This window comes from Tetrao urogallus, assembly GCF_951394365.1.
Source record: "Tetrao urogallus genome assembly, chromosome: 3".
Lineage (NCBI taxonomy): Eukaryota > Metazoa > Chordata > Aves > Galliformes > Phasianidae > Tetrao > Tetrao urogallus.
The window spans coordinates 76,468,179-76,540,267 of record NC_136815.1 but is presented as its reverse complement, the minus strand read 5'-3'; positions in this window follow the sequence as shown (position 1 = coordinate 76,540,267).

The following is a 72,089-nucleotide window of genomic DNA, read 5'->3' as shown; positions in this document are numbered from 1 at the left end:
CCAAGTGTTTCACAAGACCATTTCGATGTTCCCATGAGCCTGCTATCATATGAATGGAAAATGTCAGAAATTCATTTATTAGAACTAAGAACCTAAGAACCAAGAATGCCAAAGATGACCTGATCTTTCCTTTTCTGCTATCGCTTCTATCCTCATTTTGTTACCAAACATTCCTCTGACAGCTATCAGCACAGATAGCAGTAGTATTAGAACATTTTAATGCTTGAATAAGCCTACACCCTATAATGTACACATGCTATGAGAATTAACTATCCGGTCTCTAAAAATATAAATTTTATTGATGAATTATTTTGCTCACAAATTCTCTTTCAAATAGCAATCTTTTACAGTGACAAAAGATTGTTTTTAACAGGAACAAATATCTATTAAATCTATACTGCCACAGTGAAACAAAATAGCCTTAAGTTTCATCTCAAATGAAAATAGGCCATACAAATCAACAATTCAGAATCCTTTGCAAACTACAATACACCCTCCTTTGGCACATTTAATAGCTGAAATTTCTTCACAAGCAAAAACTCCAAGTTGTTGTGCAAACTTGGAAATCCCTTCTATGCAAAATATAGGAATAATTAGAAGGAATACACTGGAACACACTGCCCAGAGAAGATGCAGACTCTCCTTTTCTCGAGATACTCAAAACTTACCTAAACACAATCCTGTGCTACATGCTCTAAGTGAATCTATTTGAATAGGGATTAGACCAGGTGATCTCCAGAGGTCTTTTTCACCTACAGACAGTCTGTATGTGTGATTCTGTGTGAGAGGAGTAACAGTCCTACAGGAAAACATACATATTATTTATATTAAATAAATATACTTATTTTAAATATACTTATTTTATACTATGTATTTAATACTTAATCATTTTACAAGAGTATAAGAGATAAAATTTGAACTTTTTTTTCAGAATTAAATTTCAAAAAAGTTTGAGAAGGTAATGAACAAATATTTCAAAAAGTAACAATTTTTATTTATTTTTTTAATGAGAGCTGATAAGAGTAATGTTTATATCTGTTTTCTCATAATTTCCTCAAAATAACTAAGGCAAGATGATTGTAGAAATTTTTTTGTGATGCACTGAATATACTGAACTTTTTGTTGTTGTTGTTTTAGCTCCTTTTACCTTGGGGGTGATGCTTTGACTCAGCTTGCAACATGAATTATTCTCAATGGAAAGCAGTCTGCTTTTGTAATACCAATGTAAGAAGAAATGAAGCAGTCTGTGCTTCAAGCAGCTTCTGCCATCTTTGATATCTCTTACTGCAATGTCACCACCTTGTATTGTGTTACACACTTCAAGAGGATGGTGTGAATAACATGTCAAAATGTTGAAAAAATTTCCTCTTTTTGAGTAACAAGAGCTGGGCTCTTGAAAACCACTATTTTTTTCATCAGTACTTATTTCCAGTTTCAAATTTCTCTGGGAGCTACACTGAACTTCATATCCAAGCTGGTTAGCACACTTTCCTGACTATGAGCAGAAAAAAACCTGCCTAACAGATTTTCAACCAAACTAATGTATGCACTATTTCCAACTTCTTCTAAGCAAGCAATATCTAAGAGTCTGGTCTTTTACTGTAAGTTTATATTAAAACAGGCAGCTTGGAACCTTTTTTTGAGACTTAGAATAGGCAAAATATAAATTTATGGATTAAATATTTATTGCAGCATTGCTCAGAATGGGAATACAGGCTTGGAAAGTGGCCTGAACTATTTCAGATTATGGGCTGATTTCAGTTTCATAGGAGTATTATCTAGAAAACTGACCAGCTGTGTCCTCATGGCTTCTATGCTGGCTGTTGACAGAAGCCAAACCTTCATTAAAACAAAAGTAATCGCAGCAATTGATGAGCTGTTGCCCTGGCAAAACACACTGCTCCTAAGCTGCACAGCTAAAAACTTGGGCCCTCCTCCTGTGAGGCCACCTGGCAGTTCTGCCAGAAGCCTGGGTGTCCTTTCCCTCTCTAAGTCAACTTTCCCAGTGCTGCAGCTGTTCAAGTTTAGGGCTACTACATCAGCTCCAGAGCTGACAGCTGGAAACACCGGGTCCAGGCAGTGCAGAAAGCATCGGGGGCGGAATCACAGAATGTCCAGGCTTGGAAGGGACCTCAAGGATCATGAATGTCCAATCTCCCTGCCACATGCAGGGCCACCAACCTCCCCATTTAATATTAGACCTAGGGCCTGCCTTAGGCTCCATCCAATCTGGCTTTGAACACCTCTAGGGATGGGTCATCCACAACTTTCCTGGGCAGCCTATTCCTAGGAAGCCTGCAACACTCTGGAAAATGCCAGGTCCTGAGGGAGAAAAATGTTCTGAATCTAGTGTTCTGTGGGTCAGTACAGATCCCTGTGGCAATAACACAGACAACGCGTCCTACAAGTAATACAGGGTAGTAAGACATCCTATACTTTCTGTACTAAAATGAGAAATCTATTTCAGTTAGACTATTCTAAGAGAAATGCTAACAGTTGACTTAAAGCCTCCAAATTACAGAAAGCTAACTGCACACCTCAATGAATTCTTGAACAGCACCACATCTCCTAACAAATAAATGCTTGTTTGCTTTATTGCACATGGTTCACTTCTTAAGCAGCATGTGATGCTTCTTTCAAATGGAACAATAATGCTGCTTTCTACTCCCAGCCACTTCAAGCATTTGAAGTGAGGCACTTATAAACAACTATATTCTCAAATGATGAACCCAAGAAAGCTTCAGTATCATTCCACGCCGATAATAAAGCCGAAATTATATTGATACTATAACTAATTGCAGATTTTATGCTGGCACGCCATTCCTCTTTCTCTAAGATGTGTAACATTGTGACTGTCATTAATATAAATTTCTAAAGAATAAAGTTACCAGTTTTCATTTGTGAAGTTATTTAATAACTCTGCTTATGTCCTGATACCCACATTTTGACATCAGACTTTAAGCATTTAGAGTATTCTCTCCAAGCCCATAGAGAAATAGGAACAGAAGGCTATGAAAGTGAGGCAGAATGAGGCTTGAATCTGATTGTTCTCTATTCATTTCTAATCTCCAGCTAAGGAATTGCATTGTGAGATTTCTGCCCATGGCCAGACCTTCCACAGTCTGGTCATAGATTTTTAATAAGAAGACAGCTAAAAAATCATAGGGAGAAGGTTGCTTAAAACAGCAAGCATAAATCCCATGTGTAAGGAAAAATATCTACCTGAAAAAATATGTATGTTTCTATACATTGCTTTTTTGGGGTTGAAAGTTTGCTTAAAAAGGATAGAACAGTAAAACCAAATGTCCCTGTTTATAAATACAAAAACAAGTGAAAATTACACACACACAAAAAAAAAAAAAAAAAAAAAAAAAAGCCAAACATCAACATTCATGGATGTTAGGAAAACTTTCTTCTCAGAAAGAGTGGTGAGGCACTGGCACAAGCTGCCCAGAGAACTAAAGGAGTCACCATTCCAGGAGGTGTTCAGGTGTTTCTCCTGAGATGAGACACAAAGTGACATGGCTATTGGGCATGGTGGTGATAGTCCAATGGTTGGACTAGATGATCTTAGTGGTCTTTTCCAACCTTAATGATTCTATGATTATTTGATTCTCATTGTACACAATTAAATACCAGTTTTATCATGAATGTAGAATGACATTGCAGATAGCCTAGATTCATCACTTTGGAATGTAACTGAATTGAATGGAAACAGAATACATGACACAGTTCCTCTGCAGATATACATACCAATTGCTGATTGCATACTGCTCTGCCAAAACAAGATCTCTGGCTCAGTGCTAGTAAATTCAGGAATGGTCGCTGAACATGAGGTGTTTTTCCACAAATGTTACAGCAATATCTTGCTAAGAAACTGTCCAACACTTCCCTTATACCTGAACTCTAGTCACGACAAACTTGGACAGAATAACAGCACCTGCTTCTGAGAACTTGGCATCTGAATAAGTGAAGTTAACTGGCTGAAGGAAAGAAAGGTAAAGAGGTTTGCACAAATTCCCACAATAGTCAATTCTAGAACCGAAGTAAGATCTACAGCATTCCAAATGCTGACTGCAGAGCTCTGTTGTTCTACCTGTAAAAGACTTCTAATCTCTGGCAGGTTTTACATCAAGCCCTAAGGATAATAGAATGTGGCTGATGACTGTGATTAGTTTTTATTGTTTCTTGTGTACTAACAGCATGCTCGGAGCAAAACACAAAATAAAGCCTGCTGTAAAGAAAGGGGAGAAAAATCTAAACATGGCAGATAAAGAAATGATAACATTTACAGATATCTCATGCTGGCTTAGAATCCATGCAGTTACAAAAATAATAAAGTTAAATAATAAAGTTGCCTGTAGGCAATCTAAAAGCAATTTAATTATTTTTGAATTATCCATCTTGGATGAAAAATCATTCCCAGCTGGCACCAAGAGAATTAAACATTTTTTTTGACCATAGCATGAACTATATTTTTAAGAACTTTTAAGTAGCACAGTTGTGTATCCTTGCTTTGTTTAAAAAAATGTATGACAATGCATCAGCCACACACTGAATTACATGTAAACACATTTGTAAACGCAACACAAAACTCAGATGTATTTAACAGCAAATACAATAAACCATAACCAAACATTAATTGTGAGCAGTAGTATACAGCATTCATAGATTTTACAAAAGAATATAATGCTTCAATGCTTGCTTTGTTAGCGTTAATGTATTTCCCTCTGCTTTATAAATGGTACACTTTAAGCATGTGGAAGTTTTAAAACATAGTAGGGGAAAAAAAATCAGTGTTTTCTGCCCTCTTTTTTTTTTGTTGTAGACAAACAAACTGATGAAGTCTATTACAGTGAAAAAGAAACACACATATAAAGCCACTGTGAAACTCAAGAGAAGTTCTACTAATTCATGCAATTTAACATATGCAACAGCCATGCTCACATTCTGCGTTTTTTCTTTTTAAATGTAGACTCACATTTACTTCGTATGCACGCTGAGGTAAACATAAGCATATGTGCTGTAAGGGCTGGAAGACAGGTGTCTATTTCATAAATGGCTTCCAGAACCCAGCTGTATCTTCCATCCCTGTTGCTACAGCATGTTACCCGGAGTTCTAATTCCTTGTTCAGCAGAAGAATTTGCATGTCTCTACTTGCACTGCCGGGCTAGAAAAGACATCCTATTTCACCTCTGTGCCAATTCCACTCAGCATTCAGGAGTTATGGAATGATGTGGAACTACGAGAGGAGGAGGAATTCCTAGGATATTATCTAGAACATTTCAAGTACTTCATGAAGTATTTCAGCCTTAAATCCCAACAATACCACAGATCTTCCAAATTTTCTTTTGGAATACAGTCATCTTTATAAGGGCCACATACTAGAAATAACATGGTAACAGCTGAAAAAACCTCATTTTTCTTTCATGTTATATGAATCTCATTTTAGGAGGTATATCAGATATACTGAGAATATGCAGATATTCTCAGATTAAGTTATCTAAGCATATCCTTTGATTTGCTACAAGAAAATGAATGCTTTATCATTTTCCTTTAAAAAGTAATAATAAATCAGTATTTTTCATAGAACCATAGAATAGCCTAGGTTGAAAAGGACCACAATGATCACCTAGCTTCAAACCCCCCTGCTATGTGCAGGGTCACCAGCCTCTACACCAGGCTGCCAGAGTCACATCCAGCCTGGCCTTGAGTGCCTACTGGAATGCAGCATTCACAACCTCTTGGGCAACCTGTTCCAGTGTGTCACCACCGTCTGTGTGAAAAACTTCCTCCTAATGTCTAACCTAAACCACCCCTGTCTTAGTTTAAAGCCATTACCCCTTGTCCTATCACTAGTCACCCTTATGAATAGTCGTACCCCCTCCTGTTTATACTGCTTATTTTTAAATGGATATCTCAAGAAAATACTAACAGAATGTTTTCTTCTGTTAATCCTGATATTTTCTTAAAAAAATAATAATCAATTACTCCTATCCTTGTCTCTAAAACATGTATTAACAGTTAAGAATTACAGAATTGCAAAAAAATAATTATTCCCAGATACATAGCTGTGTTGGAGCTGGACCAAGAGTATACCAACATTAATTTTTGTGATGCCTCCTGAATATAATACGGAAAATGAAAAGACAGAAAGGCAAAAAGGTGAAAGACTATGACAAATACTTTCCAGATTTCTGAAAAAGTTCAAAAACAATAAACAAAAACCAATATTTTGTGATTGGATGTGTAAATATACTTCAGCTCTTATTAAATGTGATTAACAGGTTAAAGTACCTACATTAAAATTATTGATTCAAGCAAACTCTATTGCTAAATATTTTTAAATAATTTAGAGGGATTTTCAAATTACCTCTATATATCATTCCATACAATTATATTACAATAAAATAACACAATTACATTTAATTACAGTGCCTAACTTCAAGACAAGAGGAACTCAAAAATTTGAAAAGACAAATGTCCTATCTGCCTGTAATAAATACTCTATTGCTAGACAGGTAAATTGCTTGTCAAATGTTCTCATGAAGCTTTGATGGGCACTTCTATTTTATGACAGGCATTTTTTTCTTTTTACTTGCATTAGAAATACTTTGGCAGAACATGAAACTACTTTAATGGTCCCTACCTTTTGCCTCAGAAAATAGTCTGGCATAAAAATTAAAAGCTCCTTCTTTCTGCAGGCATTCGGGAAAAGTTGAGTTCTCTCCTTCAATTGGTAAAAGGACCCGAATCTATTTATTCAGCTATTGCTATGCATAGAAGGTAACCTTAGAAATATCTAAAAACAGCGATGGTTAAAAATTGCCTTTCAGCATTCTTTGACTGAAAAGTCATTTTCAACAACATATAAAACTTTAACTTGTTCTCAAGGTCCTTAGCTGTTAAGTCTGGAAATAAGGTTATTAACATTTTTCCCGGTGGCCGGCAGCACCATTCATTAACCTAACACAGGCTTTTATCATACAAACAGAAAAAACAAGCACCTTCCTCCATGAGCTGGGAGTTCCCAACAGCAGAGGGATCTACACCTGCTGCTGCTGCCTCCTCCCACCAGCTGGTTGCTCCAAGTAATACAGGAAGGAGAATCCCCCATGTAAAACAGAAGCCTTTTCTAAAACTTGTAGTATTTTCAAACAATCTACATAAACGGCAAAGCTTTAGTTACCTAAAACGCTTAAAGGTTTGCATTTGAAAGAACAATACCAGTCATGGGAAATGGGTGAGATTAATACACACCATAAAACATTAAGGTATTGCTTTTTTATATTCTAGTTAATTCGTGATTACTTATTGTCAAAAGAATCAATGTAGCTAATGAGATATTATTTAATAATGATTATAATTTCCTAAGAAAGGATTGTACTGTTCATATGCAAATGACTTTTCTGGTTAATGAATAAAGACAGTCAATCAATCAGATTACAAAGGAATAAATTTGAGTAAGACAACTTTTTTTAAAACTGTCCTATCTTTCTTAATTTTAGAAAGAAAAAAAAGTATGGATATCATTGTGCTACTGTCAACAACTTCATATTTCATAAACATTTATTATGAAATGTGGACGAGTATGTTTGAAGTCAGTTTGCAACCTAAATCTAGTTCTAGTTTTCATTACTTCATCAGAGTTTTATTAATCAAATGTATTCTTTATCAAATGGAGCTGCAGCTTTGCCCTGCAGTTGTTCTCTCTGCACAAGATCACCTGCTTTGGTTCAGAAGCCAGCTCTGAGGTACAATAGGAGGCTCTCCTTGGACTAAGACAGAAAGCAATCTATTATCCTCCACAAACTTCATTTCACAATAATTCACTTATGAAAATTTATAATAGGTTTTACTAACAAGATGCTAAATTCAACGCTTGTGTCAAACAAACCATTTAAATTTGTCTTTTAAACCTGCAAGTAATGACATTTAGAAGCAGAAGTTTATTGTGCACTGCACTCAGAAGAATGTTAGAGGGCTCTGGGGAAGAGAAACCAGAATACTTTGCACTTCACAAGACCAAATAATTTTGTTTACAAATTAGAAAGTAGGTCACTTGAATCTCTTCCCTTTGTGCCCACATTTCTGTAATAATAGAAATTCAAAAAATGCAAAAAGAAAAGAAGATCACAATAGCTCAGGTACTTTATCCAACATAATATAACACCATGTCTCAGTACATCTGACTTTTCGTGTTCATGATCCAGCTCTCAAATGTTGACTTAAGTAAAAAAAAATAAAAAATAAAAAAAAATCACCTTATGATCTCAGAAGGAACACAATATACCATTCATTCAAAAGATTTTTCATTAATATTCAACTTGTCATCAGTGCATTAACAAATTACTGAATTTTTTTTTAGATCTGAACAAAATTGTCATATTCCCATTTATAACTCACCAAACTGAAACAGTGAGGATGACACTCTGAAAAGCACAAGTATTCGCCATATGAATCTCTGACCTCTGTATGTAGAGTTCATCAAGTGCATATGGGACACACCTTATTTTCTGAGATAAACATCAAGTGCATATGGGACACACCTTATTTTCTGAGATAAACCACAAGCCATAATCATATGCCTTCCACAGACTTTATGCTTAGCAGAACTTAGCAAGCAATTTGTCTTATGACCATTAGGTCAAATGCATCCTGGATATGTCATTTTACCATGCGCTATACTGGTATGTTCAACTAGTTTATGCAGAAATCTCATGATTTGCTTGAATTCTTCTAATCAAAGCTTTCAGTCAAATAAAAAAAAAAAAAAGAAAGAAAGAAAAAAGAAAAAAGAGAAAAGAAAAAAGAAAAAAGAAAAAAGAAAAAAAAATGAGAGAAAGGAAACATATTTCGGTGGAAGACTGAAATACAGGTAACTCCAGATGCAGTAAAATAAATCAGACTGTAGGTAACAGAAAGAAGAAACATGACAATTAGATGGATTTGGCCCAAATCCTCCACACTCAGCTATCCTGTGCCAGTTCCAGGTGCAGCCACATTCACGACAGCATTTCTTAGACATCTCAGAAAGATAGTCTTGCCTAAGTGAAATCAAAGTACATACATTGAATACTTTAATTTCACTTGATATGAACTGTGCTATTAGAAATTATTCGTGCTATTATAAATTATTATAAAATGCTTCTTGTTTCACACAGTACAGTTTCACACAGTACAGTATCATTACAGGATATGCCCTGTAATCTGAGAGCTGTAACAAGTACAGCATGTCTTTCAGAAATTGTAATGGTGCACTACTAATTAGCAATACCAGCAACAGTCACACTACCCTGCAAAGCTTTTCTGGGGAGGGAATGAGTAATGATATTACTATTTATTAATTGCAGAACTCAGGCTTTGCTTTATGGCTACTAGTTACTATAATTTAAACAATGGAGGAAATACAAGAAATGAATAGGAGACATCAACAGTGTTCAGCTGTGATCAGAAATGAAAGAGAGTTTAAAGCTAGCATGTCTTACCAAACATTTTCAGACACAAAATGCTGCTCCAATATTAAAAATAATAACTAGGTACAATACTAGTTGTATTCATTCCACTTATCTATACTGAAATATCTCTCTCTTAGAATCTGTTCAATGACTCGTTTGTTACAAACAATTCAGAATCAAAGATTTCCATGCTGTTTTATGCCTGCAGGCACCATCTTTCTTAGACCAATGAGGCCCAGGATCACAACATATAGAGTGCCAATAGAGTACTGCAAAAATTACAAAATACAACTAATAACTCCTATCATGCTTAGAACAAGGGAAAATTAGAAGCTTTCTTCTGAGGAACAAATTTCTGAATGAACGTCTCATAACTGGACCAGCCAATTTTCTTTTCCTTTTTAGTTTTGTTTGTTTTTTTCCTTTCTTACTGAGCTATCCTTACCTCAACCCTGGAGCTCTTGCAGTGTTACCTCTTCCAATTCTCTCCCTACCCCACTATGGGTATGAGCAAGTGGCTGCTCAGAGCTGAGTCACATGCTGCATTGAGCACAACAGGTTTTAAGGCAAGAAAGTGCTGGGAAAGTGGAACAACTTCAACTGCTCTCACACTCAAGAAGGACACTGGTGCTGCACAGTGTACATCTCAAATTGGAGCAACAGACAGACCAGATGGTCAACCTTCCCCAAAACACGTTATACTTGTGATCTAGTCCTCAATTTCCACTCACTGAGATCCACTCAGGACTCCTCTCATAGATCTCACAGCACAGCTCTTAAGAGACTTGTTGTAATCTTGTCATGTCATTCTTTAAGGGTTAGAAAGCACTGGAACAGGTTGCCCAGATAGGTTGTGGATTCTCCTACAAAGTTATTCAAGACCTTCCTGGGTACCTTCCTTTGCAACTTTCTGTAGGATCCTGCATTAGAGCAGGGGATTTGGACTCAATGATCTCTAAACGCCCCTTACAATCCCTACGATTCTGTGATTATTTCTATAAAAAAAAGAAAAAATTAAAATCAATCACTGCTACGTCTTCAATTTACCATAGTATTTGAGAACATTCTCCTATCTTTCCTGCATTTATCCCTTCCTTGAATTCCCTATGTAAGTGAAAGCTAGATGCTTTCCTCTTTTTATTCTGGGTGTACTGAGAGGCAAACTTCAAGTTTCCTGGATCTAAAACAATGACTCAGACATCAAGTTAAATGAATGTAACATAACCAGTCCAACTATATTTAGAAAGTTATTAGACTGCTTCCTCTCCAATATTAACACATGCACACACAAATTATTTTTATTTAATAGCCAGCAAAATTAGAAGTTTATAAATCAAGTTTATTGCATATTTCTGTAGCCTCAAGCTGATGAGCACAAATTAAATTTTACGTTAACCTGCTTGAGTAGTTAGCACACAATTAAGATCTTGAAGAATTAGGCTGCTGGTAATAACAATATGTGAGAATTTGATCTAAATCTTGGGATTTAACAGCAGTCTGTAAATGAGTTTTTATGCACTCTATCACTGCTAGAAAAGAGTGTAATATAATAATACTGGACCAGGAGGAAAAATGAGTGAAGCAACAGAAAAAGCTAGATGTTTTCCTTTCCTTTTTGCTCATGCAGTTTGTTATTTCACTACCGTGTTAGAACTATCTGCTTTGTTTCAAAGAGGTAAAAAAATATAATAATCAAAAAACCATAAAGAGCCCTACAAATTCTAAGAATATCATAAACAGTTTTGTAGATCTATATCTGCTTACAGTCTAAAGAGACTAAACAAGGAAATCATTATTGCAGCTGAGATATTCTTATGATCCATCACTGAAATATTCATAGATGAATACTTAAACATTATTTGCCAGAGAGAATGAGCACATGAATTCAATGCATCTCTCATTTTTTTTTAAGTTTTCTTTTTAGCTGAAGGCTATGATTTTTCAGATTTTACAAGTAAGAACGGGGTGCTAGAATTCTAAGTAGCTATTCTAAGAAGATAAGTAACTGGCTGTAAAGTTATAAATAAATATGTGAATAATTTTTAATACATTCGCACACCTTTATCTTAACAGAGTACATTATTTCTTGTTCTCAGGTTAACACACAAATATAGTATAAAAAAAAAAAAGAAAGTGGTTAGCTCCTAAATATATCCTTGTTCTGGAATTTTTACTTTCCAACTGCAGCACAATTCTGTCTCTGATTGACACATTGATTTATTCCCAGCAAGGGTCCTGTAATTAATGTGACCTTTTGATAAGGTGGGAGATATGGGGTGAGACAAGTGCTCTCATGAGAGCTATTAGCAACTTCTGAGCAATTGCTAATGGTAGAGAGTTATCTTTTTTAAATACAGTTTGGAAGATAATTGACAAACCACAGTAATGAGTATGCATAGGGAAGGAAGAAGAGCATGAAAGAGGTCCAAGAACTGTTAATTACTACAACTTGCAGTGTTGGGTAAACCATACATTTTGGGCTATGGTCTCAGGAATGCAGTTAATAATGTCAGTAAAATCTAAGAAAGAAATTACAGGTCTACGTGGACCAGAGAAAAAAGCAGGCAAAAATCTTCATCCATCTTAAGAAGCCTTAACCTTGCCTTTACACAGCACAACAGGTGGTCTTATTTCTTCTTGTCAGATGCTATTTGTACCAAGGGAGTTTTCTCTTTTCCCTTCCCATCTGGTTATGCACACAGAGATACAACATAATACCAAGATGACAAAGTTCTACAAATGATATTTGAAGATTAGTTCAATAATGGAGAAATTAACCTGTTATTTCATAATCAAGATCCAGTAACCCACTCATGACCACCAAACCACAAGAATTTGTTCTATGATTTTTTTAAAGCATACATTAAAATTGAGCTGACAAAGTTAGTAAATGAAAGCTACATGAATGTCTGTCACGTGGCAGCCAAAAGGATTAGGAAGAAAATAGAAACCTAAGTAATTATTGTATGCATAAACAAATTTTGGACTACTTTTGTTAACAATCACTGTAAATACATACATCTATCTCAAACGTAATATATCTCATTATAGACACGTAGATCAATTTGTGTAATAACATAAGAAATGTAAACAAATGGAGAAAACTGTCAGGAGACTCCTTCCAGATCTGAAGGAAACAGTAATCTATGACATTTAGGCAGGAAAATTTTCACTTAAACAGAAAACCAAAAAAACTCCGCCCTTGTCTGTGATGGATTTTTGGATATTCAGACTGCTTACACAGTGATTTTTTTCTCATTTACAAGTTAACATCTAGCTCCAAAACTCTAGATCCAAAGCAAATTTTTTGACAGATCTTTTCAGTTTAACACATATGGTCATAAAATTGTGGGGAGTGAAGGAACAGAAGTATTATTTCTCCAACATAACTTTGACAGTATTGGTAGAATTCAGTATCAAATTGTGGTAGTGTGAGAATCCTTCTTTGTTTTTTTGGCTCAAAGCTTGCTTCCTGAGGTATTTCTTGTGATAAGACTCTGAATGATTTGTTGAGGAGGCAACTAATGTGTGCTAACCGTGTGACAATCGATATCGCTTTGGGAACATTTGAAAGCCCCTTCCTCCAGAGCTGCTTGCTCTGTAGAAGAGCGGATGAGAGTGCTCAGGAATGTTCACTGGCGGAAGATCTGGCCTGTGACTAAACAGCTCCAGCTAGTTGTGGGAAAATTGGGGAACGATACCATCGTGTTCTGTGAGAAACAGGATGCAGATGGGCATCCCTGCACCCTCTTATCTGCTGGCAAGGCCCGGAAGATGGGAACAAAGGAGTTTCTGCTGAGATCCCAGAGCCAGAAGCTGCCACTCAAAGGAGAGCTGACTCAACCACTTTGGATTTGAGCTGTCACTCCAAAGACAGCTGACTCGACCACTCTGAAACCATTGAAAAGGGGCCGTCACCGCCATGGTCGTCGTCGTCGTTCTTCATCGTCCTTCCTCGTCAACAGAACAACAATGCCCGACGACCCACCGCTACTGAAGATCAAAGACGGAACTACGAACCTCACTGGATCCATGGTGGTGACTATGTCCCTCTTGCTGCCTATAAAGACTCCTTGCTTCTTCTCTTCTATCTTTTCTATCGCCCTCCTTCCCTTCCCCATTACCCTAATTCATAATAGTGTCCGTCCTCCCCTTCCCCATTTCCCTAATTAAGATTTGTAATAAACTGGTCGGACCAACATTTGAACCGTTGCTTCTTAATCTCACGCCGGGTATATAGATAATAAAAGAACCTCCTCTCCCTCCTATAAATTGGAGCGAGACAGGTAGATAATACATCAGGAGCTGATATACACTGGCGACAAGTTTCTTTTGAGCAGTGAGTCTCTATTTACTTGCATGCAAAGATCAGGATGCAGTGAAGGAAGTGTAGCAGCAGATAACGTTTATGTCACTAGACAGAAGAAAGTATGCAATAATTTCATTAGCTGTGAAGAATGGATACTGATGACAAATAAGTAGCTCTTTGGAACTCTGAATTTCTCAGATAATTTAGAACAATAATATTCCATGTCACCTTAGGATCTCTGATTGCTATCTCCATTTTCAAACATATTGGCAGATGACACTGTATTTCTGTCATTTTAGAGTTAAAATTGAAGTCATTCTCATAATTTAAAAGCAGCTGTACAAAAACTATCAGTATTCCTCATTATTTTACTCTTCAATTTTTAAATAGGTACTTCAGACCTTGTGCATTGTTTGTTTCTAAATACTTACACATGCTTTAACACTTTTTGCTTTTCTGTAAATGTATTTCTACAGCACAAACGTCATGAAGGAAACAAGAAGATCAGAGACAATGATCACCATGCAATTAATGATTTTTATAAAAATCTCAAACTAAGTCTTTCACATTCTTCCAAAAGGAAACATTAATAATCTTGTTGCCACTCTTCCCCTTCCCTCCAAATCTCCTTTTCTTATTTACAGCAAGGGTAAGGCACCAGCCACTAATACTAATGGAAACTGGCTGTTGCAATTCCAGTCCTCTTGATCGTGACAGGTATTTAGCAAGAGATTATGGAGGAGTCAGATTTGCACCCAGAATGCTAAGTTAAAAGAAGTTAATAACAAGCAACAACTTGAGGAGAACTGCCAATAATGCGGGATTCTGCTAATGGGACACAAATCAAAGACACCATTGAATCTACAGTTCCACACTGAAGGCCAGGAGGACCCCACACCAGGTGCCTGTGACAGGAACCTTTTCTGTCTTATTTCCTGTGGAGAAGAAGGAGTGTCCTGGTGAACATCTGGTAGCCAACAATGGTCAACCCATCACAGGAATTAACTAAAACTACCTGTAAGAAGTGCATGAATAAATAATTAAACATAAGTATTTTTAGTTGCTTTGCTCCCTTTTTTAGCTTGGATAACTTGATTACTACACCTGGTCTTTTGTGGAAAATGTCTTTGATTCACATTTCACTTAGCACAGACAACCCCCTTTGGAGTTCCCTTTTCCTTCATGTTTTTCTGGGATGAATATCGGGGTGATACAGATAACACATCTCCCAAGCAGACTTTAAGTTCTTCCCACACTGCACAATGGTGCCCTGCACAGGTCTTGTGTATACACTGTATTAAAAAAAAAAAAAATAAATAAAAAAATAAAAAATGGGGGGGGGGACAACAAACAAAAACAAGGATGGTAAAATAAAGTTCAATCCAGAATCCAAAATAGTCTGTGTCACTGGTGCTCATTAGTACTGCTGAGAAGTGCCGTGCCAGCGCAGCCACTTTGCTGCCGGCATTCATATGCTGCTGCAGTGAGCCACGCTGATGTTCCAGCCTGCTTGGAGATATCTGGGGACAGTTTGTGCTTTGCTCTACTGCACATCATAGATGTACCCTCAGGCTCCAGTGCTGCTTATTCACGTTTTCTAATAAGTGCTAACCCACTAATAACAGCTCTGGCAATTGTTATGGAGCAAACAGTGCACATCCATTCTGCATATGTTTCCTTGCAGTTTACCCCATGGCATTCTTAGCTGTATCAAAATCTATCCCTCAGCCATCCAAAACAGTAACAGAACATATGGGAAAACAGGGAAAGCTAAAGGGTAGAAAGATTTTCCCTTCCATTGGTTTTCTTCCCTCTTAACCGTTTCTTCTCCCTTAAAAATTTGTTTGCAAAACTGTATTGTATTATACTTGGATGAGAAATTTCACCAGTAAAAATATCTACTGAACAAGTTAGAAATACATGACAACAAAACAGAGTTTAAGAAACAAAAAGAAAGAAACAAAAACCAACCCTATGACCCTTAACTCAATTCTTGCAACCAGAATCTGAAGCAATTATACTATCATGATAGTAATATTGTCATTAGTAGTGAGAAAACTGTTTTAAGTATCAGCAAACATACACTACATATGTATGAGTGCAAGAGCCTTAAGAAATTAATGATATTAGTGACCTAATCTGCAACTCAATTAAAAAGTACTCTCTCACTAGCAAAGGGATACTCACATTCAATATAGTCAGTATTTAGATACAAACATTAAGCATTCAAACTTAATGGAAAAGAAAAAATGTTTCTATCACAGATGGTGTAATCCAAATGCAAGGAATGTAGGACATGGCAAGTGCACTGTTCATGTCTTGCACCCAAGAATATCAACATCTCCCTAAAAAGCATACATGTATTCTTATGAGGCGTTCAGACAATAAGATTGAGAGGAAAGCATGAAGAAAGAAAAAGTAGTAGAATAAAATGCCATCTCATAATTGCTAGTAATGTACAGAATACATTCAAATATGGAAGGAATTAGAAAAGCAGTATGCCCCTAGAATTTTATAAGACATCACTGAAAGTTTATTGCATATTTTTTCTATTAATAATGGTTAACGTGTTCATTCCTCTTATATTATTATTGCACAGACAGAAAAAGAGGGGAAAAGAAAAAGACTGTAGAAGAAAGTCACAGACTTTAAAAGTATAAGAGGAAAATAATCTGACAGACTATGATCACAGCAGGAAAAAAAAAAAAGCAAAAACAAAAAAGTAAAAAAAAAATAGATGTATGAAATCTAGCTCTGGTTACAGTTAAAGGCTATAACTCTACTGAGAGCACCTGAGCAGCCTGTCCTCCAAAGTCTGTGAAGCACTCTACACAGATCTTCAGAGACTGCAGCATTAGGAAATTTCCCTGGGAGGATTGGTACCTCTCAGCACATGAAGGCCCCTTGAAGGAAAATGTAGGGTTTGAAAAGACAGAAGATGATGTTTGAATACATTGCTTTATAGGCAAGGAACATCCAGAGCCTCCTGATAGATCTGCATACATAAACTTTTCACAGAAGCATCAAGAGAAAAAATCTTAAACTGTTACTCGTTTGAGGAAAACTTATCTGAGGCTCATTTTGAAGACTTTTCAAAGTATCTCACTCCAGTAGATTTCACAATACAGACATGTAAGCTTTGCCTTTTCTATCCTCCTAGCAGTCACTTATTTGAAAAGACACTTGGGTGAGTTTCTCTCCTCCCCAGTCCTTTCTGACTGTTCCAATTCTCAAAAACATTCTGACTCTACTCATTCCAGTGAACTTACAAAAGCATCATGGAGAAGAGTGGTATGTTGTCAGATTGAGCTTGATGCCTTAAATAGGAAGGAATATAACTCAGTCTCTCAGATGGATGGCATTGCTCCTCCCAGATCTGATTACCTCATGGGTTGTGGGAGACAGTGCTAAGTTAAAATGGTTAATAATACAGAATTTTCTCTGAAACATAAGCAGTCTCAGGCAAACTCCACTTCCTGATGATCTCAATAAACTTTCCTGACAAACCTGGAAAGCCACTAGGACACATGCCCCTTTCTATTTAAGATATCAAGATATTAGGCATTCAACCATATTGTAACTCCAGCAGTCTGTAGAGATAGTAAGACATTTTTAACAAGCACTGAGGACTTGTGCTGCATTCATAGTCAGATTCTGTAGGCCAGGATTAAGAATGTGACATATCTTTAGGAATAGTTAAGTTTATATTTGAGTATTCCTCTTCATAGAATTCTTATGACCCACTAATTACTCACTTGAATGGATATTAATAATTTCTGTATTGTCACATTCCTATATAGTACTGTGTTCGAACTTGTTAACAAGTACTACGTTAGCTCTTGATGCAGGACTGTGCGATTACTCCAGCTCTTAGGAAAAAGAATTTGACTAAAAAGGATCTAGAGGCTGTAGTGCATTACAGATCAAATATTTGGAAATTCTAGGATTAAAATGATAAGTATTTAACTTGTGATCCAGGAACAAAAAAGCAAATACATGTTAAAAAAATGTGGCTTACTTGCATCCTCCCATGTTGTAGAAGAAGAAACAGTAAGGAATATGTGCAGAGACTCTTGTCTCCTATGTGTCCTATGCCCACATTAATACTGCTTTGCACCAGAAACATTGTATGTATTGCAACGTGTGGATGTACTGCCTCAGATCTCTGTTGCTTGAAGATTTCTATCCACAAATGCTCATCAGCCTTGCTTCAAACTTTGTTAGAAACATTTGTGAGCTTGCCTTGGACAAGTCCTGAAGCACAATAACAACAGCCCTCAAGCCATTGCAGCAGTTCACTTTTAGCAAACTCAGCCTAGATGCTGCTGCTTTCTTTTAAATTTTTCTTCTCTGCAACACCTGAAGCTTTGCTATTTTCTTCATTCTTCCAGACTCTATTGTAAATCTGCAGGATTGCAGCTCATCACCACGACTCTTTTTGACGAACCCGTCAAGCTCTGTGAAAGCCGAAAGAGCCTCTTCTCCCTTGCACTCCTCCCACCAATCTGGATTCCCCTGACTCAACTACTCCTCCTTTAATGGAGAAACAGTTCTCCGAGAACAAATAGGTACAAGCCATCATACCACAATGTATGAAATACTGCAAATATTATCTATATCAGAATTGAATCTTCAGGATCCCAAAGGAATATTGCCCATGAAATTTTAGTGACAGACTATCAAAAGAGTAAAAGGGAAAGAAGTAATAAGTGCCAAGTGGAAAGAGAGGGAGAAGGAACAGTCTAATATCTCGCCTTATCCCCAGAGGTTGATGATGACTGTGAAAGAAGAGGACAGATGAATGACAGCAGTGTACTAAAAAGCTGCTGGTCTCTCTCTGAGAACTATTTGCTTAGACATTGCTTCACTCTAGCAATTCTCACTTCTAATTAGCCAATGTTTCCAGCCCTCCTTATCTTTTCATTGCACTGGTTAGTAAGTGATTTTGGTCTTTTTCCTGGTTCTCACACTCAAAAATGCCCCCATAAATCCGCTTCTCAGTCCTCATTCAAATTTCTCCATGAAAGCTTTTCTAATGTAAAGCTTATGAAAACACTAGCAATGACTAAACAGGTGGTGGCTGCGGCTCTCAATGGTTATGTGGACAAATACTCTCTTTATATTTCCTTATGTTTCTTCCTCTCTTTGTCTGGGCATTAGTTTAAATGATCAGAAACTTTCTTGGCAAGCACAATCAAAACTTGTCCAAAGACAATTTGCATATTGCCTAGCACAGTGGGCCTACAATCTCCATACAAGAAAGGCAAGGCATTTCATCAAGGCAAACAGCTATCATCCTCAGTACAATTGTATGCCAAGCCTCTTTAGCCTCTCTTACACTTACTCAGGCTACACTAGGTGGATATATTCAGATATATTCTGGTTAACCTTCGCATGTCATCACTCTACCCTTTTTAAGCTACATCTTTGTAGTAATGTAGTGATTTTGTTTGTTTGTTTTTGTTTGCTTTTTTAATTGAAACAATCTTAAAACTTTTTTGATTGGTAGACCTGAATTGCTTACTAGTTGGCATACTATAATTAAGAGAAAAGATTTCTCCTCCCTTCCCAGACTGTGCTCTTTCTCCGGTTAGGTACTAAATGAATACACCTCATAAAAATCTTTTTTCCTACTTGGGATTACACACTAAGATTAGAAAAGATTTACCTTTGAGTAAATCTTACTTGAGGTAAGATTTACCTCAAATATTTAGCTGGAAAGATCAACTTCTATATCTTTCTATATCTTCTATAACTTCTATCTCTTTTGCAGCAGACTTCTAATTGGCACTGTTTGATGGGCTCGTTGTCAGCTGAGGAACCAGGTCCTATTGTTTTATTTTGCTTTTCTTCCACAGTGGCATTAACTGCATAGAACAAGGAGGGTGTTTAAACAAAATTTCAGCCCTGCAGACTTAAGTAGATTTTTCTTTGTTTAACTTAAACAGAAGACTTGTTCTGACTCTCACCCTTTTAAACTCTTTAGTGAATTTGAGGACATAGCAATTCCAAGCAATAAAGATTAAAATATATATATATATGTAAATGAAAACAATATCACAACATTAGATCTTTAAGTATTAAGTTAAAGTAATTAGTCTTCAACTCATAGTGACTATAATATCACCACGCAGCACTGCTACAATGGTTTAATTAAACCAAATACTCAGTAGATTTGAAGTCTTAATAAAGATGAAAAGGATCAAGGCCACGAAGTTTTTGAAATTCAAAGAAAAGAATAAAACAGAAGTGGACATTTGTTCAATTCTCAACAGTGGCGCAGAAGAATTAAGTGACTGATTTTCTGTACCAGTAAATTGTGAATCATGTAAGAGTAGCTACTTTTTAAGAGATGAATGCAATTTATGACTTTACCTTGCCACAAAAGGGTTTCACCACACATGCTACCATATGATGAAATTTTTAATTAAAACATAACAAACCCAAAATCACCAATAGTAGCAGTAGAAGTGAAAGAAAAAATTTACAACTCTTGCTTCAGTTGTTTCCTTGCTTCTTATGGTGCACTGCGTTGCCAACACATTCCAGTTTTGCAAACCTCTCTATTCTTACACTGGCTTTGCTGAGAAGAGATAAAAAAGCAAATCCTTAAAATAAACATTTCATCTCAATCTGGCTAGGGCATAAAGTAACTTGAGACTTCTTCTGTTAAGACAACGGAAAACACTGGAAACCATGTCAAGCAAGTTGGAACTTGAAGTTTACTTTAAGCATATTGATCAAAAGAGTTATAGGAGCTAGAGGACACAGCCTATGACATTTTATAGTCTGTTTTGTTTGTTTGTTCTTTTAATAGCAACTGGATAAAAATCCCACTCACAAGCTCCCATATGTTCAGCTAGAAGAGAAAGATATGCATATATACCTTTTTCTGAAAATGAGACTTCTGTTCTTCACATAATTTTTACCTTACCCAATTGTTTTGAGACCTTGCAGTCTACTGTGATATTTCTGTCACAGTCATACAGAACTGTATCTATGACCATAGAAAATAATATTCACAAGCATTTAAATGCCAAAAACTGTAAATGTGACCTGATGTTAATTCCCAGACTACACACACTGAGAATTCTCTCCATGTGGTCAAGATTTTTCTATTACTAACATCAGCTATTTGCAGCTTTTACTGGTACAATATAAGAAAACCTAACATTGTCCTGAAAAATTGTAATAATAAAATTAAAATTCTGTTCTAAAACCTTAATTCTTATCAAATGGTCCGTTTCTATATACCGCAAATGCTAACATACATCACAATCATAATCATTCAATATACTTATCATTTTTACTCTTAAATAAACATGTATTCTTTATATTATTTAAATCAATAGTTGACTTCATGCATCATCACACTAAATATGACTATCATTACCATAGAACCATAGAATAGTTTGGGTTGGAAGAGATTTTTAAGATCATCTAGTTCCAACTCCCTGCTATAGGCAGGGACATCTCCCGGTAGACTAGGTTGCTCAAAGCCCCATCCAGCCTAGGGAATATTAATTACATCTATCATTTCTTCACAAACCTTTATTACATTTGGAGGGAGATTCTATATCTTCAAGGTATTATAACAAAATGAGTTTCTATGCAGGTGTGAATCTCTATTCAGGTAGAACTAAGCTTTATTTGTAGAAAATATACAAGTGAATTGTATATTTTGTACATTCTTGTATGGGCCAGTAAGAAAAAATTACAAAAGTTGAAATAGAAATGTCAGAAAATATCTGAATGAATTTCTCTGTGGAAAGGGGCGCAAAAATAACTACACAGATTTCTTAAAGAGTGCAGTTCATCTCTTTACCAGCTAGACTTCACATCAAGTAATGATTTTTGTGGGGGTTTTGATATGCTTTTTTTTAAAAAAATATGTATATACTTCGGCACATTTATGAACCCAGCTCAAAAAGCATTTCTTTACTATGCATCAATCTAAAGAATGACTTCTTGTTTGTAAACAAGATTTTAAAAACTCACTGTCTAACCTACACATGAGTTGGTCTTAGCCACTGAGATGTTACTCTTGAGGAAAATCTCTGGATGCTTTGGTTGCTCTAAGACCATGCATAATAATAAGACTTGAGCTAACGACATTCATAGCTACACATTGTGCCATGCTCAGTGCAAAAAATGAACAGTGCAGATGCTCTGTGTTCCTCTTGTTGCCTAGGAAACTTTTTTTCAGTGTGCTGTCTTTTTTTCCACCACAGAGGTTCATTCTTCACTTTTCTAGAACTTTTTACCTTTAGTCTATCTCTCCTTAATAGTTGTTTTAGAAGGGGGACAGCTTGAGGAATAGTGCATGTTATTACAACTTATTCAGAAAATACATTCACATCAATACTCTTTTGTAGTACTCAGTAAAACAGTACTCATTACAATTAGTTGCTTCCCATATAGTTCAACAAATACTTGAATAATTCTGTCTTCCCAAAATCACAAGAATTATAAGTAAATAGGTATAGCAAAATTTCTTTTTGTTTTACATCAAATTCAAGGTAATCATTTGCATAACAGCAATAAGCAGCTGGGCACAATTCATAATTTTTAAGTAGTAAAAGAAGTCAGTACTGTGTAGAGAACAGTTCTGCATGCTGATGAATACTTCTACAAAAGAATTATCACTTAGTTGGATGGCAAAGGCAATATATCAATTATCAAAAATATCTGTAATCTAATCTGCTGCTTTGCATTATTTAACACTTTTTGATACAATATATATCTTAAATCCCTTTTTTATTCTGTGTCCATTAATCAGCTGATGTAGAACACAAGTGCCAATAGTGTAACAAAACACTGCTGAGATTAAGATTTAAATGAAAATCAGTGTTCCAGTTGGGTTAAAAATTAACCTCTCTGACTTGCTAAAAGATAAGACTGAAAATGCAGTCTATAGTGCTATTTCATTAAAAAAAAAAAAAAAATGTTTCTTTTTATCTTAAAGCTCATTTCAGAGAAAATAGTAATGGATTAAAAAAAGAAACAAATAAACAAATAAAGGGGGAAAAGTGCATGAAAAATGGTTTCAGTTTTACTGAAATTAGAACATCTCTAGGTAAAGCATCACTTGCATTAGCACTACCAAACAAACTACTCCTGCTGAAACTAACTTTGCATGCACAATTAATTATTCAGGCCTCATTTTTTCTTTTTCAGAATCTTGTTTGGGTGCTAAATTGAAGAGCTTATTTGTCTGTCCTGGTTAACATATGGGGAATCATTATAAATCTGCACATTATATTATTAACCAAATACCTTATAAACCTCCATGACTGTCACTCTCATTTTGACATGTCTTACATGACACTTTTTCTTCCTCTTGAGTGTGGAAATATAAAGTCTTTTGTTAGATAAGAACTTTGTTTTCTATGAAAATCTATGAAAATCTTGCAGTAAATCTAAGGTGCAGATGGCCCATCATGAAATTCTGCTGAAGTTTTCTCTGCAATACCTTTGGATGTAGAAGACATCAGTTAAAGAGTCTCTGGTTTACTTTGTATGATAAAATAGTGCTAAAGTTCTCTACAATTCCATATGAGGCTTCTTCTGCTATCCTGTCCCCATATATTTTAAGTAAAAAAAAAATAATCATATTCTCATCAGATTAAGAGGTTATTTATCTTCAATTGAAGCAGCACTGGGACAATATTTACTGGCACAAATTGAAGTGTACGCTTATTTAGGAATACCCATTACTATCAAATATGATGAATCAGCTCATTTGCACTAATTTTAATACTGCTAAAATTCTCTCTCTTCTCATTTTCTTTTGATCACTTTGTGTCCAGGGACAAACAGTAATAGGAAATATATTCTACAAACGCATACTGCAAGCTGAAAAAGTTTAGACCCACTGGAGAGAATGCTAACACTAAACAGCTTTCTGTAAGGATATATCATCAAGCTGTATCATGTTACCTCTAAGAGCAGTCTGTGGGACAAAGTCCAGTTTATTATACATGTGGATGAGGAAAATGCTATCAGACAATAGAAAACTTGCATGCTTTGTTACTTTTTATTCAGATGTAAAAATCTGATTTAAAAATCTTTATTTATTTATTTATTTTTAAAATTTGAATTCTAGGCCTGCCTAAGGCATAACTTTGAAGCTATGCAAAATGTATAGAGAACTGCAGACATGCACAGGACAAAATTACCTCTGATCCCCAAACATTGCCTATCTCTTAATGCTGACTGCGTCCCTCCGCTACAATATTCCCTCCTTCCTCTATGTGAGCTGAGACTGAGGTGAACTGCCCTGAGCAGTAGCATTTCCAGATGGAATACAACTGTATCACCATGCTTAAGTCTGTGTTCATACCAGTCTGTGAGGGCTCCCAGTCTTCTTGTTCTCTTTGCCCTCTCTCCCACCATTACTGAGAAGTTTCTGAACATCAGGAAGCTTTTATATTCAAATCTGACCATAAATTGCAACACCAATGAAAATGCAAAGCACATGAAAGTAATTTGCAAATAAAGAGGAATCAATAAGACAAATGGCAAGGTTTGCTTTCATTCAGATATGCTTGCTAAATTTCACATTCCCATCCTGTTCACTTATACACATTTTTCCTTTTTCAAGTCATCCATAAAAGACATTATTAGTAATATTAGAAAGGACAATCTCCATGCTTAGTCCTGATTCCTAAAGTTCTGTGTTTTCTACCCCATTTCTAACAAGTGAATATATTTTTAATTTCATTTGCTTAAAAATAAATACATACATACATAAATACAGGAGGGGGAGAGGGGATTAAGAATGAATGGATATTTTAATTAGTCCAGTACATTCTGGAGCCTAAACAAAATGTACGTGGAGAATACTAGAGCTGTTAGTACCATTTTTTTAAATAAATGAATAATGCTAAAGTTAATATTAGAGAATTCAAGTTCTGGAAATATGAGAATGCTAATTTAACGTGCCAAGATGAAGAATCTACTTCCTATTATTTCTTTATTAGAAAGACTCAGGTTATAGTCTGCCAGGATCCTGAGGTGAGTATTCTCTGCAGAGTACTTTATAACAGGACTGAGCTTTCACCTTTGAAGAGATAGATCCCTGTCAAAAACTACTGATGTCCATGACTCCTTACTTGCCCCACTCCAATTAGCATACAGAAAAAAATGGCAGTAACTCTTCCTATTATGCTTTTGGAAAACTTGCACACTTTGGCTTAAAGAGGAGATGATTTCGGTTTGCAATAACTCATCTGCTTTGTTGTGGTTATCTATATAATCCTTTCATAAATTAAGCTTATGAGGGGTTGGAAATGCACCACGTTCAAAAAAATACCATTTATTGGGAAGTTTTATGTAGTAAATTCCAGGAGGAAGTTCTTTGCTCTCTAAAAGCATGCAACCATAACAGGAATCCTTTTCCAGCCATGAAGTAAAACCTCTGGAGTTAAAGAATGTTTTCTCCAAACTTAACTTGTGCTGTGGGTCTCACAGAGTCTCAAAAATCATAATATTAGGAGAGATTCTGTGATTCTGTATAAGGAAATATCATAATGTGTGCATAAATTAAAAAGAAAATAGATTTGGAATTCTACTGACTAGATGTAATGACTGCCAAGAAAGATGGTCAAGAAAGGGCATAATTGATATCCTGCAAGATTAAATAAGGTACTCATGGCTTTTGACTATGATTCTTAACCATAATATTTCATTAACATATATCTGTAGTTTTGTTAGTTTTTTTTTTTTTTTTTTTTTTTTTGAAATGTACATAGAGGTGTATTTATTGTTGGAACAGGAAATAATCATAATTCATAATAAAATAATGATATCATGAAATGAATTAATTTTGACTTTGTTCCATAACATTTCACAAGGAATCTCAAACTATTTTCACAGTTTGAGCACACTGGTACCAATTATTATTGAAAAAGCAGGTATGTGTTGTTAAACAGTGAAATTTTTAAAGAAGTAGTGCAAAAAATGATCAGCTCCAGATGGAATTATTTCTATGCCTGAGCTGTTTCCCAGAGTCTATCCTTTAGATCTGAACTTGGATTTTTGTTGAGAACTTGGAGGGTGCTTTCCTTCCTACCTCCCCAATAGCAACTTCTAATGCCCCTTAGGTGAAGGCTGAAAAGTGTGTAAGTTAAGCACACAAGTACAACCAAAAGTCAGACAATACATAATTTGCATAATGTGAAAGAACAAAAACAATGAGTTTATACAGTACCCGTATTATAGATGTCCCTTGAGTCAGGATCATTTTCATTATATTTTTATTTTCCTTTCAGTTATTTTTTCCTTTCAGTTATTTTCAGTTTGTCATCACCATAAAATGTTCCATAAAGAAGCATATTAGCTGCATGAAGTGGAAACTTTAAAACCTATGGGTACAATTCTCATTTTAATAAGTACGACTGCATTGACAATACATTGCAGAATGCTGCTTCAGCCAGCTGTACATTTTGATTAATCGTGTTCTGGAGAAGAGCACAAGCAAGCTGATTTCAACCTAAGCTTTGAAGGCAACCAGGCATTTTTGATGACAATTGCCACCCTGGAGTAGTGTGAGCATTTAGCATTCCTCTATGATTCAAATTCAATACTTTACATTGCCTGCAAAGTACTGAACCCATTCACTGAAGAGATCTTGATGAATTTCAGTGTAACAAACATTATCTGTGAAATTGACAAGCATTTTTATCAGCTGAGCTCTTTCACATTCACAACAGCTTTCCTAGCATCTGCTGTAAAAACAGCAGGAATACAAAATTCCAGTAAAAATCCTGGCAAATGATGACATATCTGCTGAAACCCTTGTGGATTTATTCAATTAAAAGCAATAGTATGAGTTTCTGATTAAGGTCTGTGAGGACCAGAGAATTCTATTTCGGATAGGAAATAAAGAGCATTAAAAACCTTATTTGGTTCAAGACGTAGAAGATTAGCATCTTTCTCACAGCACAAATAATTCTTGCTCTTAAATAAGCACAATGTACAAAAAGCAATACCTGTTGTTTTTTTTATTATTATTTTTTTCAGATTGGGTTACCCTGTCTGTTCAGATAATGGGAAATATTTACAAAGTTCCAGTTCTTATCTTAAAAGATAAAATGAAAACGCAGACCAGAACTGGAACTTCTTTGCCAGAGAAACCATAGAGTATAAAAGAAACAGATTTAAAAATTCACTCCACTGTTTTAATTTTGCACAAAACTTCAAAAAGAAGAGTGCACTTTTTTCAGTCTTCTGCTATATCTCATGCTCCAGAGAACAAGCTACATATTGCTGTTTATACAGCTCAACAGAGAGTGGCCTCCCCTATATTTCATAAAGTCATTAAGAGTGGAAAAGACCTCTAAGATATCTAGTCCAACTATCAACCTACCTCCACCATACCCAGTGACCACATCCCTCAACACCACATCTACACAGTTCTTGGAACCTCCAGGAATAGTGACTCCACCACGTCCCTGAGCAGCCTGTGCCAGTACCTCACCACTCTTTCTAAGAAATTATTCTTGATATCTAACCTGAACCTCCCCTGGTGCAACCTGAGGCCATTTCCTCTAGTCCTATTACTGTTATGGGGGAGAAGAAGCTGACCCCCACCTTGCCACAACCTCCTTTTTTAGGCAGTTGCTGAGAGTGATAAGGTCTTTCCTGAGCACCCTTGTCTCCAGAATAAACCATCCCATTCCTTCAGCTGCTCCTCATCAGACTTGTGCTCCAGACCCTTTACAGCTTTGTTGCACTTCTCTGTACACGCCTTGCGTAAAGTACATTTTGAACAAACCAGAAAACTTGAGTTACAACAAAACTCAGGAAGAGTTTGAGATTTCATTACTGCCTAGATATAACTTGGGTTCCCAAACTCAAGTGCTTTCTCTGCAAGTATAAATCTAAGGATGATTATTTTAGGAACAGCTTCTGATAGAGAATATATGAGGGCTGCTCCAAAAGTAGTGCTTTATATTTTACTATATTGGCCCACAGTATCAGAGGTGGATGCTTGTGGAATGGCAGTCGACATTAAGTCCTCCCACCAGGATCCCGTTACTATGTGACAGATGGCAGCAGAGGGGCAGTCTGACAGAATGGCATCTGATATGGAAGAGTATACAAAGAAAAGGCTTGTCACTGATTTTCTCCATGTGGAAAAAATTGAACATTAACATTCTGCTTTCTGACCAAATAGTGGATGCAAGCATATTGAGACTGAGTAGTGAGTTTCAGCAGCAGTGATAGTAGGTCACCTCCAATAGTGCAGACTTTTACGAGAGCAGCATGCAGCACTTGTTCATTGGGGCAAAAATGCATAGCTAATCACAGAATTAGAGGGGTTAGATGGGCCCTCTGGAGATCATCTATTCCAATCCTCTTCCAAAGGAGGTTCTCTAGAATATACGTAGCAAAGGAAAGAGTATCACCAGAAAAAGAGGCTCTGCAACTTTGGGCCTACCTGTTTCAGTGTCCCGTCACTCTCACAGTAAATAAGTCCTTCCTTGTACTAGTATGGAACTGCCTATGTTCCAGTTTCTTCCCCTTGTTATATTGTTGCATGCCTCCAAAAAGACTTCATCTCCATTGGCTTGACTAATTGTGGTGACTATACTGCAAAACAGTGTTTTTCAGATGAGAATTTGCTCTACTGAATAGTGTTATTGTGCTCTTTTTATTTGTTATAGCTTCCATAGAAATAAAAAGGAGACATTAATTTTTGGAACAACTTATGTATAAAGGTTTTATGCAATACAGTAAGATCATCAACACCATAGTAAGGAAAATTAACATTAATCCTTTGTTAGGTATGAAAATGAAACCCACTGTATTTTGTATTTTATAAATTTTGATATTCACCATATCACTTGTAGCAGAGGGAAAGTCTTTGTTACTGCTTTTTTCCATTTTAAAGAAACCAGATCATTTGTTTCTAGTGAGAACATTAGAGATCTTAAATCTAGATGACCACTGCAGAATTGTCATTTTTAAGTGGTCAGTAGAACTGAACTATATTTCATGAGAAAAACATAGTGAAAGGGTCCTAGCTTCTTCCACCACTACTGTTCCTTTACCTTTCACCAAAGAAAATCACCTCTGTTATGCACTGTTTCCCCTATACCTGAGCATTTTCATACCTAGCTTACACTCACCTATACAGATAGAAAGATAAGCACAAACACATCACATAGGTTGCATGGTTCTGTCTTGTTCTGAGACATATCCATGGCACAAACTGCAGTGATTCATCCTGCTAGTTCAGATACATTAAAAATGAAATGTGGGTTGAGAGTGCCTGAGAAAACAAGGCCACATAAATCTAACAGAGGAAGGCAGTGAGTATTTACCCAGCTTCCAGAAATTGCTTATCACAGTCCAGCAGTCTTTTGGGAGGCTAAGACTTTCCAAACAGGTCTGTGCCCAAACCCCAGAACACAGATGTATGTTTTTTGTACTATTTAAGGGGAAAAAGACAAACAAGTACAAATATAACTCAGATAATACATGGAATAAGAATGACATAATACATCATAAAATGTCTTGGGTTGGAAGGGGCCTCAAGGATCATCATGCTCCAACCCCCCTGCCATACGCAGGGCTACCACCCTCCACACTAACTACTAGACCAGGCTGCCCAGGGCCCCATCCAATCTGGCCTTGAAGAGATGGAGCACCCACAATGTCTCTGGGCAGCCTGTTCCAGCACCTCACTACTCTCACAGTAAAGAATCTCCCCCTGATATCCAACCTAAATCTTCCCTTTGTCAGCTTTAAACCATTTCTTCTTGTCCTGCCATTGTCAACCCTTGTAAAGAGTTAACTCCCCTCCTCCTGTTTGCAGGCTCCCTTTAGGTATTGGAAGGCTGCAATGAGGTCACCCTGCAGCCTTCTCTTCTCCAGGCTGAACAAGCCCCGCTCCCTCATCCTGTCTTCATAGGGGAGGTGCTCCAGCCCTCTGACCATCATACATGCTCATATTGCAGACAGTGTGAAAGAGAGATCAATTACTAACTAGATGTAGTACTAGAAGTACTCAAGTAGTATGTATTTTATATTATTTTCTTAAGTGTCCAGGCTAGAAAAATCTGTAACCTGACTAATAAGCAGCAGCTCCCTTTTTTAAATGCATAAATCATCAATTCAGCAAGTAATATGTACATTTGTGGGAGTGAAACTAGGTGCATGACAGAAAAAGATTATTATGTACGTCCTTTCCCTCAATACTGGATTGCTTCATGTTTTTCCATTTTAACTGTCTTGCTGTAAATCCACTCATGACATAGGGTCAGGTTTATAGAGAAATGGAGGGGCAGAACTGAGAGGAAAGTACTCACTAACTTCCTCACCTCCACCTTACAAACTATATGTACGTCTTCAGCTACACCAATGCATGCCTCTCTCTGGTCTTTACTGCTGCTTGCCTGTGAATTGCCTATGGATCCTTTGGATGAAAGTGCATAAACGTTAAAGAGTGGTGAACATGAGAAAGGAAGCACAAAGTAAGAATCTTTAAAGTAATTCCAGACAAATTTATTATGAAATCTCACCAGCTCTCAGACATTGCCTTGATAGATGTAGCTATTTTCTAAGCGAATTTGTCTTAAATTTTGGCAACATCATTTAATCATCTATCTCCCAAATTTCTATTAAAGCTCTATGGACTTTGATAAGCTTTTCTGCTTTTTTTTTTTCTTCCTAATAACCTAGTTGCTTTGAGTTGCAGAAGGGAAAAAGGACACATAAAGACAAGGGGGAGTGAGAACAGAATTACAAAACATAAAAAAGCACACGCTTTGTTTTGATGGATAAAATAGTTTTCTATTCAGGGTTGCTACAGCTAGTATACTAATAAAAAAAGGAAGTGATCTAATTAGAGCTTGTTGCCATTGGTTTCATATTGAAACTCAGCATGAGAACAAAAAAGCCACAGAAGTTTCAGAAACAAATATTTTGCAGATATAGCTAGAGAAAAATAAAGTATTTAATTCCAGATTTTTGCAATTTTCCTTTACACAATATTGATGGGAAGAAGATAAAAACAAAAACAACCTAACAACAAAACCAGCAAGTGATAAATGAATCAACTTGTATCTTATGCTTTCCTTGTTTCATAAAACTGAAATTCTGATAGGAAAAACAGGACATTTCTTTGCATTCAAACTTAAATAACATTGCTCTAGAAACAGAATAAAAACATTTTGCTGTCTTTCTACAAATCTAAGTTACAGGCATTAAATCAAGGTTGCAGCAGAGGCTGCTTTGGATGACTGTAAGCCTTTTCTTCACCTGAAAAGAGGTATCTGTCTTGGGCATTTACTAAGTCTTGTGTTTTTGTTTTTTTTCACCCCTCCATCTTCATATTCCACTAGTTCTTTTGACAAAAACTTGACATTTAATACAATGTATTTGCACACAGCTAATATTGGTTTACAACAAGTTTGATCTCCAGCCCCAAACTTGTCTGAGTATAGACATTAAACTATGGAATTATCATAATTTATTGCAACTCATTCTATACTGTATTATTTTTTATATTCTAATTTCATTCTTTTTGCTATTAATACAGGCAACTGTCCCTTTTTCTAAACTCCAGGAAAAAAATCTATTTTTTTCTTTTTTTGAAGAAAATTGTCTGAGATTGTATAAATTTCCAAGCCTATTTTTTCCCATCTGTTTTAAACTACCAGAACCTTGGCTACTTAGACCATCCTGATTACAGAGTGAAAAGGAATACAGCACTGCAGTTGATTTCCTGGATCATTACTTCCACAGTTCTGTTATCATTGGCAGAGCTGCTCAACAAATAAAACTGATTATCACACATAAATTACACGTACTTATGAGTGTTCAACCATTAAGTTCCAAAAAAAGAGTGCTCACGTTACACTTGTAAATGTGAAGGCTAAGATTTTCAAACGAATCCTGCCTTCTGAAATTGGCAGTACACTTTCATTGTCTGTAAATGGATCCATGTTACATCCCAAATTGATTGATTAAGAATCATATACTCTCAATACAGACAAGTTGAGAAATTTTGGGTTTTCTTTCTAAAAAATTTCCGTATATCATTGACAATATATTCGAAGAAAGTAGCAAGGTACAAATACAAGTATTTGTTTTGATCCCAAAAGAATGAGGTAATTAATTTACATCAGTGTACGTGTTGCTAATCTTCAAAATTAAGCCTTTTCTTTAGAACTAATCTTTTATTGAATCACAGAGAGTGCAAGAACACCAGTTACAGTGGGATTTCAAATATTTGAATCAATGGCAGTTCTAGTCCAGTAGACTTTTGTGAAACAGTTAGCATGAAAGCTATCTGCAGAAAATAAAGTTTACATTCCCTTTGTGACTTCTCTGTTCTACCTATAAATTTCAAAGGAAAGTTTATCTTTTTAATTTTATTCTCAGAAATAGGTCACAGTGACTTCTAGAAGGCTTAGCATTAAGAAATCACTTTTCCTTTAGGAGATACAAATCTTAATGAAGAGAGCCAAAAATGTCTTACTCTTTAGAATAGGTTTATTACTGATTTATCAGTTCATTATCCTCCTAATTTCCCCATTTATAAATCTGGAAAATCTGATTAACTCTTGGACTATCCTCATGTCACTGTCTACGCAATATTACATTAAATCCTCTGATGACTTACTAAGATCATTTCCCTGACTTTCCTGAACTCTACAGATATTTTACATGCCCTGAGGAGATTAAAAAGAAAAAAGAAAAAAAAAAAAGAATACTACAGTATAGATGCAAGGCAAAAGAGCCCTAAAGCTACTTGACACCACAGAGCAAATAATGTTAAAATCTTTAGAAATTCACTTTAAAAAACAAAAGTTAAGACAAGTTACTAAAGACACTCATTAGTAGGGACTAAACATCCCACCAAGTTGGTAAATGCCTATTTAAGGTTAAGTGCTACTAGAAGATGTCAAATTTTACTTGTTTCTCTAATTTCACATCCTAATCTCTCTCCTCCAGGAGTGGAAGACAACTAGATAGTCAAAAAGAGATAAAAAATTTCAAGGCCAGTATCTTTTTTTTTTCCCCATACTTTATACTATTCTTTGTTAAAATAAAGCTTCTTCTTTCAAGAGAAGGCAAAGAGTAAAAATGTCTCGGTGAACTAGTATAAACACATTTTAAAAGTTTTTAATCATAAACAAGAACACACATTGCAATGTTCCCTTCACACTTCAGAAGTGCAGCTGGGTTTTCAGTACAGTAACTTATGCTACTACATTAGGCCTAAGCAGCCTAATATAAGAAATTAGAGTCTTCTCAATTTATTTTGTTTCACTTCAGGGATGGTAAAGTGCTTTGCCAGCTTTTCCCATTTTCACCAATCTGAATAATTAATTGTTTTAAATATCATTTACATTTTGTGATGAAAAGCAATACTTAAAATTTCATAAATAAGAAGCGTGCATAATTTGTGTTTCAATTACTGAATTTATAATCTCTTTAAATGCTATTCAGTGCACTGCTAATGTATTTGCAGTCAATAATTTCTAAATAGATGGCTTTCTAATATACATTCACAGTGGAAAATTGTATATATTTCAAGTTTTTACTCATCCTGTAAGTACAAATAAAAATAAATTCTTCAGTGAATCAATGTACTGACCACGTATATTTATATTTCAGGATTTATGACCAATCTACATTTTAAAAATGTAATTATATTCGTGCCTTCCCCTTCATCATTCTAGAGCAAATGAAAATATAAGAAATTAATCTTTCATTTGTCAAAATTACACTGTAACCACCAGACTGAGTGGAAACTAGAAACAAAAGTTAAATTTTGTTACAATTAATCTGCTACGTTCTATAAATATGATAGAGTTCCCTTCTCTCTCTTTCTAGAGAAAGAAGATGTCTCGCATCTTTACACTCTGCCTCTGACCATTTACAGGATTACTGGAAGCAAACAAACAGCAAAATTGCAGTGACTATGCACAAGTGCATTATCCTTGCTGACCTATGAATGTTGAAAAAGCAAGATTTTTTTGTACCAAGATACTTACATTAGAAGCTTATATTGGAACCTGCATTTGGAGTAACTACTAGAAATTGCTTAAATATTTTCCTGCTATCTCCAGTAAGTTCTGCCTGCTTGTAATTTTTTTCTCACAGTTTTAATAAATACCTGCTCTATGGGAACCTCAGAGGGCCATCTAATCAAAGAGATCAAGTCCATTATGACTATTTATAAAAATATTAGGCTTGATTCAGTACTTTTGGAAAAGGAATAACCTGAGTTAATTAAACCTGTCTCCATTCTTACACTGAAGAGGCTGCAATTAATAATGGCAGACATTATTACAGCTTCTTGACCTGGCTAAGGGACACTCTCTGTCTTTTGCCACAAGAACAGTGGAACTTAATCCCTTTTCTACCATTTTCTTTCTAATTATTAAATGCTTAGACTGATGTTAGTGAGGAAATAGTGAATGTTTATTAGAAAACAGCCAGGAGCCTCCAGAGATCAGGTAGATGAACATTTATAGTGAAAGTACCATCCAGTAATTTTAACAGAAGGCCTTCGGCAACTAATGCTTAATTGCTCTGGTCTGTTTGAATCTTCAGTGAACAGTGTTTCCAAGTAATTCTCTCCATTTAAAATAAATGTAATTGCTAACAAAGCCATATGCAACCTGCACAGTGAATGGTTCAGTGATTAGTGACTAGAATTTCACTTAGGCAAAGATTCATTGTGGAAGCTTAGGCGATCAAAATCATTCTGATTATTCTGCTCACTGCAAGTTTCAGGCACAGACTATGGGAATTAATTTTGCTTCTGCAAGACAAACACTTAGAGTTGTTCTTATTACTGACGTAACTTACTACTGTTGGATCAGAAATCAAATATGATGTATTTTATTTGAAATGAAATACTAGCTTCCTCTTACAGTACTTCCAAAAGAAATACTTCTTCTGTGATTGAGCTACCAAAAAAACTAGTGGTGGAGTTTCATAGTTTTGGCAACCTTAACTTCAATCTTTTGCTGCCTGTATACATTGTATAGAGAAGTTTCCCAGGTTATTACTTCCACAGTTCTGTTATCATCAGGAGAAATAAACCATCAGAAGTTTATCATTAGTTAAACATTACAGATTATAAGAGGTTCTTGTGGCCTTAACATCTTCATTTCTATATAATTTTCAGACTGTCTATCATTGTGTAAGCACTGATACACCTTGCAATAATTCTACTTCCAGAGGAAACAATTGGAACAGTGTACTGTTGAGCACTGAAATACTGTTTTCTTACAAAACTGAAAATTGCAAATAATCTATACTTAAATATTCATTGTTAGGCAAAGTTAGCTACATTTCTACAAACAGTTATTAGAAACAAAGTTCCAAACCATTCTACATGCTTTGTTTTGCAGTAATGTAAATTAATCTTCAAAATAAACTGTAACTTATTATTTCTTAACCTAAGAGATAACTAACCTATTTGTTACTGTAATTGACTTGTTTTTAAACTTCAGAAACATTTCTTCTACATTTTAGAAAGTTCCTTAATGTCTTATAGACCTCAGTAGGTTACTGTTCTCTTACCGAAGACATTGTGATTTTCTAAGTTTAAGGTTGTTTATATTTTTCTTTAATTTTTACGTATTAAAATTATCAAGGACACTGAGAAACCTTACAGTAGAAGTTGATCAACAATACGTTTTGGAATGTACAACAAGCTTAACCCAACTGGAAAATATTAACCCCTAGAAAAACAACAGTATTAAAACATGTACTTTGATTCTTCAATTTATCAAGACTTAATGAGGTAAGGAAAAAGTCTGTTTTCCATATCTGTAATACAAATGATCTATATAAAGTAATCAGCCGATAATAGCGTAAATTAAGGAGGTACAGAGAGCTACCTACTCTAGCTTTTTACCCATCTGCATTACCTCGTTGCCCTTTTGTGAGATTTCTACTGAAATAGTGTAGCTGAACATAAATTTCATACAACTATTTAAAGCCAACAGACAGCAAAACGGAAAAAACATCTCACCTTTATTTTTACTTATGACTAAATGACCGAGTTTCACATTGGTTACCTATGGCCAAATGACTACTCTGACATTTAACTTCTATAACTTCCTGTAATGAATTACGGTTATCGTAATAAGGTAAACAATTGCACATACACACTTAGGAAATTTTTGTCTCTACCACAAGTGGTACAAATACATTGCTACGTATCTAATACCACTCCCACACAGGATTACATCATTTTGTAGGGACATGGAATTAGGTGGATTCATTAACAGGCAACATAATACCTTACAAAAAATGCTTAACAAAAAAAAAAACAGAAAAAACACACCTTCACCATACAATGGAAAGTGGGCCTTGAACTAATACTGACCTGAAGTAAACACTTGCACTTTACAGTGTGGTGGCATTTGGAGACAGGGCACTGTGCCTGCATTAGTGCACAAATGTACTGAGAGGGTTGCAGCTGGTTTAAAGAGCATTCATCAGGTCACACCAAGCACTAAAAACTGTCCAGCTGCAACCTATGTTTTCCTTGTCTAAACTTGATGGCTTTAACTAATGGTTAGTACAGCAGCAAAAACAGAGTTCCTACTGCTTGTTCATTCAGCTCCTGAGCAGGTATAGGAAGCATAACTCAGGGCTCCTTGCTCAAGCACTGCTGCCATGCATCTCTGTATTGTAGACACCTGGAAGCTACTTCACCCTTCTGCAATGACACACCTGATTAAAATCAAGCAAGAACCACAGCTTGCTAATAATGTGCTCAGAGGTACCCTAACCAATTTCTCGGTTGGAAAAGAGTTTGAACACATTGTAAAGGAGCTCATCTCCCTTACATTTTTTAAATGTTACTGGCATTAGTTGTAACTATCAATACAATTTTTATTTGATATATTTATACTTCAACACAAAGTTACAATGTCAGATAAACACAGTTCCCTATTTGGGAGTGTTTGAATTCTGGTTAAGACAGACTGCTTGAAAAGAAGGTAAACAGATAAGAGAATCAGGCAAAGCATAGATCAGCAAATCACCTTTGCACAAAAGCCATGTCCTGCAGCTTTTCCTGAATGGCTGAGCAGCTATTTGAGAAAGCAGAACATGGCTCTGCTCTATGTTGTGTGGAGACGTGGCTGGGGAATACCAGGTGCCCTGCACAATAAATGGATCCAAACAGGCAAGGGAAGTACCAGCCTCATGAATTATACATTTAAAAATATGGTTCTGAGGGAAAACAAAGACCATTCATTAGCCTCATTACTACAAATAACTGCATAGTAGTAAAACTAAAGTCATTACCTACTTAACTCCATGGTACCTAAGATATCTAAGCACAATGGACATTTCAAATTATCACATGCAGTATTTAAGTATTTACAACACTGTGAATCTATGAACTTTACTTTCAACATTAAGAAAAAAAGAGTGTTTCCTTGTGAAAGCATAACACTGGAGAATATTTCCATTATGTATTTTAACTCTTAGATAAGACCATTGGCTTGCATTCCTTACAAAAATGAAGCAAAACTTCAACATTATATCATATTGCTATATTAGTCAAGCACAAAGTGAGCCTTTCCCCAGCTGCCAAGAGGTGCACACATCTCAGTTAAGGCCCACAGTTTGAGCCTGAGTTTCTCACTGAGAAGAGGTAACCAGGAACTGGCAAGAATCCAAAGGAAAGCTGAGGCCTTTGTGACCTTCACCTACTAGTCAGCTCAACACTGAATTCAAGTGAGCCCCTATCAGCAGTGAAAATGATGTCTCCCTCCTACCTTCCACTCCATTTCACAGATTTTCCAGTTGCAATTCTACAATTTGGACTTACACATATTACACTTAGGTAAACCTTCTGAACTGGGATCAGGCTGAATAGGAGTTTTCAGTTTATTTCGGACTATATTGGGTGCCAGGTAGTGTCACACATTTCTATCTTCAAAGAGGATTATTTGCGAGACTTGTAAAGGATCCTGATGTTGCTGTTAGAAACCTTATTTACTGTAGCAGTTGCCCCTCCTTCATACTTCAAGCCATACAAAAAAAACCCTCAAATGAGGCTGTAAGAGGTTCCTTTACTAACTCTAGAAATATAGAGTTCAAGTGAAATATCGCTGCATTTCCTCGTTGCTCAGGGCCTAGAGATATTGTATATAGGTATACGAGATGGGATTATAAATCTTCCAGTAGAGATTAACTCTCACCTGTCATTCATTGGTTTAGAGCATTTGTCTCACTATGGATAAGATTCCACAAGTAACAAGACTTACTAGGATACACATATATTAAAAAGAAAAATGCATTAGTGCGCAGGCTAAGGTGAATGTTCACTGTTACACATAATGACACTAATGCTGCAAAATCCATATCAGTCTAGCATACATCTAAAATTCTATTACTGCATTATTGATTAATCACTTGAACTTCAAATTTAGTTGAGAATGATCTGAATGATTCAAGTACTTTGTCAATTTATTCTAGAACACCTTACCTGTCAAAATGAAGGGATTGGAAGGTGTTCTTTATTTGCGCAGTGAAAATTCTTTTTTTGCTCAGTTATCCTTGAAAGTACCATGTACAGCACAGTCTTAATTGCACATATAAATAAAGTCATTGGAAATAACAATGAATAACGTTTCAGGTACTTCAAATGTTTTTGAAACATATACTTCCCTGCAGGAAACAATCACGTACTGGTTAACCTTGTTTTACTACTAATGGAGTCAAAACTTTCTAATATGCTACTAGAAGACATCAGAAACTATACCAGTTTTTACTAAGTACTTTCAAAAGATGAACATTTATACAAATGTTAATATAAAGCATGTTATATAAAGCATGAACAAGTATCTCCAGACGCTTTTTCTAACTTCTCTGCTAAATATATGTCATAGGCAGGTCTTCTCTACAGCCTCATTTCATATCCAGCAACTCCTTTAGTTACGAAAACATGTATATCAGTTAAAAGAAAAATACTTAACTTTCTTATGATTAGATGAGACTGAATTAAGTTGACAGGGAGACCCTGGAAGAATTTTTAAAACACATTTTTAAAAATAAAAGGGAGAATGTAAAAGTGGACAATGAATAAAACATTTTTAGCTTGGTTTATTTCTGAATCAAATTTAAGAGAATAAGATCTACTCTGTAAGAATGGCATGCCCTCTCTGTGTAGCCAAATTGGTTATTGCATGTGTGTGTGTGTGTGTGTGTGTGTCTGTGTGTTCCCAGCAAAAAAATTGCCAATGTGGTTAAGCATTCGAAATCTTGCAAAGAACAAGACCCAAATGAGAAATTGGGCCAGATGACAAATTCTCCACGATATTTACAGAAGAAATACTTAAATGTACAACATTTAGATTTAAATGCACAATCCATCCTTTGAAAAACAGCATCATTAATGAAAGTTACTCTGAGCTCATTCTCATCAGCTTGTTACAGCACGCGTCGGGATAACCAAGATATGCACATCTAGCTGCAAAATTAGATGCAGTCAACAGGGCAAAGAACTTGAAATAAATTATCCAGTTACATCAGTGTCAGTTATTTCTTTTTCGGCACATATTTTAAGATATCATTTATTTGAAATAAGTATTTATTTTCCAGATACATTACAGATGAACTGACATTCTCAAGCTGTTGGGTTTTCTTTTGTTTGTTTGTTTTTCTTGCGTTCAAAGCTCAGTGTTGAAATTTTTCATACATCAGTGCATTACTAAATAAAAAAGGCTCACTTGAAGATCTTTGGCTTCATATTGTTGGTCCCACAAGTACATACCACAGTATTATGTTTTGAATCTCAGTTCAGATCCTTCCTGTGTAGCCCTATACTGAGTGCTATAAAGAAAGTGGCGATCTAGCTTACAGTAAAAATTACAAGCATTTGTGCATCTTAAGTAACATAAATATATTGTGCACTGATTTTATTGTCCCCTGTGATTTGGTTCCTATTTGACACACTTCATTTCAGTTTGCTGCCTGAATTATTTTTTTTTTAAAGTAATTGTTCCATGTATCATAGTGGGCAAACATTTTACAATTGGCCAACCCACTTTTTTTTTTTCCTCTAACTTACTTGTTCAGAGACTTATTGAGTTAGGCTATAAGCAACCAGAGAATTCAGATTTTTCAGTTTTCATTAATTCAACAAGAGTTGCCCTCCCCTACTTACAGAATTTTTTCCAGCTTATTTGGCTTACTAGCAAATTCTGTTACGGGATTTGGAAGGTATCTGTATTGCTTTAAATTCATTTAGTAAACCCCAAGAGGGTTTCAGAGGCAAAGCTTCTTAGCAAAGGATTGCAGGCTTCTTGATGAGGAAAAGTTCAGCTAAAACTCAGTGCCTGTAGTTCAGTGTAATTCAGTTACTCAGATAAGCTAAATTTGCTTATTTGACTTAATTTTTATCAGTTCATTTAAGCAGTAATACATACCATGCAGTGAAAACTACATGGACATATAAGAATGTGTAAAGTACCTCTTGGATTGTCAAGAAAAGAAATGAACAAGCTTATTAGAGACAAAGGAGGCATACATAGAGATATATAATGCTTCAGTGTAAGAATTTGTTTTGCTGTTTAATCAATAGTTTAGCAAATAATAAGTCATTGCTGTAGGAAACACTTTTTTTAAGCAGAAAACCTAGTACACTCAAAACTTTCAAACAGACAAGACAGACATTTTTTACTACAGGGAACTAAATTAAGCAAAAAATAATTAAAATTATTATTATTAAAATAAGAAAACCAAAGATCAGACTGAACAGAAATATTACAAAATTCATCAGCAGCATGAAATACCAATTCTTCTTTAGAAAAATAAATATAGGTATGCAATTGTTTAATGAAGGGTCAATTTTTTTTTTTACACCTTAGTTGCTACATTGTCATGCCAGATTGTCCTACAGCACCAGTTAGGTGGATGAGAACTATTATATAAATGTACTAATGATTAAGATTTGAATGAGTTACTCAAGATTTCATAGAACATGGAATGAACTGCCAAAAAGGTATATATTTTTTTCATGTTTAAAGTCTCTCACTTATCAATTCTTGTGTATATTAGTGAAAAATATATCACAGGTTGCTTAATCCTATAATTTGTGACAGAGCCATTAATTAAATCATCATTTTCCAGACTGAGGCTAGCACAGTATAATGGATCTTACAAGCTGTCTAGCCACAAACCCAAAATGCAATAGTAATAAAATTGCAATTGAAAAGTAAGGAAGCATTCCTCATGCTTAATTTGAAAACTGAAACAAGTAAAATCTGTCATCAAGAGGGTCAGGACAAAATAAGGAAAATCCCATGAAAATATCAAAACTTCAGAGTGAGTTGACACTCAAAACTCCTATATATTTCTGGAGAAGGCCATTTCTTTACCTAAAGGGTTCCATTACTCTGGTATCAGATTAAGACTCAGTTTGCCTTTTGCCTCAGACAGATCACTGGTACCATTAATCTTGAAATGCAAACATACTTCTTTGATGAAGTGGTTTTCTTTTGAACCCCAAGCTGTGTTACCCCCATGCAAAATTCACTTTACACGGCATTTTGAAAATATTTTGTCCAACTCCATTTGTTACCAGCAGTACTGTCAAAAGCCCCAGAATATTATAGGACAAACTAGGTGACAAAAATGTATTTTAAAAAAGATTAGGACCAAAATTTGGAGAAGGATATGCACTTTTTAATTAAATAAAATTATTTTTTAAACATAAATTGATAAAATATACATGTAGGGGTCTATTCTTAACCCCAACAAGGGATATTTTGATAAGATGATGTAACTGAATTTCCTTAAAATTACTGAGGGACTTAGGGACCTGCTTAAATTATCTCTCTTGTTTAATTTGCCATTTGGACATGAAGAGCTGAATATGAATCTTCATAGAATTGGGGAACTTAGTGATGGAAGAAAAAGCCCTCAAGTGATGGCTTCCCATAGGGAAACTATTCTACAGACTAATGTGTCTTTCTGTCAGAACGTTTTTCATGATATTTAGTATAAGTTTTCCTGTTCCTAATTCCATCATATTATTAATATATAGCTTACTGTACAACACTAAAACCACTTCCAGCCTTCTTGACATTTACATAATTATATTCTTATGGACGCCCTTTTAAGTTAAAGCTAAGGTGTCCCTATTTCACTTCTAAAGAGTTTCCTTCATCTTAATTTTTCCAAATTATTTTTCTCTTCCTCACTAATGATAAACTATTTTCCAGTGTAGTCATTTCACCCTATTTAATTTATAAATTTTATTGCAAGAAATGGGAGGCAGTGCTTCTGTCACAGGAACTTTTAAATCAATCCTCCACTTTGTAAAGCAGATACATGGGTTTGTGGAGGAAATCTCAACCCAGGAACCATCCCTTGTTTCCCCATTCCATTTCTTGAGATGTTGGCTGCTTACTTACAGTTATCTTCTTTGGTTGCTTGCTTAATGTTTCCTAGATGCACAATGCCAAAGAAACTCAGTGAAGTTTTTACATAAAATTGTGATTGCATTTTGATATGGAATGTAACAAACTACCTCAGAATCCTAACCAAATCGTAAATATATCATGAAAATTAAATGCATTGCTGAAGTGCTTACTACACCAAATATAAGAAATTGTCTTTCTTTTGAATGGTGAAAAGTACATCAAAAGGTAAGACATATAAGATAAAGCAGGTTTAATTAGTGTTGATGAGAAATTCCAGTCATTTATGTCACAAATATATATCAGTCAAACATACTTATATTATTTGCTCAAGTTATTCCTAGTAAGTTTGATGCATTCAATTCCCACGTAATTATTTCAGATTAACTTGTTGAAATAATGACACATTAATGCAGTCTTAGCAGAACTAACAGTCTACCCCTTACATAGCTTCCTACTGGAAATTTGAGCCTACTAATACATTTTGGAAATTTACTCTTTGAGAGAAATTATGCCAAACAAGATTAGCAGCTTCTTGCTGATCAACATTGAGTCCTGACAGTTCATTAGGAATTGCTTTGAAGTGCAGCAGGAAAAGGGACACAAAGATAGATCTAGCAAAAGATAGTCACTGTGGCTCGTGTCCTCAAAAATTAACTCAAGAAGGATTCAAGTTTGCTTTGGAACACTATTAAAGACAGTACAAGGAACATCTAGGAAAAAAAAAGAGGCAAGCTGGGAAAACAAAGTAAAATCAGAAAATAGCTGACAAAAATCATACCAAATCATCAGGCATATGAAATATGTCTCGTGGATTGAAATAATTTATTACTGCATGCTTAAGTATTACAGGATCTACACTTATTGAGTACTTTAATTTCTAAGACAAAGTGGAGAGAATGCGTGAACGCATCTAAACAAGAAAAAAATAAGTTGAAAAGATTAAATGATCTGTGAAATGCAAGTACTTGGAAGAGAGACAGAATGGTTAAAATAATAGACATAGGAATGTGAAGTTCCTGAGACAGTGGCTATGGAGCCTTTCATAAATTTCGCATTAACACCGCTGTGTTTGTTCATAGCCTATAGAATTGAAATCATACAAAAAACCCAAAAAACTAGCACAAACAAAATAAACTGTTGTGTACTAAGTATTGCTATTGATTGGTAATAGCCTATATCAATGGATGAGAGTAACAGCTTATCAGTAGATAACAATTAGTACAACAGATGTTTCAAACATACCTACATGAAATAGAATATTTGGTACAATTTTACTCCAAACTCTTCTCTAGTCTCTTTCTTTTAAACCGTTATAAAGGTTAAAATTCAGAATGATTCATATGGAAAAAGGCAGCTAACTGTCAGAGTGTATGAAATATAAGTCACATCATAAAAATCTAATTACAGAAATTTATTATAAAACTTCAAATATAGTCTCAGTCTCTTATATTAAGGGCATAATTTTAAATAATTTACTTACAGTTGTTAGATTGTTCAATCATATTCTGCTTAATTCAAAATATAGCAGGTTTCATATTCACGCTTGAACATCACTTAACAAGCATTTACTAACTTACTTATCAGTAACAGCTGCTATTCCATATATAAATATGATTTGGACAAGGAAAGCCAAACATCACCTTGATCTGAACTTGGCTAGAGATAAGAAAAAAGAAAGACTTCTACAGTTATCCACAGGAACACCTCTTCTATAAGAAGAGACTGAGAGAGCTGGGGCTCTTCAGCCTAGAAAAGAGAAGGCTGTGAGGTGACCTGATAGCAGCCTTTCGGTATCTAAAGAAGATACAGGAAAGAAGGGGTCAGACTCTTTAGCAGGGTCTGTGGTGATAGAACAAGGGGAAGTGGCTTCAAGCTCAAAGAGCATAGACTTAGGTTAGAAACAGGGAAAAGATCTCTTACACTGAGGGTGGTGAGGCACTAGAACAGGTTTCCCAATGAGATGGTTGATGTTCCATCCCCCCATCCTGAGATTTTAAAGGCAAGGCTGGATAAGGCCCTGGGCAACCTGATCTAGCTGTGATGTCCCTGTTCATTGCAGCAGAGATGGAGTAGATGGCCTTCAGAGAAACCTTCCAACTCCAAGGATTTTATGATTTTTTTTTTTTTTCTGAAGACATTTAATCTTTAGAAATCAAGTTATATTTAAACATTCTCAGTAAAGTGACCCTCTGTCCTTTCTGTGAAAGGACCTCTCTCTGCCAGAGGACAGAATGAAGAGCATGATTTTCGAATCCAATTCGGTACATATGCCTTACATACTAAATATTTTGGGTATGGCTTATTAAGCTTAGTGTCAGTGTTGAGTATTTAAGCTTACTTTGACTGACATTAATGTAAGATCTAAAAACAAAGAAATGTTTTTGAGATCAGATTCAGAATTGATATAAGCCCTACTGCCCTTAGTTCTAGCCACAAAAGCTAGTCAATTAGTTGAGATATGGGCATCACCAGAATCTAGTTATTAAGAACAAGGATATTAAAGTTATCATCAGGAACCACAGAGACTTTCCTGCAATGTAGAATGAAATAATTTCAGAAAGCACTCAGTCCTTGTAACTTTTGTCTGTAAAATTACTTTAGAAAGGTATACCACAAAATAAACAAACTTAGAAGGAAATAAAAATGAGCAATTAAATATGCAATACAGATGGTAGGAAAATTGTCTAAAGACACTATACTTAGACAAAAGTTTTTACTCATCTACCCTTTTACCACTTCTTTCTACTTCTTCCTGTTCTACTTCCCAGGGGAAAAAAAGAAGTTGAAAAACAAACTACTACATCTCAGAAAAATAAATTTTAAAAATATGGACCATACCTAAAGAGGGGAAATGGTTAAGAACTTAGTCTCTGATAATTTACACACACAGTATTCAGTATTCACATACAAATAGGCCAAAGGACTTAGAAGAAGCTTAGCATTTTCCATGTCTTTCACAATAAGGATGTGGAAACTTTTAAAATGAAGGTCAAAAGATCTGATAGACAGTTAAAAAATGAAAGAATTCTTATCCAGTAAGAATAAAGATATGACAGATGGGTTATCCTAATTATTTGCACTGGTATCCCTAGTGTTTGTAAGCTAGTTGACACACTGAAATTGGATAGGGATCCACTGTCAGAGAAAAAGCTCAGTGATGTTAAAAATAAATGTAATAATAATAAAATAATAATAATAATACAGAGCACCAAGCACAACTCAATAAATTGGACAGTCTATGAACAGGATCAACTGTTCCTCAGATGTTTTGTATCTGCATTTGGTCATAATACTTAGTTAAATATCAGGTTTCATGTGTCATTGGACAAATGAAAGACTTAAATATCACACTGATATTTACGTGTATTTTCAGAAGTGAACATCTCAGCTTCAGGTATGAAAAAGTAATTTCCGCATCAAGTAGAGATATAGGTAAACAATGCATTTCTATCATACTAGGGTAAGGTAATGTAGACACTTCACAGATACAGTTGTACTTTTTCCAATGACCCAACAAATTTGCTGGTCTAGGTTACTGTGTTAATATGATATGCTTGGTTTTCTGAAAGATTCTGATGAGATATGTCACCAAAGCTAATGAAGCTATCAAGTTGCAAACTTCTGAATGAATACTGGTTTAAAAGAGAGAAAGCAAAGTGTTGGAATAAATCAACAGTTTTCACAGGGAAAAGTTATTTACCATGGTGATATCCTTGAATATATTTCCTTTGAAGCCCAGAAAGATAAAATCTATCAGAAAACAACAGGGTAAAGAAAAGACAGATCATGAGTTACTATTTAGAATAATAGCTTAGACAAAACATATAGCTTAGGAATCCTCTAATAAACTACTGATTGCTGAACCAATTTAATCCTTGCTTTTTACTGTTTCCTATACTGGTTTTCCTCTGCCTTTCCAACTTGCCATCCTCAAAGACAAGTTATTGGGAAAGATTTTGTACTGGAGCATTGTTGCAGTTAAATTTTGAAAACTCTTTATGGGAAACAGGAACAGTGAAGATCTAATATCTGAAATTTTGTATTCATACCTACTTAATGAGCGACAAGAGCTTTCCCTACTGTGTGCATTGTTAAGTTTTTTAGACATACAATTCTCTTGACGCTGGCTTCAAAAGTGTGAAGTAAGCTGGCTCAAATTACAGAAAAAATATTTCTTAATTTCACATATATTGTGAACTGTCACTGTTAACAGACATTCTATAACACATTTATTTTTTGATATCCAGAGCCTACAGAATTGCAAAGGATATTAGGTCCCAAACAAAAATAATTACAACTCAATTTAAGGACAGACTGATCTTAATCATGAGAGAAAACCTCACAAGTCTATGTCTTTTGATCTAGGAGGAAAACATTAAATCATCTCATCAAAACAAGAACATTTATAGAGATCCTTTCTGCACTCAGGTTTGAACAGCAGCTAGTTATTTGCTGAACAGAGGTGGCAACAAAGAGCAACTTACAAAGAGTTTGAGCATTTATAGCCATAAAGTTATGAAGTTAGCAGCATCACACTGAACTCTGCTGAGCTCTCCATCCTCCTCTGATGGTGTGTTATAGCCACACTAATGCAACCGGCTTAATCTGTGGTGGCAGTACTAACAGCTACCTCATACACATTAGCAGTTTTTTTCACACACATTACATCAGAAACATTCATGATGCCAATCCAGTCATATTCTGTGCACTGGTTTTTGTTTCAAGACAGTGGAAAAATACCACTTCTACGTCAACCTCTGAACCCAATATAGTAATCTGTAAGTTTGCCCAATGCAGCTTCATCATCTTCCAGCAAAACAGAAATCACGACTTTTGACACTCTGATTTTACTTACAACACCAGAAAGGAAATGCATTTCCCAGGGTAAACAGATTTATATAAATTAATAATACTATGATTGTATTTGTTAAATCACTTTCTAAAATATTTCAGTAACTTCAATAAAACCAAAATCAACTGTGAGAGATTCTTTAGCTATTTCCAGGTCCACTGGGAGGTGTTAAGGCCATTTTCAAAAATTCTTTGTGACATATGACATTTTCCCCTATATTCAGCACTCTTCCCCTATATTCAGTACTCGTGAGGCCGCACCTCGAGTACTGTGTCCAGTTTCGGGCCCCTCACTGCAAGAAAGATATTGAGGCCCTGGAACATGTTCAAAGGAGGGCAACAAAGATGGTGAGGGGTCTGGAACACAGGCCATATGAGGAGAGGCTGAAGGAGCTGGGAATGTTCAGCCTGGAGAAGAGGAGGCTCAGGGGAGACCTCATTGCTCTCTATAACTGCCTGAAGGGAGGTTGTAGTGAGCTGGGGGTCGGCCTCTTCTCTCGTGTCATTAGTGATAGGACCAGAGGGAATGGCTTCAAGCTATGGCAGGGGAGATACAGGCTGGACATTAGGAAGTATTACTTTTCAGAAAGGGTGGTCAGGCACTGGAATGGACTGCCCAGGGAGGTGGTGGAGTCACCGAGCCTGGGGGTGTTCAAGGAAAGGCTGGATGTTGTGCTGAGGGACATGGTTTAGTGGGAGCTATTGGGAATAGGTGAACGGTTGGACTGGATGATCTCTTAGGTCTTTTCCAACCTTGGTGATTCTATGATTCTATGAAGTAAACGTCTGTGCTTTCCTTTCAGTAATCTCTTGAATCCAGCTGGCATAAATGGGACTCTCTCCAAATGCATTCTAAATACACGTATTAAGATTGAATTGTTCACTCTGATCTTCATATGCCCTGCCAAAGAAATAAATGTCCTCATTCTTCATCACTGAGGCTTTTAGGAGTTGTGGGTCCCAATTGATTCTCCAGTGCCTCTACTTTATGACATCATTCTCCACTAGTTTATTGGATACACCTTTAAAATTTAATTTAATTTGATTTTTCCCTCTAGGTTAAGAGAGATATAGATTTTTCTACCACCCGTCCCGTAGTTGTCTCAAATGACCAAATGTTAGGGAAAATATTGAACCTCTGAATCTTTTTATTTATTTAGGAGGTGCAAGGTATTTAATCTTCTGCAGTAGGTTGCAAAGAAGCCAGATCAGCCAAAAGGATGAACATCTCTGGGAATGGTTAATATATGAATAAGATATTTGCTGTCACCTACTACCTTTGATGACAACTTTTGCTAATGTCTTAGTTTCTTGAGCAAGTTTCCTTAACTCCAAAGCACAAAATGCATGCAAGAAACTGAAAAGAAAAAAAAAAAAAAAAAAACGAGAAAATAATCACAACTTTGAAATGAAAATGCCACTATTCTGCAAATATTACCATACTCATTATTTCTTTCAGATAAACAAAATACTTAGAGAACACTGTTTAAAAAAAAAACCACTTAGAACTGTTGTAGTTCAAAATACGCAAGTTGTATTCCCTTAAGCACATTTAAATGCTGCAGTTGAACCTCAGTCATGAAAATGAATTCTGAATTTTGTCTGATATGTCCCTTGACAACACTGACCATGCAGGGATTTTTTTTGCAAGGCAGAACTGACAGGGCCTTTGAAATATCTTAATTCTGCTGCTCAGTGTGGTTGACAGTGCTTCTCTTAAAGAAAGGAAACATGTCCATGAAGTATTTTTTTCTAACCTTGATTTTAGACTGCAGTTCAAGTGTTTCTGATTCAGGTTCTGTTTCAGATATCTTAAAAACATTTATACAGAAATAGTTCAGAAGGAGTAAGATTTAAGCTTATGCTTCCACAATTTATCTGACAGAATAGCCTGGGGAGGAGTTAGTCATAATTGCTTTGAAAAAGTGCACGATACAAGAGATTCTGGCAGCTGATTTTTTAATGATCCTTGTGCAGTTTTCAGAGCACTGTCAAACTACTTTCATCAATCACAATAGGTCCCAAAATTAGCCAGCTGGTATAAGCTGTGTAGTTCGCTTTAAAAGAACTCTTGTGTTAACTTCTAAGATCAGTTATGACTTAAAAACCACTGCTTTCTCATACACAAAATCAGTGCTACAATGACCATTTTTAGCAAGATATTGGCTCAACGTGTTGTGTTCCTTACTCAAACTTCACCTCCTGTTCCCAGTCATGGAAAACTAGAGAAAAACGTGTTTCCAACACATTTCAAAAAAACATATTTGTTTTCTTCAGATAATTAACTGGATGTATAGTTGTATAATCAATAAATATTAAGATGTTACAATTACAAAATAAACAAGAGAGCTTAGCAAAGCAGATGATAACAAAAAGAGAATAGAAAGCTTACCCCTATCCTGGGTACTTACAAAACTCCAGCAAAGCAGATTTCCAGAAGAGATCCTTCCCCACTGGTAGCCAGCTCTTTAATGGGTCTAGGAGAGGTGGAGCCTGGCTCCACCCCTTCCGGCAGCACAGCTGAATTGCTTTCAGCTGTGCTCCTCTGGCTGACTCATTGCTCGCCTCAGATGATCAATCAGAGGTTCACGCCGTGACTCAGCAGTTTCCATACATATAGTTGATTCTTTTCCTTTCCTATTTATCATTTCTGCTTAAGTTGATAGTATGTATAAAAAATCCTAGTTGAATTCAGAGCATTAAAAGCTGGAGAATCAGACAGTAAGTTTTTCATCCATCTCCAGGCCAACCCAGAGCGAAGCAAGTGCAAATAAAAAAAATGCTTATGTAATCAAACCTTAAACTAAGGTCTACAACAGAGATTATTTTCCCTAGAGATTTATTTTCCAGATATTTATTTTCAGGTCTTCAGATTCAATTCATCTGATTGTAGAACTATGCTATTATAACATAGGAGAATTGGCAGTTTAGCTTAGTAATTCCTACATCTATTTCAGGGTGAAGTGGAATAACGTGAAACTTTACAAGCATATTTTTATTGTGGAATTTAAATGTCCTCAAAGAAAAACTCCCCCTGTCCTTCTCCCTTTATAAAAGTGCTTTGAAGACGATCTACTGAAGCAACAGCCAGCAACGCAGTAATCGGCATTTCTAGAGACAAAGCAACTATATTTTGCTGGTGGACAGAATTTCTGCATATTTTTTTGCACTGCGGACCACCTGATATACATCGCATCTTTGATATTGTATGGGAACTGCTGAGTCACGGCCTGAACCTCTGATTAATCACCTGAGGCAAGCCATGAGTCAGCCAGAGGAGCACAAGTGAAGGCAATTCACCTGTGCTGCCGGAAGGGGTGGAGCCAGGCTCCACCCCTCTTAGACCTATTTAAGAGCTGGCTACCAGAGGGGAAGGATCTCTTCTGGAGATCCCCTCTCTTGGTGTCTTCTGGTGAGCTCAGCCGAAGGATTATCTCTTCCACTTATTCTCTTTTGTGATCATTGTCTACCTTGCTTGATTCTCTCGATTATATTGTGATTACAACATCTTGATATCTGTTGATTAAACAACTATATTGCAATTATAGCATCTTGATTATACAGATATCTTATGAAGAATGACTTTCATACAAAAGATAACTTTACCATTTGATAATGGAATCCTTCTAAATACATTCAAGATCTCACATACCTCTCTTATATCCAACGAACAAACTGAAGATTAAAAAATATTGCTTGAACAAGAATGAAAGAGATAGCAAATACAGCAATGTTGTATCAGAGCTAGTTATATCACAATAAGAGATTTCTCAAGAGTTTGTTGTGCTATGGTATTAATCCCACATGGTTAACGTTCTCTAGAAATCTTAGATAATCTCACCACTGTGATCTGCTTACTAACTATACAGGTAGTATTTATTAATTTTTAAAAGCACAAAAAGATTTGGGGAATTTTGGATTTGTTTGATCTTTATTACTTTATTCATATCTCCAAGAAAAAGTATTTTACATGATGACCTCACTGTTAAAACAGTACGTAATTAAAAACAGATTGCCTTACAAAGCTTAGTTTATTTCCATACAGTGCCAAGATATGCTCTCCTAGAACAGTGACATGCTGTGGAATGTTTTACAGAATACTTCCAGAGGACATGGAAGCCTTGCCTATACTGGTTTACTGTGGCAGATGGAACGTTTAAATATTTATTAGGCATTTGTTATATCCTTGCTCTGATGAAAGAAGTCTTAAGCATTTCATTAAAATAAGCTACTCACTCAAAATTGGGGAGGAAAATATAAAACAATGTCACAGAAAATGAGTAATTAATACAAGCATTAAAGAGCTAAGTTTGCATGACATCTAAAAATTAAAAAAAAAAAAAAAAAGCAGCACTGTAATAGCATGGTAGATTACAAGGGTTGTTTTTTTTTGGTTGTTTGGTGTTTTTTTTTTTTGCATCTGTTCTTTGCACAAGACATTTGTGATTAGATAATTGCATACCTTACAGGCAACTGTTAAGCGTTTCGTGTTGATGGCATTTATGCTATATTTTTAATTTGAAGGATATACAAAAAGGGTACACTGCACCATATGGCAGTATAAAGTATAAAACTTCTCAGGCTGGTTATGTCAACCTGAAATTCTACAAAATGAATGTTGATGTTTGACATCAAGAAGAGAACGCCCTTTCTTAATGTTTTTTAAATGTTCACGGTTAAAAAAAGGAAGAATGAAGATAGAATATTTTCAACTAAATGAGTAGTTACTACTTCCTAGGTGGCTCTTACAAAGGTATTAGGTTACCACAGGGAAGATATAATACTCTGCAGAACAGTTGATCTTTCCCACAGCTGAGTACAGCATATAGGAAAGTCACAGCCCAGTGAAAGTAAATAGAGATAGGCCCTCAAGCTTAACACATACTTCATTGTAGAAGAAAATACTTCTACTAAAGAGAGATAGATTGGTTAACAGGTGGCTAACCAGCATGATCCTAAACATAACCACAAACATTTCTTTCCATAATTTCCATCTCAATTGTAGCTTTAAATACCTTGGAAGTCAAACAAGATGAAGTGATTTTATATTTCACTCAATGGCTATCTGCATTTGGTCACTGTGGTGTTAGAATATGATCTAGGAATGCTATGCATCTTTCCATAGAAAATCTGAAAATTAAACTGGTAATTCTGTGGTTCCTTAGGGGCCTAATTTACAGTTTCAGTTCCAAGCTGACTTGGCAGTGACTCATCTTTCATTACCATAGCAGAAATTTATGTAGTAACAGCTGTGGAAGAACAAAAATAAAATAGAAAAGTTTGCAATGAATGTATTTGCACGCATAGGCACACAAAAGCTCATACATAAACTATTGCTGCTATCATAATGAGCACTTCAATTAGAGAAATGGTTGACATAAAACTAGACCTTCATATGTATCAATCAGCTTTGACCTTTAACTGAGGGCTGGCTAGGAAAGTAAAAATTCTGTTTGGCAGACTGCTCTGTAGTTTTGAACCGTAATTTCATTACCCACAGAATGAAGCATTTATAGAAATGCTAATATACTTTGATGTATTTTTAAGCACATTATATTGAAAGCATAAGTGATTTCTTAACTTTGATATGAAACTTGTTTTTCTGGATACAAAGATAATTAAAGTAGTGTTGTCTATTGTTACACTGGCATGAGATAGAGAGTATTAAAAGCAGTTCCTCCTGCAGTAAGCATGCAACATTTTAAAGTAAAGGTTAAAAAGCAAAAATGAACTTGCGAGTACAAATAAAATATTAATAGAAATGGATACAGAATCCAGCTTGTGTTATTTTCTAACCTGTTGGTAATGTAGCTTAAGTCAATTTTTTTTTTTTTGTCAGTATTAAAGGGCACATTTGGATTTAAGCACTTAAGATGTTGGTCAAAGGATTCATGGTCCTAGAAATTGTTGGATAATCAACCATTAGTAATAAAATATATCTACTTATCCACTATGTTCCTAAGTCTTAGTAGAAGCTCAAGATTCAGTTGAAATTTATCTTGAACACACACTCACATGTATTTTCTACAAATAAGTTATTTTAAATGTTAAAATATGGTAAGAGATCTAAAAATGTTTCCCTAATTTGCAAAGTGCTTTCTATAGCTTCTATATTTCTATAAAAGTTCCAGCACAGAGAGACCTAAATACCATATAGTAATCTAGTATTTAAAAATAATAGTAATATCATTACTTTTTAAAGATACAATAAACAAAACAATGCAGAGAACAAACTGCAGTTAAATGGAAATCACAACTGTTGATGTATGAAAACCAGATTTATAAGAAACTTGATGAAAACACCTGCAAAACATTGAACACAAAACATTATTTATTGAAAACAGTATTTCAGTCTTAGAATTGAATTCTCATCTGTAAAAACAAAAAAAGAATAAAAATATTGAATGTCTATTTAAAATATATACCATAATGAAGACAAAGGAAGCTGGAAATGTTAATGATTAGTTATGAACTGCATTTCAACAGCTGTTAATTTTCACAGAATTGTAGAAGCACAGAATCACTAACATTGGAAAAGGCCTCCAAGGTCATTCACTCCAACCATCCATCTATTCCCAATATTTCCCACTAAACTTTCACCCTCAGTACAGTATCTAAATATTCCTTGAACACCATTTCATCGGTGTATCTCTCAGCAATGCTTTTACTTTAGTTAATTTTGCTCTTTTAGCTTTGTTATCCTTCAAGAACAGTAAACAGGAAAGATGATAGTGCTGCGTGTCTCATAGCAAATGCAGCTAAAAAGTTGTAGTAGATGAACAAAATTCATTCTTATGCAACTTATACAACTTAGAAGCATCATTTCTACCATAAGTAGAATGAGTATAAACTGTTAAGTAATAGAAGGCCTTCCTAACTTAGCTTTCAATGAGAAATGAAACAGAAAAAACATACAAAACCCTCTCCGTTCTCTAAATCCCCTTCTCAAAGAGGCAGAAGACAGCTATTTGGAATCTTATTTTTCTAAGGGACAAATCTTTTGGCACTGACACTAAAGTAGGCTTATATAGTCTATTTACATATTATATTACTCATTTGAAAAAAGAACAAGCTCCATTCTCTAACATGTGCCTTACCAAAACACTATGAGCTCCTAACATGCACAGATCTTTGTGATTTTGATGGGAATGAGGCACGAGTCTGATACAAACGTTAAAGCACTGCCATATGGCCTGTAAAAGTACATAGTGTACCTTTGACCTTCAGAGGTGAATGTGGTAACAGATACGAAATAAAAAACCTGTAAGGTTTTATGGATTTGGGGGAGATCATCATCTAATTTTTTTTTTAAAGTAAATTAATTTTATAAGTACTATAAGAAAAAGTAATACTGAATGATAAAACTGATATTGCAAAGCTAAGTAACAACACATTAGCAACAGCATGGTTTCATACCAGCATCAGATCCTTGACATACATTTGTAAGTTTTGACCAAACATATATGTGTTCCTATATGGACGTTCATCTTTCTGCATGTAAATTATTCCTTTGCAACAAACATCAAAAAGTTTGTCCCACTGCTTTACTATCAAAAGCTATCAAAACTAACAGTGAAGATGTGCCTATGCACACATAGCACTTGCTATAACCTAAAAGAAATGTTACTGAGAAAAATCTTGTTCAAACCTCAGCTATTATCTCTTTCAACAACATAATCCTATGTGTTTTTTAGCATTACATTTGGAACCATAATTCCAACAAAGTCATGCTTTCTTTTTCTGCCTCAAGCTTTGATACCACTGCTTGGTTGGACCAGTATAATTGATATTTCTGTCCTTCCTCTTTAATCTTGTATCAGTACATCCTGGTGGTAGGATCTCCTTAGATATTCATGTCTACATTTTCAGTTCCAGCTGAATTTCATTTTATTCCTCATGGAAGTTCTGAGGGAAATCCAGAGTTCATTCTTTTTTTGCTTTACACATTACACAAGGTGGTTTGATTATAACTAAACCCTTTATAAAATAAATAAAAAAGCTGTATATGTATTGTCCTTTTCTGAATTTCCCTAAGGGTTGGCAGAAAATAGGATGCCCTCAGTTCTTCTAAATAATATAGCTCTCTGCACAGTCCAAAATAAGTTTTGTTTTGTTATGTCCATTTGTAATTCAACTGGGTTTCTCTTTCATTATTTCTTAAATTGTTTTGGAACAACTCATTTTGTTTACCTTTGCCTTGCAGGTAGATGTCTTTAGTCTTAGCAAAAAATTAACATAAGTTTTTAAAACAAAATCTGAACTGTTATCTAAGATTCTGAATTTCTTTTTTAAGGCATCTAATAGCCTGCCTAAAAGTTACAACGAATCAAGAATACTTCCTGAAAGCCATTTAGCCACCATAGTTCAGTCTGGCAGTAACCAGCTTTTTCAGTGGCAAAGAAAAAATGATTCATGCCTCAGTTAAGTGGGGTGAACTTGGGCCTCAATTGTGAATGTCCCCTAGCAGCTTAAAAGTACTTAAATGGAGGAAAAAAAAAAAAAAAAAAAAAGAGCCTGAATTTTCTAATGAAGTTCAGGGTAGGATATTAAGCTTCCCACTCCATATCTAGTTTTCACATGACCAGTAAAGAATGTTGTTTGGGTCAGTCATCTAATTTTTGTTTTGTGCATTGCTTGCTACCTTGATCAGCCAACCTAGCATAATGTAACTGCACAAACAGCTTTCTCTCATCATTAGGCAGGGTCATGGACCACAAAGCTCAAAAAAACCCATCCATGTGCTATACCCAACAGTATCCTACTCAGCACCTTATGCTGTTAAAGAACACAAGGTGGTCTTGAAAGTCAGGACAGGAAAAAAAGACACTAATTGTATTAGCCCTTTCACTTTGACAGGCTGTACACAGACAATTATATGTGCAGAACACCAAGGAGACCATCAGAACTGAATCTGCTAGACTAATCCTCATTCAGAATACCATCTCCTTAATTCACACTGAGTGCTTAATGGTCACACCTAGGTACAAATTACCTGTATGGACCAATGCAGATTATTAAATTGCTAAACAGTGTCAATGTTGCATCACATTAAGCCTTTTGGAAGCCACAGAGGAAAAAAAAAAAAAAAAGCATTAAAAATCTTAGCACCTTATTCCAAGAATAATTGCTTCTTTCAATTTATTTTACCATGTCCAATTTCTTCACCTTTTTATCCTCTTTAAATTATGAATTTGGAATTAAAAATGATAACACAGAGGAGCTAATAGAAGTCACTTGAGAATAGCCACCACAGAATGTTCATGGAATAAAATAAGCTTGAATCCTAATTACTTTGTAGTAAATGTGAAAAAAGTACACCAAACTAAACCTGAGGTGATTTTTAACCATGAAATAAACTGCCAGGGTGATAAGGAAAAAAGAAAAAAAAAAAAAGAACAAACAAACAAACAAACAAAAAAAAAAACCAAAAAAAAAAAAACAAAAAAAAAGGGGGAGCTTCGTACTTCGGTTAAGAATTTTGGTAACTGTTCAGTGCATAATGTATTCCACCAATAATATGTTTTACAGCTGACTGTCCTCCAAAGGACAAGTTACTGGTAACAAAACATAGTAGCAATATAATTTTTATCTATTTTCAGTGTTGTAACATCTGTTCTACTCTTATAAGCAACTATGTTACCACCAAAAAAAAAAAAAAAAAAAAAAAAAAAAGGATGAACTGGAACTGGCCCAGCACATTCACAGCCATGCTGCTGCAGAAACAAAACTCTTTTTAATCTTGTTAATGACTATCCAAGGAAAAGTTGTTACATGCAACTGTGCTCTCCTTTTCATTGTACTAACTTTTGTGAGACACCTTCTGGAAACACAGGAAACAGACAAGGATCCTTACAATGAGGCTTCAAAATGGTATACCAGTTCACTGTGGCATTAGTGATGCACAGCCTCTGTGATAGTAGGACGGCACAGCTGTTTAAACAATGGACCAATGACATGAGAAGATCCCTGCCAAAGATCAGAGAAACAAACAACTGAAAACAGCTTATGTTTGTTTACTTGGTCTCATGGATCCAGTATAGTTTGCACGTTACCTAATCTTTTGATCCATAAATATGATTGAAGCAAATTGTATTGTGATTATGATAAGATGCTACAGTTAATTGGCAATGGAAGAAAAGTAGTGAAAGCTAGTATATTTGCTTCTCAGTGGCTTTCTGTGACATGGCAATACCCATCTCATTCTTCTGCCATATGGATATCCTTTTGAAATGAGCAATCATGCCTATAACAAAATCAAAGAAGACTTTTTCAAAAAAGGCTTGACAAGGGCATTTGGCACTGAGGTCATTATGTCCTTCACTCTCTACTGCTGGTGTCCTGCACAAACTATACCTTTTTCATTCACAGTCACTGAATAAAAGGATGTTTATAATTCATCTGCTCTGGAAGGGCTAATAAATACAATTCCTCTAATTGTTTCTAAAAGTATAGTGCTTTTTAGTCTGTAATTAAGGAATTTATGATACCAGGGCCATATACAGAAAGAACATGTTTCACCTTCCATCACATATTGACAACCTTCCCCAAAGACTTTATAATGTAGAGAAAAGCTATAACTGCATTTTGGAAAAATAAAAAAAAATACATGGATAATTGTTTATCTTTAAATTGGTTATTTGAGGGGGAACAGAGAAGAGAAAGGAGAAATCTTCTATAGGCTTCAATTTTAGAAAGTTTCCCAAATTTCTGATATACATAAAAACAAAACTAAAAATATTAAAATCTAATTATGTGATAACTACTAAAGACTAAATAAACATTTCAGTGTATGCTCAGTACTCACTGTCCCATAAGTACATACCAAATACAACTTGAACTACCATACTAATTTCTTCCACTATCCAAAAAAATGTTTGTATACAATGCAGTGACTCAATTCTTTATCTCTTGCAATAGAATAAGCTTAAATGGCTTTTACAAAATATAATCAGAGTTATAACTATGTCTCTAAGCATCTATACATATCAGCTATACAGCTTAAACTATCAGAGTTACAGGTAATCATTCCAACCCTTGACAATTACTAATCATTTTTCTTCAAATTAAATATTTAAATATTCTTCATAATTGAAAAGCAATTAGATCACCACTGGATTTCACCTAAGATAAAATTAAACAGGCAGTATTACAGCAGACTAAACTCAGTTATTCCTAATTATCTTTTGCTGATACATCCTAAGTTACTTGCCCTAGAAGCAGTTCCTGCACCTTTCCTCCTACTCTGGCCATACTGGTATAAGTATTTAAAACTCTGACATCAGAGATATTTGGCACTTCTGCAACTTCAATTTCAGCATGACACAGCTTGCAGTTTCTAGTCCTTCACCTGCATATACATATTGGTTATATATTAGAAGAAACAAGAGTGTAAGGTTGTCATCATGTTTATACTGATTGTATCTGCCATGACAAATATTTAAACTCATTACTTAACATTCAGAAAAACAGTCCACCAAAACAGTGGATTCAGAGAAGAAAATTCTTTATGGAGATAAAAGGGGTATCCTGTGGATCTATAATTCCTTAGAATAAATGGATTTTTTTTCCTCAATCCTTACAAGTACCTTACCAAAACAAATTGATCAAACACATCATACATCCTTTCTCCTTCATTGTCAGTGCAGAGGCATTTTTAATTCTCCTTCATTCTCCTTCCCATCTAAGATTTCAACTGTCTGAAAGATCAGTTCATTTTAAACAGTAGTATTTGCATCTCTTCAAAATTACAATACTTTCAAACATTCCAATCTGTTTTTCAATAATAATGACCAAATATTCATATTCTTGCATGCCAGTTCCATTAGAGTACATTACAGTAATAAGCATGCTTAGCACATTCAGTTGCATTGCTTAGTGCAACTCTATTTCCACATATTTGTTAATACTTGTACCATGCTTCACAGAGGCATACATGTGACTCCAGTTGTACTGTTAAGAAGTATAACTGGCAATAGAAAAACAGAAAAGGGGAAAGAAAAAAACAAGAACTCTTTAGTACTGTATTTTCAGATTGAATTTCATTAGTGAATAAGGCATGACATATATAAGAAAGTACATGAAAGTAGTTTAGCCTTCTTTGAGATGGAAAATGCTATAAAAATGACAACTATTATTTCTATTAAAAATTAATGTTATTGAAAATAGTATGAGGCTGCATGAATAAAACATCTTAAAGCCTTGTGACTCCATTTGTCAGGTTTCAAAGATTCTGATGGAACAATTAAAGCAAAAATATTTTAGAAGCTCAAAATGGCCTTATCAGGGCTAGCCTTATGCTTGGTTGAAATGTTAAGTGTAGAAAGGGGAACTCTGCAAGTTGACACAATGCAGATACGACAACTGTAATTCAAATCCTGAAAGAATATGATCAAAATATCTCACCCATCATACAAACTTAGTATAAAAGTAAAGATTTCTCAAGAGCTGTTGTCAAATCCTGTTTCCTCCTTTTAGAGAATCTCCCTGAAAAGGAGCAATCTGACAAAATGACTTCCAATGTGAAAGTGTGGATGAAGAAAATCTGTCACTGAATTCCTCCACATGGAAAAAAATTGCACCCATTGACATTCATCAACAATTGATGAATGTTCATGGAAACTAAACAGTGGATGTGAACACAGTGAGGTGGTGTGTGGTACATTTCAAAGCAGTGAGTAATGTGAAAGACAAACATGTTCTGGGCAATCATTCAGGCTCTTTTATGAGCACGACAGAGGCTTTTTTCCATCATCAGCAAAAAATCTCATAACTAACAGGAGTGTGTATGGGAACTATTGTATCATGGCCTGAACACCTGATTGATCACCTGAGGCAAGCACTGAGTCAGCCTCAGGAGCCGCAGGTGAAGGCAATTCGCCTATGTGACTGAAAGGGATGGGGCCTGGCTCCACCTCTCCTAGACCCCATTTAAGGGCTTAATGTCACTAAGGAAGGATCTCTCTCTGGAGTCCTCTTTGAGTCTTCTTCTACAAGCCCATGACACAGGCAAGGTTTTCCATTCACTTCTGATTATTCCTTTCCGACATGATAATCTTTCCAGATAAATGTTCTCTAAAGACCAGCCTAAATTCTCTGTATACTTGGCAATTATACATCTGTATAGTCGCTTATTTGTAGCTAAGGATTTGCTCTAATGAATTTTATTGTGCTCTTTGTATCTGTTGTAGTTTCCATGGAAATAAGAGGCGTTACTTTTGGAGTGACCTATGTAGATAATGTACAAATCTCAAACTCCTCAATTCATTTGAATCAACAGAAAAGATGGAAAAGTAGTATTTACTAGACTTTTTTTTTTTAAATATTAACTATGAGTCATTCAATAAATATACTAGCATTGTTAACAACACATGATACATCTCTCAATTTCAGTTTACAAGAAGCATTATTAAAGATCTTTTCTAAAGTTCAGAATATAAGCCAGAACTACACAGTGGCAATTACAGTCATGCTCTTCCAGTCCTTTCTATGGACTTCAGCCATGATTTCAGATTTACTGTAGACTTATTAAAGAAATCTATGGCAACTTCCTGCTAAATGCAGTAGGAAGGCTGGTCCACAGTGATCATAAGGGACTTTCAGCTCCATCTCAATCCAAGGCCCTTTACTTTTTAACCAGTAAATGCAAAAGCCAATCTTAAAACTTAGCTTTAGCCTAGCCATATTGACAAATTTATAACAAGCGTAATCTGGAAGCAGGTCTCAACACCAAGCAAGAAGGTCATCCAAATTACTCTTTCAGTCCAACACTATGTCTTTATAGCCATTTTCTGTGTGAACACTCTTGCCTTATCTGAGTCAATGACATCTACCAGCATCAACTTTTTTTTTTTTTAAATCAAAAAGGTCATGCTAGTGAGAACCTTCTGCTCCACCCCCCCTTCGACTTTCAACTTACTGATATAGGGTCCATTCACGTTTGAGTAATGATGCTCTCTAGTTGAACCATGAACTTAACCCCAGTAAGTAGTCTAATCCTGGCTGTAGATTAGAAAACTACATAACGGCAAGCAATCCTTTTAATAGACAAAGTAATTGCAACCCACAAATTGCTGAAATGGAGCCCAGCAACAGCCTCTTCTATGTTCTCTGAGCCTAAACCCCAGCTCAGTTCTTAGAAATAAAAGTATAAAGCAAACAAGTTGCCTAAATTTACATCTGGGAGAAACAGATGGGCTTACATAACAAGGCTAAAATAAGTCTCTGGAAGAAGTTAAGGACTGCTGCCCTAATGGGCTGTCTTGGCTCCTTTTCCTGTTAAGAGTCAATTAATTAAAACAAACATGAAGTGAGGATGACAGTGGAAGTAACATAATAGGCTAAAGTTAAGTTTTGTTAGCATGAATCAGGTAGAACTGCCTGCTTTTAACGAGGCAAGCACCTACTTCACAGTTCAGGATTGATACAAGTTTGACACTCCATCTAACTAGAAGAATTTGTTTTTTTAAGCACCAACTTGCATTTTGGCACGAAAGCTGATTCTAAATACATACTTTCATGACTTCTGTACAATTTAAGGGACTAAGAAGGAATTGATGATCAAGTTCCAATTAGGAGCAAAAATCACTGATAAAAATAATATGGTAATCCATCAGTGTCCTTAGTCAACCATTTTCACCTTGATTTGATAAAAGATGCTACTGACTACCGCGCTTTCTTTTTAAGTGAAGAGGGATTTTGGCAGAAGAGCTTTTAGCCCACATATAGCGCTGAAGATACAAATGAGAGGCTGCTGCTCATTTTACACCTTGCATTGACTTTTTAGTAACATTAAAATTTGTTTAAGCATCTTCTGAATCAATTGTGACTTTTGTGCATCAGTTCATAGTAATTACCCCAACAAATAAAGAAACAATATTCTCCTGTTCTCTTTGACAGAGAACAATGTATTCATTCCTATACTTCTCTGATAAGAGAGTAACAAAGCAGTATTTTCCTCTCAATGGCTAGTTCGGTCTTCCTCTGCTGGCAGATAGGCTGTATTTCTGTCTTACCAGTTTCCACAGGTGATAGCTTAAAATATCTACATTTGACCTGAGGGATACAGAGTAGCTCATTCCTTTTAAATGGAACAAGAACTTCAAACTTTGAAAGTTTTTCTTCCCCAGCTAAACAGATTTTTGTTCGGGGTATTAGACCTGTCCCTTAAGGCAAAGATAAAAATCAGTCATCCAGACAACTAACCTCTTTCCTCAGGTTACTATATATCCCAAGTTTTATCTAATCTTCCCAGAGTTGTTTTGCATAACAAATATTATTTTAAAAAATATCAGGTCAAGCCTAAAGTTTTATCAGCAGTGATCATATGCCTTGAAGTGCAGAAGACCTTTTTACAGTAGCACAATCACTTTTTCATGAATACATGTTCATTACAATTACTGCATCAATACTCAGGTCAGAATTTTTACTTTGGGATAATAGGAGAATGTCTAAGTGCTAGAAAAAGATACTCAACATCTCTAATGTGTTTTTTATTAGAAGCTACAAAATAGGGATGCTCCAGTCATATCCAGGCACATTCAAGTCTCTCTTCAAAGTTTTAATTAAAATATTGAAAATATTATTTCTGTTGGCAGTGCTAAATCATCTGTCTTTTAGGCCAAGAGAGCGGATAAGGGGAATGAAGGGAGATTGTTAAATATGTGCATGTGGCACTTAGGAAGACAGATAGAAACAATACCAGATTTTCTGTAAGTTTTGTCTCAAAGCCTATTCGATCTCTAAGAACTGCTTCACGTCAGCAACTGAGCACTCAGTACTGAGTGACAGAGAAACAGAAGAGTATCTATTCTTCTAAAATGCTAGACAAGTTTAAATATTACTCATTAATTAGCTCATGCCTGATTAATTATTAAAATATTAAGAGTTAACATTTTACAAAGCACTCTATTACATTGTTGTATGTGGAAAAGCATTCTATAATAACAGCGTTTAATACACGTAGATGGAACTTAACATTCTTTTAATTACTAATCTTTCTGACAGATTAAAGAATCATACCCCACATATTTGGAAAATATAGTTGTAATGTGTCATATAAGTATTTTTACCTATACCTGAATAAGGCTACTTCAGATTCTTTAATCAAAATATGTCTGATAGTTCAGTCGAATTAGTTGTTGAAACTATGTACTACTTCTCTTTACTCCTATAATATTCAAACAACATTATGTTTTTGGTTATTCCTCTATCAACGCAAAGTAATCCCATTAACTATAAAGCATTCATCTTATACCACTGTATATGAAGCAAGCTTTTGTTAAGTATGTGCAACTATGATGTAATAAACAGATACAAGATATAATAAACTATTTCTTCTAATCATAAAACTTTTAACAACCACTTAAACTCCCTCAAGATTCTGGTGCCTTCCCAAAGCCTTTTCTTTAATTAGATTGGCTGCAGTGGAGCTCTAGATTTTTAGATTGCTAATTCAATGAGTATGAACTATTAGGAATTTCTTAGAGGGAAAAACAAACAAAGCACGCACCAAAATTGAGAACTTATATTGTCTCTATCAGAAATTAACACATCAAAGGTGATCCATTGCAATCACACCCCATCTATTTTAAGTAGAAAAAAAAGCTGACAGTAATGATAGGATGTAATTTCTACTTTCTTCTTGAAAGTATGATAACTGTCTTTTAAACCACCAGAACAAAGCATTAGTGAAAAATACAACCGCAATTATTATCTATTATCTCAGATGATGAATTTGTTGACACCTTACATCTTGCCAAGCATCATCTGCAAAACTGCCCAAAAGGCTTGATACAGTAAAGTGTTTTTGATAGAAAAAAAAGTAATCAACAGTGAAATGCAGTTGAGTTGGCAACTTAGGGCACATGAAAATGTGACAAGTCCATAAATTCTCCATACTGACTGGAAAAGCTACCAGTGTTATTCTTGCTAACTGCTGACAAAATATCTCCAATCTTTCCATGTGTTTAGGGAGGCAGCATTGTGTTAGATCCTCTCCATGTGATCTATCAGAACTTCAGTGACACGGTCTTGACAATGATATCATACAGCTAATGCAGAAATATACGTTTCCGTAGCGGTTTCCTTGAAAAAAAAAAAAAAAAATCTATGATTTGGTAGCTTGTTCTTAAGAACAGAAAAGCAGTCATTACAGAAATCCACACATTCCATTGAAAAGCTCAGCACATAAAGAAAACAAGACTTAGTTTTAGTGTGAGAAGTTGCACTTCTAAGAACTCTGTTGGCTTTAAAACAAGCCTATTAAAATCTACTTTTAAGCTCACATATATTCACAATGTTACCAGCAACTAACTTCAAAAGTTCGGTTTTCATTGACATGAGAAGTTCTAATTTACGAAGACACATCAGCACAAAGTCCAGAAGTCTGTTTATATATGATTTCTAGTAAAGCAGAAATATATTGAAGAACTTTGTAGATGGTTGATTTTTCAACCATTTTTTATTTTTCCAATACTGAAAATAGTGCATGGAAATCCATTAGCTCATAAAAATAAAATCAGCTTGCCTCATTTTAGCAATTACAAGTGTGAGATAGGAAAAAAAATGTAAAACAGTAAATAATGTATCTGTATTTTTATACACCTGAGATTAAGCTAACATACCACAAGATGGCAGATGAAAGCAACAGAAGTGACAATCTGCAGGACAGCATAAATTTGTGGGTTACTATGAACAACTGGCTTTGAAAATAATTTTAACTTCATATTACAGAAAAAAACCAAAAACTTTCAGAAGCTGTATTACAAAAACAAATGGATTATCTGTTCATGTTCTTAGAGACAGTTTACCTTCTCAAACTACAGCCACACACATTCAACATTTAGACAACAAACATTATTTACATATAAATAAAATTGTTCTTTGAAATCATTAATCATCTCCTCATTTGTCCTCCCACTTGTAAGTCCAGGAAAGTGAGCAGTGACCTCTCTGTCTCCAACACCATGATGTACTGGATGCATGTCATGGAATTCTGCAGTTCAGTTTCTTTATTAGATGAAAATTTCTAACTCTACCTCTTCCATGCAAGTATTTTCAAACATTCTAGGTTATTATACTAATTTAGTGCACTGCTGAATTTTTTTCCCCCCTCTACATTCTTAAACATACAAGAATCCAAGCATAATATCCTGTAGTTTCCACTAGCATGTAAAAAAAAAAAGAAAAAAGAGAAACAAAAATTTTCAGTTACTGATTTAATAAGTGCCTGATATAAATTCACTTCATCTGGGTTACCATTCAAAGCTCTGAAATCGTATATCCCTGGTAGGTGTTTTAAAATTATTTCACACAGGAGCACAGAGAAAAGTCCACGCAGTAACAGCCAATTTGTAAACCTTCCTAGTCTGCTTACCTACTCTGGATTAAACAATTCTTCACAGTCTCTTTTGTGGTTATCATCCTGAGTAACTTTAAAAAAAAAAAAAAAAAAAAAAAAAAAAAAAAAGCCAATGCATCTGAACCATGTCTGAATCCGCCATTCCTCCTTAGTCTTTTTTTTTTCCTGACACTTGATACCTGCATGAATATCTTACTGAAACTGCATTTTCCAGATCTTTGAAGTTATGCAAAAAAGAAACCTTATGTTACATCTAGGTCATTCAATCTGTGCATCTAAGACAGCCCAAATGGCCTACCTTACTTAATAGGCAGCACCCAGAATATATTTCCTCCTGTTTTGCAATTCATGCCTGTAATTTCTGACAGAAAATAAATTGGACTGAAACATGAGTGAGAAAGGTGAACATTGATGAATCATATCTATGAAAATCTTATCACACGACTGATAAGTCATATTCATTCATCCTCTGACCTTTTGACAACCGTATACAATGTTTTGTTTTGTTTTTTTCCTCCCTGTAGAAAATGTGCATTGAGCATCTTAATGATTCTTTCTGTATTTTCTTATATCAGTTACAGAATACCCTGAGTTGGAAAGAGCCCACAAGGATTATTAAATCCAGCTCCCAACAGGTTCTAGCCCTCCACACCCTTCATCATATTTATAGCCCTTCTGTGGATTTTCTCTAATAATTTTATGCTCCTTTTGTACTGTGACACCCAAACCCACACACAGTGCTCAAAGGGTGGCCACAGTGCAGGACAACCCCAACCCCACCTGGCTGGCAGTGGCGGGCCTGATGCACTCCAGGGTATGTTTGGTCATTTTGGCTTCCAGGGCACACTGCACGCTCACATTCAATTTGCTTTCAGACAGAACCTTCGGATCCCTTTCCACAGGGCTGCTGCTCTCCTGGCACTCATCCCCCAGTCTTAACACATATTTAGGGCTGCCCTTGCCCAGGTGGCGGAATCCAGAGCTTCCTCCTGAATTTCATCCAAGGCCTCTCCACCCTCCAGCCAGTTAACAGCTTCTCTCAATTTAGTGCTGTCCACAAACTTATTAAGCATACCTTTAAGATCTTCAAGTCTTGCATCCAAGTCATTAATTAAAATATAAAAGAGAACTGGCCCTAAAATGGAGAACCTCACTAGTGACTGATCACCAGCCTAATGCAAATCCACTTACTAGAATTACTTGAGCCTGACTTATCAGACTGAAAACCTTTTTGTCTTGCATTTGATATTTGCTAACAAATATTTGTAAAGAAGTTTCTGAAATTTAAACAGCCGAAAAATTCCATTAAGTCATTACAAATTTGCATTAATAGCAATAGAAGTTATACAACACTTATTGCTTCAGGGGCCAGGAGTTCTGTATGGATACCTCTGTGTTGTGTTATAGACAGCTCTATAAAGATGGATACAAATAGCATTATAACAAAGGTATTGTTAAGGTGATGAGTAATCTTACAAGCTTAAAGAACAGAACCAGCCCAGTTGTCTTAGCTATAACGCACACGTGGGATAGCTGATAAGGTGTGCAACCCAAAGACAGATATCTGGAAAGGAATCTACCCGCATTTGAATTACTTTAGTAATAGAGGTAGGCAGCTGAGTCTAGTTCAATCATAACAGAATACACACAGGCCATTTTTTTCAGTCAAATCAGTGCTATGGGAAAATGAATGCATGCAGAACAGGTAATAACAAATAAAGTTATAAACATGAACTGAGTGGGCGACATTGACAACATTTACAAGAATGCAGGCAGGCAACTGAGATGAGGTTAAGCACAACAGAGTAACTGCCACTAAGATATTTCTGGCAGTATGAAAATTACTGCCAGAAATAAATATATGCCATTGGAAATACCCAAATTCAGCAATAAGCATAACGTGATCGGATAATCAATCACCAATATGCACAGGCTTAGTATGAAGAAATATTATCTCTCAAGATATCTGGGATGGTTTTCTTACTGGGCCTCATCTGCAAGGTAACTCAATAGTCAGAAAGCAATGAAATCCTCAGGTAGAGAATCACGGCACTGAGACTGACTTGCTGGTATCCAGTGCACAATTTTAGTTTCATAACCTAGTGTTAGAGCTCAAGCAAAAAGATGTACTACCTTAACAATATTTGGAAATTAGGACAGGCTTGCATTCAACAGCAAGGGGAGGCTGAAACTGAAATTTGTGCTGCTTTTTTTTTTTTTTTTTTCTCTCTCTAAAAATTCATCTTTGGTGTTCTAATAGAGAAGAAAACTGGTAAACACTGTGGTTTTTCTTTACCAGCATTGTTTCAGAAACTACTTTTTCACCTAATATTTCCAAAAGATGCTATATTTTATCTTTTCTATTAGATGATTAAAAAAAAAACACCACACAACAAGAATCATAGTTTTCATAGCATTCAAAAGGCAAAAACACAATTATACTAAAGCAAAGCCAAGTGATATTGCAGAAAAAGAATGTGATAAATTATTGTCAACTGAACAGCAGAAGCAATAGGGAAAAAAATGGATCAAATCTATAATAATGCACTATTGTTTTGTTTCCTCTAGTATTTACATCAATAACTTCATATTGCATGAAGATTCATTTACTGCACTTCTACATTCAATTAATATGTAGAAGCTGTGGAACTTTTTACATGCCAACATCTAGAATAGAAGGGAAGCAGCTGATCACGTCACTGTTCCAACTCAGTTCAAAGTTTAATGGAACAATACTGTTTCCTAATGGAAAAAAATCCTGTAAATAAAAGTTTCCCTTAATTTTCCATAATATTCCCAAAGTGTTAAAGCAATTAAACATAAATGAAGGCATAAGAAAAAGCACTGTACTCTCAAAAGATTTCATAGTAGATATACAGAATGTACCAGTACTCTAACAGATATTACAGAGATTCTTAATAATTTATCTTAGCAATAGAATACAAAGGCATCACTCACAAGACACTAACTTATCTATAATTGCACAATATATTGCACAGCACATGAATACTGCAAATGCTGATTGATACACTTTTAGGTACTTTTAGGATGGGAAGAAAACAACTTACACATGAATGAAAAAAAGTAAAAGTAGGAACAGACTGGAGAGAAATAGTTGCAAAAGTCATAAAACAAAACAAAAAGGAGGAGCAATAGAAAGCTTCCTCCCTCCCCCTACCCCCTATCTATGCATTGCCAGAAAATCTTCACTTAGCTTTAGAAGTAGATATCAAAATCATCAGTCTTCAGAAAACTTCTTTCCCCTATCAGTTTTCTGCATAGACAAAGTTTAAATAAAAATAATATACCCACAAAAGTTTTCTGAATGTGTAATACAGCAAATAATCTTGTTTTACTCATGTAATACTAATGGGTTTATGAAAAAATCTATAATTATTCCCACAGAGTTTTAGAAGAAGAAAAATTTACTGTTTGCAGTACCTCAATGACAACAACAATGACAACAACAGACACAATTCTCATTTGGATCCAAATTCTCATTTGGATTCATATTGTTAGTGTTGAATAGCATTTCTCAAACTATAACATATTCTATCATCCTGTACGTAGGACCATTTACCACACTCTGAGTGAAATTCCTGATCAAGTGAAGACATGCACATTGCTGAATGCAGCAGATGACTTACAGACAGCAGATGCAAGTGTGGAAATTATGACCTGAATGAGCTAGCAACCTAATTAGTAAAATTCTAGTTGGCTCAAAGCGTACTGATAAATTACAGAATCATTAAGATTGAAAACCACCACCAACATAATTCAGCCCAGGTAGGGCCTAGCTAACTAGGAAAAACTCTGTCCTTAACTGCTTGATCCAAATCAGGACAGACATTCCTTGGGAATTGCAGTCTGTGTGCAATGCTCAAGACTAGGACCATTTAGCAGAGTGAGGTAGCCTGGCTGATGGTCTCTATTAGAGAAATAGGCTGATAGCAGAAGTGCTAACAGGTAAGCTAAAGTTGAACCCATACAGTATGCTACAGTTATAATTACAAAATAGACCCGTGAAAAAGATAATACTGCCTCCCAGAATGTAACCACTCAAATTCTTCCAGTAGCACATGGCAAAAGAAAGTCACGACAGTACCTTCTAGTAGGATACAAACACTGTGAAGCAGTAGCATGTTAAAAAAAAATTGAGTTTGCGCATAGCTTCAGAAGACTGATAGCAACCCAAGAGGAGTACAATCTCTATCCAGAAAGGTGCTGTTCCCTTGGCTACTAACCCTTAAATGAGGGTGAGGGTGAGAAGGGGTGGATCACGGCTCTGCCTGGCAATTCCACTGTAAGGAGGATAGGGAACATTCACAGCCACTGCTATAAAACCTGATGTTTCCAACAGTGTGATCCTACTAATAATTGATTAGGAAAACTGCTTTTTTCCAAGTGGGCCCAGTAAACTGCCAGGTATTTGAGTGCAATCAGACTTCCAACTGAGGAAGAAATTTTGTATTAGGAAGCCAATAACATAAGCAATTATACAGCCAGATCTATGGAATTCTACAACACAGTCAGAAGGTGTGCACCATATTAGGGGGACAGAGGAAACTGAGGCAATGTGCAGCCAGGGCCCTATCCCACGGTACCTGAGCAAAGTGCAACCAGACATAGTTGCAAGGTTCAATCAAGGACAGCTTATAGTGACAAGGCAGGCTTGAAATCAAGGTGGAAATCCATCTGCCAGTCCAAAGGCAAGGGTCACCAGCACTATAGTCAAGCACAGACAGAAGTGTATCTGAACTAGAGACTAAACCCACAACATGGTGAGTGGGTGTTAAGTGGCTTCAAGCCTATGCATGTGGGTAGATTGAGGCCTCAGGTGTGGCTGATAAGGCCTATTACTCTTCTCTCAGCATGATAAAGAGAAAAAAACATGTCAAGTGTTTACTTTCTTTTCTTCCTCAATACCCAAATCAGTAATCAAGTTTTTGTTGATTGGCAACAGATTAAATTAAGAAAAATTCCCGGAATGTTTTGCACTCTCATAAGAAATGGAATACCCACCTGCTAATGATGGTCTAATGAAATGGGGCTTGTTCAGCCTGGGAAAATATAGCATCAGTGAGATGCAACAGAAGTCTATCTAGGCTTACTGGTTCTTCAGAAGACGGAACCACAGCTTTCACAGATACGTATGGTGAAAGGCCTACAAGCAATCTGAATCAGAAGAAGTTTAGCCTGAATATAAAAAACAAAACTATTTATCATTTTGAAGGTGGTCAATCCTAAGAGTAGGCTACTTACAGAGGCTGTACAGACTCCATCTTTGGAAATTTTTAAGACTAGACTGGAAATAGTCCAATGCAAACTGGAGTGAGTAGGAGGCTAGATGACTTCTAAGGTTCTTCCAGCCTGATTTTCCTTCTAATCCCATTATTATAGTAAGTAAAACACAAGATGCATATTTATTTATTTATTTTTATTGAAGAAGACCAAAAGCTAACTATGAGGAATCAAGATTCAGCTATTCCTTACATTTTTTGCTGAAAATATAATATACCAAATGGATTAAAGCCTAACTTCTTTCAGCCAGTGGTGCATTGACAGATCTTTACTACTGAATTTTTTTCCTGCCTACAGCATTAATCTTATATTAATAACTGTCAGATTCTAATTGCGAGGTCATCTATAAGATCATATGGTATATATTATTCTTCCTTCCCCTCCACAAAGGATCATCTAGCATCATATTCATCAAATTTTTACCCATCATTACTTAGAGAAAAAAAATTCCAGTAATAGATATTTTGTAATCTCCCACAGTAGTGTCAACCTATCTCTGTCAATGTCATTAGAAAATTCTCCTTATGGCTTTTATGAATCTTCTATGGTACTGCTAATTTCACTATCGTATGTACCTGGATATAGATTACTGTTTCTACTCCCCCCTGCCCCTTTCCCCTTCTGCTTGCTAGCAGCAGTTCCAAATACATCCAGAAACTGTCTCCCCATCCCTAACCCTGCTCTCTCTTCCACCCTTATGCTTAGGTTTCTCTATCTGTCCCTGATTATCTCAAAATTTTAGTGTTGAAATATTCTCTAGACATCTGATTATTCTCTTTCCTGTTCCTGCTTTCCTCAGTGATTTCCCTTACAGTGCTTTCCTGAAAACACAGCATCTTAAAAAAAACCAGGATATTCCAGCTGAGGCTTGACCCTCACTTAATAGTGTGAAAGAACTATTTCACAAAATTTGCAGGCTTGCAGAATATGCTTAAAGATTTTTTAATAGATCCACTCACAACGCACATGCATGTACAGTGCAGAACATCCTCTAACTATGCCATATGTCAAGTAAACGCCTTTAAAAACATTTCAAAAGAGAGACCTATGCTTATTCAAGTTTATTTCCAGTCCACATTTAAATTATTATAATTTAAATATATATGTACATGTATAATTTGCTATACTTCTAAAGGAGAACATGACAATGTGCTAACAAACATACTAGCATTATTCCATCAAGCAAATGCTTTCCTCTTACAAACAAAAAAACCTCAACAATTTTTCATCTGATTTCTGAGAAGCTTCCATGTCAGCAAAGCACGAAAAATTTCGTTATACCCATAAACAGATTTTTCACATCGCAATCAATTAAACATGTTCAGCTACAACCTTTATATCAGCTTAACTACAGAAGCTCTTATGGTTCAGATTTATTTCCAAATTACAC